This window comes from Bradysia coprophila (genome assembly GCF_014529535.1).
Source record: "Bradysia coprophila strain Holo2 chromosome X unlocalized genomic scaffold, BU_Bcop_v1 contig_473, whole genome shotgun sequence".
NCBI lineage: Eukaryota > Metazoa > Arthropoda > Insecta > Diptera > Sciaridae > Bradysia > Bradysia coprophila.
In genome coordinates this window covers 373,300-434,247 of record NW_023503340.1, presented here as the reverse complement: position 1 = coordinate 434,247, position 60,948 = coordinate 373,300, and the positions used below count along the sequence as shown (strand labels likewise).

General features: G+C 37.4%; 1 protein-coding gene and 1 long non-coding RNA gene across 2 annotated transcripts; one reads left to right on the top strand and one right to left on the bottom strand.

Annotated features, from left to right (window-relative positions):
- Positions 1 to 204: 204 nt before the first annotated feature.
- Positions 205 to 13,396, bottom strand: LOC119070148. Its single transcript, XR_005086468.1, has 3 exons — positions 13,178 to 13,396; positions 10,088 to 10,089; positions 205 to 216 (listed from the first exon to the last, which is right to left on the bottom strand). It is a non-coding gene; the product is annotated as an uncharacterized LOC119070148 (long non-coding RNA).
- Positions 13,397 to 33,678: 20,282 nt separating this feature from the next.
- On the top strand, positions 33,679 to 57,128 carry LOC119070113. Its single transcript, XM_037174427.1, has 4 exons — positions 33,679 to 33,859; positions 35,349 to 36,448; positions 36,836 to 36,956; positions 56,923 to 57,128. The coding sequence occupies exons 1-4, from the start codon at positions 33,679 to 33,681 to the stop codon at positions 57,126 to 57,128; spliced, it is 1,608 nt and encodes a 535-aa protein (XP_037030322.1).
- The last annotated feature ends 3,820 nt before the right edge of the window (positions 57,129 to 60,948 follow it).

Sequence of the window (60,948 nt, the reverse complement as noted above, 5' to 3'; positions counted from 1 at the left end):
GACGTACAGTCAAGGGAACAAGAATATGCATACATGACTTTAGCACTGTGTAAGGACGAAACGGAAAGCAATACATCAGATATCAATAATAATGTGGGTACTAAACCCAAAGAGAATTCTCTGAAATTATTTCAATATGTAAGTGCAGAATCATGATTTTCTTATTATTTTTTAAAACATTTTACATCAAAAATACATTTTTAATGAAGTTATAAGCTGCAGTTACATGCATGCAATGTAATTATATTCATAATTGCTTTGTTTTTCTCTAAAAAAAACTGCACAAATGTATACGGAGCTATATCGATTGTCGATCCGTTAAACAGTTTTTGGTCGTTTTTCTTATTCCACACGAAAGGCATTACAGTGACTGACGATGGGTGTAAAATATTCGAAAATTTGATGAACATTTGATTTTAACTCGATGAATAATAACCTAAAATGCAGTTCCAGTTTGAGCATTGGAGTCGATCAATCAGCACAGTTGCAACAGTCAGCTCACGAAAATTTCTTGACATTGTTTGCATTTTCACTATGGTCCAGTAATGAGTGTGTCGACTATTTTTGTAAGCTAAGTAGGTGAGCTATCTAATAGGCTTTGGCATTTTATTCTTGGGTAGCGAGCTGTGGGTTAGCTTTTCTACGATGGACAAATTTTGAACTGTTTGCCCACTCATAAAAGTCTAAAGTTTATACATCAGGACGTAGATTTTCGTGACATTCGTTAAACTAAGAATTCGTAATTTGACAGTTGGATGTATAATATCCCATAAGAACTGTCAAGTTACGCATGTTTCGAGAATCGGCGCCCAGAATTGATAATTTCCCTGTGTTAGGCATCTTCTTCTTCTTCTTCTTTTTCAGCCTGTTTCTATCCACTGCTGGATGTAGGTCTCTCCAACTTCTTTCCATTTCGTACGATCCATTGCCATTTGCTGCCAGTTTGTACCTGCAATATTCTTAATTCCGTTTGTCCATCTCTCTGGTGGTCTACCTATAGCTCGTCTTTTATATGGTCGCCAGTTCATGATCATTTTGGTCCAACGTTCGTCTGTCCTTCTTGCAATATGTCCCGCACAGCTCCATTTCAGAGATGCTATTCTTTCCATGACATCAACGACCCTGGTTTGTTGTCGAATCCATTGTTGTAGCATAAGCTGAGCCTGACCTAGATTCGCTGCTATCGGTACAATGTCATCAGCGATGCGGAGATTGCTCAGGTACTCTCCATTTATCTTTATTCCCATTTTACTCCAGTTTAACTTCCTAAAAACACTCTGCAGAATCGCCGTGAATAATTTCGGTGAAATAGTGTCACCCTGCCTTACACCTCGGCCGATTCTGAATTTCTCCGTGCTTTATACATGAAGTAGCATTTTTGTACACATATCGAATTGTGTTGGAGTACCTTGAGTCTACTCTACATTCGTCTAATGCGTCCAATATCGACAATGTTTCCACTGAATCGAAAGCTTTTTCGAAGTCTATGAATAGCAAGACTATGTCGATGTAGTATTCACGACACTTCTCAATAAGCGTTCTCATCACCTGCAAATGGTCGTTTGTGCTGAAACCAGATCTGAAAGCAGCTTGTTCAACAGGTTGGTAGAAGTCGAACTTGTAAGTGTTCTTCTTCGTAATGATTTTCATAAACAACTTGTAGAGTCTTGACAATAGGCTTATGGGCCGGTAATTTTCCAGCTTTGTTATGTCTCCTTTTTTATGCAGCAATGTAATTACCGCATTTTCCCAGGCTTCTGGTACTTCTTCCCATTGGAGACATTGATTAAACAAAGCCGTGATTGCCTTTAATAAGGAGTCTCCACCCAGTTTAATGGCTTCCACTGGAACACCATCTTCTCCGGGAGACTTTTTGTTTTTCATCTCGGCTACTGCGGCCTTGACTTCATCAACAGTTATGTCGGGCATATCCTCCGATCCCACGTTTCTTATTATTGGTATGTATTCGGTTTCTTCCGTTGGACTCTGTCTTGCTGAAGAAAACAAATTCTCATAAAATTCTGTTGCAATGTTTAATATCGCATTTCGATCCGTTTGGATCGTTCCTGTTTTGTCTCGTAATTTGAAGATTTCTTTTTTGGCGTTTGTCATTTTTCTCCGTAGGACTTTCATATTGCAGTTAGCTTCAATTATGTTTTGAGCCAATTGGACATTATATTTTCTTTCATCTGATCTCCTTGCTTTGTTCATACTTTTAGACAAGTTCCGGTATTCCACCGAATCTCGTCCTCCATTTTTTACCAACTCTGCTCTGCTTGCGATCAGGTCTAATGTTTTTCTGCTGAGTTTTGATTCTTTCCCTTGGACGGATTTGCATTTGGATTTCATGAAACCCATTATTGTATCGACGATTTTGGTATTCAATTCGTCCAATGTTTCACATTGATTGTTGACGTTATCTATTTAATTCGGCAGTCATTTTCGTAGCAAATTCTTCATTTTGTGTGTAAAGCCGTTGTACGTCAATCCTTTCACTTCTTTGAACTAGTTGTGATCTTTGAAATCTGGTATTTAACGTGACTCTTGCACGAACCATTAGGTGATCATTACCTGTTGAAAAATTGTTTAGGACCGTAAAGTTCTTAACTATACTTACTATATCAATCGAATGATAAATATCGACTGATAATCAACAAATATCCACTGAAAATCGAATTATCAGTCTATATTTGCCGATTATCAGTCGTTATGTACCGAATATCAGGCGATATTTATCGATTATCGATAAAACATTCGATTGATATTGATTTTCTGAAAATATCGATAATCGATTCCAGGGAAATAATCGATATTTTATCAATCGAATGAATTATCGAACATGCCTACCCTGAGTAAGTAAAAGAACGGTCGAAACTGAAATGTAAGTGATGCATAATATGCATACAGTGGTTTCGTATAGCAAAATGTTTGTTGAAACTAATGAGATGAAAGAACTTTTCTGAATTAATCGTCAAAAAATTGGTTACATCAACCAAAGTTTTCCAAATTATGAATTTAGGAACTTTTTAAAAGAAACAAAACAAAATATGTTAATTTAGTAATTTCACCACAGTTTGAGGACTTCCAATGTGTGTTATATGATTTAAAATAACAAGAACTTTAAGACTTAGTTTTTTCGTTTTTAATCGTAGTCCCGTAGTCTCACAATAGCCACATATAAGTTATCGCAAAGTACCGCAAGTGACATAAACTAGCACAAGGTACAGCAAGTCACTTATAAGTTAGAGCAAAGTACCGAAAGTCACTTATAACTTATCGCAGAGTACCGCAAGTCATTTCTAAATTATCGCAAAGTATTGCAAGTAACTTATAAGTTATCGCAAAGTACAGCAAGTCACTTATAAGTTATCGCGAAGTACCGCAAGTAACATATAAGTTATCTCAAAGTAACGTAAGTTGCTTCTAGGTTATCGTTAAGTACCACAAGTGACATATAAGTTGTCGCAGAGTACCGCAAATGACATACGAGTTATTGAAAACTACCGCAAGTTACTTGTAAGTTACCGCAGAGTACCGCAAGTCACTTATAAGTTATCGCAGAGTACCGCAAGTGACATACAAGTTATTGAAAAGTACCGCAAGTTACTTGTAAGTTACCGCAGAGTACCGCAAGTCACTTATAAGTTATCGCAAAGTACCGCAAGTGACATATAAGTTGTCGCAAAGTAACGCAAGTAAAATATAAGTTATCGCAAAGTACATCCAGTCACTTATAACTTATCGCAGAGTACCGCAAGTCATTTCTAAATTATAACAAAGTATTGCAAGTAACTTAAAAGTTATCGCAAAGTACCGCAAGTGACATATAAGTTATCGCAGAGTACCGCAAGTGACATATAAGTTGTCGCAAAGTAACGAAAGTAACATATAAATTATTGAAAAGTAACCCAAGTCACTTGTAAGTTACCGCAGAGTACCGCAAGTCATTTCTAAATTTCCTGAATCAGGCCAGTTTCCATTGTTCTGGATAAATAGAGTAGGGTAATTTTTGTTAAGAATAGAAGCCACTCCATGGGTGGAATTTGTGTCATGTACAGGTACAAATTTAGGATTAACAAAAAAATTATTGCAAAGTAAAGCAAGTTGCTTCTAAGTTATCGTTAAGTACCACAAGTGACATATAAGTTGTCGCACAGTACCGCAAGTGACATACAAGTTATTGAAAACTACCGCAAGTTACTTGTAAGTTACCGCAGATTACCGCAAGTCACTTATAAGTTATCGCAGAGTACCGCAAGTGACATACAAGTTATTGAAAAGTACCGCAAGTTACTTGTAAGTTACCGCAGAGTATCGCAAGTCACTTATAAGTTATCTCAAAGTACCGCAAGTCACTTATAAGTTATCGCAAAGTACAGCAAGTTGATTATAAGTTATAACTTATCGCAGAGTACCGCAAGTCATTTCTAAATTATAACAAAGTATTGCAAGTCACTTAAAAGTTATCGCAAAGTACCGCAAGTAATTTATAAGTCATCGTGAAGTATCGCAAGTGACATATAAGCTATCGCAAAGTAACGCAAGTGACATATAAGTTATTGCAAAGTACCGCAAGTTGATTATAAGTTATCGTCAAGTACCGTAAGTCATTTCTAAATTATTCCAAAGTATTGCAAGTCACTTTAAAGTTATTGCAAAGTACCGCAAGTCACTTATAAGTTATCGCAAAGTACAGCAAAAGACATATAAGTTGTCGCAAAGTAACGCAAGTGACATATAAGTTATCGCAAAATACCTCCAGTCACTTATAACTTATCGCATAGTACCGCAAGTCATTTCTAAATTATAGCAAAGTATTGCAAGTCACTTATAAGTTATCGCAAAGTACAGCAAGTTGATTATAAGTTATAACTTATCGCAGAGTACCGCAAGTCATTTCTAAATTATAACAAAGTATTGCAAGTCACTTAAAAGTTATCGCAAAGTACCGCAAGTGACATATAAGTTATCGCAGAGTACCGCAAGTGACATATAATTTATCGCAGAGTACCGCAAGTGACATATAAGTTGTCGCAAAGTAACGCAAGTAACATATAAGTTATTGAAAAGTACCGCAAGTCACTTGTAAGTTACCGCAGAGTACCGCAAGTCATTTCTAAATTTCCTGAATCAGGCCAGTTTCCATTGTTCTGGATAAATAGAGTAGGGTAATTTTTGTTAAGAATAGAAGCCACTCCATGGGTGGAATTTGTGTCATGTACAGGTACAAATTTAGGATTAACAAAAAAATTATTGCAAAGTAAAGCAAGTTGCTTCTAAGTTATCGTTAAGTACCACAAGTGACATATAAGTTGTCGCAGAGTACCGCAAGTGACATACAAGTTATTGAAAACTACCGCAAGTTACTTGTAAGTTACCGCAGATTACCGCAAGTGACATACAAGTTATTGAAAAGTACCGCAAGTTACTTATAAGTTATCGCAGAGTATCGCAAGTGACATACAAGTTATTGAAAAGTACCGCAAGTTACTTGTAAGTTACCGCAGAGTATCGCAAGTCACTTATAAGTTATCGCAAAGTACAGCAAGTTGATTATAAGTTATAACTTATCGCAGAGTACCGCAAGTCATTTCTAAATTATAACAAAGTATTGCAAGTCACTTAAAAGTTATCGCAAAGTACCGCAAGTAATTTATAAGTCATCGTGAAGTATCGCAAGTGACATATAAGCTATCGCAAAGTAACGCAAGTGACATATAAGTTATTGCAAAGTACCGCAAGTTGATTATAAGTTATCGTCAAGTACCGTAAGTCATTTCTAAATTATCACAAAGTATTGCAAGTCACTTTAAAGTTATTGCAAAGTACCGCAAGTCACTTATAAGTTATTGCAAAGTACAGCAAAAGACATATAAGTTGTCGCAAAGTAACGCAAGTGACATATAAGTTATCGTAAGTCATTTCTAAATTATCACAAAGTATTGCAAGTCACTTTAAAGTTATTGCAAAATACCTCCAGTCACTTATAACTTATCGCATAGTACCGCAAGTCATTTCTAAATTATAGCAAAGTATTGCAAGTAACTTATAAGTTATCGCAAAGTACCGCAAGTGACATATAAGCTATCGCAGAGTACCGCAAGTGACATATAAGTTGTCGCAAAGTAACGCAAGTAACATATAAGTTATTGAAAAGTACCGCAAGTCACTTGTAAGTTACCGCAGAGTACCGCAAGTCATTTCTAAATTATTGTAAAGTATAGCAAGTTGCTTCTAAGTTATCGTTAAGTACCACAAGTGACATATAAGTTGTCGCAGAGTACCGCAAGTGACATACAAGTTATTGAAAAGTACCGCAAGTTACTTGTAAGTTACCGCAGAGTACCGCAAGTCACTTATAAGTTATCGCAAAGTACCGCAAGTGACATATAAGTTGTCGTAAAGTAACGCAAGTAACATATAAGTTATTGAAACGTACAGCAAGTTGATTACAAGTTATTGTTAAGTACCACAAGTGACATATAAGTTGTCGCAAAGTACCGCAAGTCACTTATATATAATTTATCGCAAAGTATCGCAAGTAACATATAAGTTATCGCAGAGTACCGCAAGTCACTTATAAGTTATCGCAAAGTACCGCAAGTCACTTATAAGTTATCGCAAAGTACCTCAAGAGACATATAAGTTAGAGCAAAGTACCGCAAGTGACATATAAGTTATCGCAAAGTACCGCAAGTCACTTATATTATAAGTTATCGCGAAGTACCGCAAGTCAATTATAAATTGTCGTGTCAAAATAACAGTTTTAAAAGCGATGTGCTAAAACGAACAGGTCACTTATAAATTATCGCAAAGTACCGCAAGTCACTTATGAGTTATCGCAAATTACCTCAAGTCACTTATAAGTTATTGCAAAGTACCACAAGTCACTTATAACTTATCGCAGAGTACCGCAAGTCATTTCTAAATTATTGCAAAGTATTGAGAGTCACTTAAAAGTTATCGCAAAGTACCGCAAGTCCCTTATAAGCTATCGCAAAGTACTGCAAGTGACATATAAGCTATAAAGTACCGCAAGTCACTTATAAGTTATAGCAAAATACCGCAAGTCACTTATAAATTTTCACGAAGTGCCGCAAGCGACATGTAAGTTGTCTTGTCAAAATAACAGTATTAAAAGCGATGTTCACAAATTGTTCCCGATTAATGATCTACCTCCGCAGCACCCAATGTAACACACTATTTTCGAAACAAGTGACGAAAAGTAGGACTTTCCTCTGCCTTTATTGCGAAAAACGTTGTATACAACTCGATGATATAGTTATTTATAGAACCGAGGTATAGATGCTATTTTAGGCACTAGATGTGTAGATTGTCACTCGAGGCACTAAAAAGCATTTATCATCGAGTTGTATACAACGTTTTTCGCAATAAAGGCAAAGGAGACAACTTTTCGTCACTTGTTGCGAAAAAATCTTTTTTAGGCACTAGATATGTAGATTGTCACTCAAGGCCGTAGGCGGAGTGTGACAATACACATCGGTTGTATAAATAACTATTTTACATTTCTAAGTGTTCAAAAAAACCTTCAAAAAATCCATTCATACTTTAAAAAGGCTAAAAACGTCTAAAGCTTGGCATATCCAAAACGAAGACTTACTACTAAGATCGTCCCGATATAGGTTTCTTCCAAGGTCGTTCAAAATGTCAATCGTCATCTACAGAGAAGGAAACACAACCTCACTTTGAAGTTTCAACGATCAAATTTTTTTCAAGTTGCGGTTATGTTTGCTTCTGTGGATGCGCTCGTTCGTTTTCGACTTTACGATGTAAGAAACCTATAACATTTGGATATGAAATTACCAGTTCAGTGAGTTTGTCATTTTCACAGGAATTTTTCATTAGCGTTATATAGTTGCCCTTGCGTTTGTCACAATCAACGGTCAATACATCCAAATGTAGTGTCTCGACCTAATTGAAATTCGGCAGGATTACGCGGAATGATGTTGCAATCACAGTGGAAATGTGTTTTAGGTTCGGCGCAACAAATTTTTGTGCACTTTTTATGCAAATTTGAAGAATATTGTGTTCTCAATTGTGTACTAACCGAAAGACATATTACCAAGGTAAATTTCCGCCAAGGCAAATATGGGCGGAGGTAATGCCATTCAGACGCGCGGCGTAACACAATAGTTCGATGCTAATGACACCTTTTTTTAAAATGGTTGACTATGACTTACTTGTGTTTCACAAAATTTTGTGCCTATCACAAAACAGATGGCCCAGATTTCTATCCAAATTCGTGTTTTTGAAGAAGTGGAGAGATGGCAGTTATAGCAAACATTCGTGCCACTGCACATCTGATTCGGTTCTGTATGGCGTTACCTCCGCCCATATATCTACCTTGCATATTACATGCTCAAATGACACTTCATGTGATCAAACCTGCGATCACATTATGGAGGCGAAACGTCACAAACCGTCACGCGTCATCAATAATTTCTGCATAACCATGGACGCTAAAAAGCGTAATAACAGAAAAAAACTTGAAAATATCAAAGAATCCATTTATTTATTTAAACAAGCGAAAAAAAAGACTGCTCACAAAGGCGCAGTCAGTAAAAAAACGATCTTTTCATCAACAAATAAATATTACAATAAATAAAAATCATCTACTCTACTTCTCCCTAATGTTCCTAGAATGCATGCCGCATTTCCTCTTTGAATAGCGATTGAAATTTTCTGTAATAAGTAATCGGTGGAGCGCGGTTCTCCTGAAGCTGCTTTCATTAATGACCCCAATTTGTAGACAAATTTTTTCGTTTCTGGGCCCATGCAACCTAGCGATTCGAAAGCAATAGGAGTGAATAAATAATTTTCTTTTAGATCTATATAATGGTTATGCTTCAATCTTTCTGCCTTTTCTGCGATTGACCCTGATTTCTTAGAAGATTCATTTATGTATGAAGGAGCCAACGTATCACGTATTGTCACATCCCATAAAAGAGACTTTCCATGACTCCACGGAATTATGGTCATACCGTCAACTCTTTTACCGTCACTTCTAGAAATACCTGGTGGTTGCAATATAGTTGGTACTCCTGCAGAAGAAAATGCATGAGAAAATATTCCATTAACATCGTCATGTCTAGGTGTTATTGCTCCAGTCATATTACAAGACAAACCGTGCAAACCGTTCTTTTTTACCATTTTACCACAGATACATTTATACTCTTCGCATAATTGGGAACCTATACGAAGACCAACAGCAATTCTCGCGGCGTTGTTATCTAATAGCAAACCTAATTTACTCGATGGGACCACCTGCAGCCACTTTGAAGATTCTTTAGTAGATGACGCAAGTAATCTGGCACGTGTAATAGGTTCACTAGATTCAAACATCTCGCAAAACTTACTCCTAATCATCGGGGTATCCCAATTTTTTTGCACCTTTTTATTTTCATCATTCTCTGGAATAAAATCTCTAGGAACCTGTTCAATTAATCCTAAAATGTTATCGTTAATTATATGAATATTAAAATTCTTTAAAAGTTCATTTGACAAATCAGATGAAGAATACACAGATGACAAATAGGCTGGTACTGCTAGATCTTCAACTTTCCGAATACCTAACCCGCCGAAAACTAAAGGAAGAGAAGCCTGATCCCAAGAAAAATCCGATATCCTAACATTCGCGATAGCTTCGAGTGTTGAACGAAAAATCTCATCAACAGTCCTCAAATGATCACGCAACATAAATGCCCTAGACGTACGCAACAAATAATTAAACCTGCAGCTACCTAAAGACTTTCTGAAAATACACAAGGCCGGATGAACATCCATCAACTTTAAACGATCACACATTAACTTAATCGTTTCAACTTTTGATGCAAACATCCTCTCTAAATCTGATTCAAAAACTGGCAAAGAATTATTTACAAAACTAAATTCTATTGTTGAGAGTGCGAATGTAAGTATTGAAATTTATTTGAAATGAAAATCCTTAAAATATGTAAAATGAGAAACATGGAACAAATGTTTTGTTCGTTAGGTTACAGGAGAAATTCACAAAGTCACACAAGTCATGGGTGTTGCTATACCGACAGTTGTGACCTTTGATGAGAACCGCTTAAACGCTGTATTAAACGAAGTAAGTATTACGTTAAAGTGTCTTATGCGTTTACTCTTACGTTCCTTGAGTAAGGGGAAACCTAGTGTGTGGTTGCCAAGAGATGACAATTCAGCAAAAAAAAGTCCGTCTACCGTGCTGTTTTTTGCCGATATTGCGGGTAAATTACGTCCGATTTTCATAAACGTTTTTCGTTTGAAAGGTTTTGAAGACCGTAAGGCCCTCACTGGCTGGTTAAATAAACATTTTTTTTCACATTTATGACTAACCGTTTAAAAAAAAACGTTTTCCGCTTTAATTTTCGCTAAGACATTAGAACCGTACCTTCTCTGTAGAGATTGAACACGATCATCCTGTTATAAAAATATCGAAATTACACTGTATTATGATTGTCCATTTCCATTTTATCCGTTTCAGGAGAGCTTGATGAAGAATTACTTGTATTACCTCTTCGACGACAATGATGTGAGTATAGTCTTATAGTTTATAGTAAAGTATAGTTTATGGGACAAGCACGAATGGAAGCGCGAATGGGATCGATTAAGGGTGGTAAATCTGGAAAATCAGGAAAAATGCATTACAACAACAATTTTCTTACTCACTTCGTTTTCCTTGTAGGAACTACATAAACATTTAACACGTCTACATGTATTGTAACGAACAACTAACAAAAGAAGGGTGAAAGGGGCGTGGACATCACAGGCTCATTTCCTGTTGTAATTCTTGTTGATTTGTCCCCCATCGATCCCATAAGAATAAATACGAAAAACCCGAAAAAGGTCCTTCAGTCCAACATTCGTGCTTGTTTCCTAAACTACAATTTTGTCCATTAGGTATTGAAAAGAAAATTTCCCTTTGTTAGGCTGGGGGAACCAAAAATAAATTGAGTGCAGCATGATCGATGATCGATAAATCATAATGTGAGCCAGAAAACCTGATTTTACTAAAGAACATATTCAACAGAATAACTTTGTGTTTTTGCACACATTGAGTTTTTTTTCGATGGGCACATTTCTCCGAAGTGAACGCTGTGTAAATCTTTTGCATGCGTGTAATTTACATTTGGTAAGTATTTTGTAAACCTACGAGCGGGGGTATTTTATAGCTCGACTAGGTCTCTAACGACCCAGTAAGTCCATGACCTTAGTTAGTTAGTGACCTTAATGGGTTCGTGGCTATATTATGCACGTTGCCATACTACGTTTGAAAAACTACTGTGAAACATGACTTACAGTTTTGTTATTGCTTTCGTAAAAGTAACGTAAAAAATAAAATTTAATGTAATGCGAAATCCAGTATGAAATACATGCATAGAAAACCCGTTCTACTGATTAACTGAATTAAATAAGCTTAATCAAATTCTACAACAAACTTGCTCGAAGCCAGCCTTCTAAGTAGCACTCTTCCTCAGCTACCTCGGCATCGGATCGATCGAATTTGCTGAAAATATCTCCGAAGATTCCTATTGTAACCACCTTTCAGGGATAAATAATAGTAATTTATGCAACCGAGTGATAAATGCTGATGTGTGCCTAAAAAATCATTTATCGCCGAGTTGTATACAACGTTTTTCTCAAAAAAATCCAGCGAAGGTTTGTCATTTTGTCACTGAGTTGAGAAAAGAATTTTTCATTATGGATCCGATTCAGTCGTATAAACACAGACGGACGGACAGAATGCTTTGACCATATCGTGAGCTTCGTATGCGACATGTTACAAACGGTATATTATTGTCCGTCCGCAACATTTTACTCCGCAGAAAACCATGCACTTAATTTGTGAATGACCGTCCGATAGGTGTAACTGGGTATGATGTCAGTACATAATTAAGGTTTTTACACTAATTCGAAACTGAGATATTTCACTCCTATTATTGCATATCATAGTCGCATATGCAACTTCTCTCTCCTAATAAGTGTCTAGAAAAATTTTGTGTTCGTACTTCAGAAACCAAACGATTTATAATAGAAATGAAAATTACAAAAATCATCTGAACAATAATTATTCGTAGTTAAGCCCGAACTTTTTGTTGAACAGTTTCAGCTTCGTCACTTGAGCTTTCTCTTTCTCATTGTACGGCACATTTTGTCGATATTCAAAGAATAGATTTTTTGCATTAGCCACGTAACCATTTGATGTTATCATCTGCGCCCGTGCGTGTCCATCCGGATCTGGCGGATACACGAAGCCTGGACACGGTTTGCATGTTTTGTTTGAGTTAAATTTTATCCAGCCGAACGCTAGTTTGAGCAGAATTGGTCGACACGCATTCACTATCGGATCGTCTGACCTGAATATCTGAAAAGATAAGAAATGAGCACATACAATGAATAAGGACTTCCTATGCGTCATTCACAGAAAGCGCCAAAATGAGTAGCGATATGATTCGGTATAGGAGAAATTCATTTTACTGCTGAATGTGTTTATTAGACCCATACGAAGTACGAGAGTCTTATGCGTTTACTCTTACATTTGTTACACGTCGTGTTGTCCCTAAGTCCCTAAGTGTGGTTGCATATACATGCCAAATCAGCAAAAAAAAATCATGTCCGTCTGTCTGTCTTCACGATAACTCGAGTAAAACGTATCCAAATTGAATTTTTTTGTGCCGTTCAAAAGACAGGCTAAGTTCGGTCGACTCACTCCTGAGATAAGGTAGAAGAAGTGCTATTTTCGGCCCCGGTAACGGTTTATCGCCTAAAGCTATGTGAAATATATGTAGCTAAGAAGTTAATAAAAGCTGCTGACAAAACCTTTTAAGAAAAGAAAGTTTGTAAAAATCGGATCAGCGGATCGGAAGTTAGAGTCAACAGAGTAAGCGTGAGCCCGACTATTCGACCGTGCAATGAACGTAGCAATTTTTGTCGATATCTCGGATAAAATACGTGTGATTTGATGATTGGTTATGTGCTGGGTGTATTTTAGGCATCCCATATATTTTAGATGTAGAATGGCCCTTTATACATACATAAAGAAAGTGTATTTCGTGCTGGGCTTTCAAAATTTCTTTTAGCAATTTTAATGGGAGGTATAGTTTAGAGATAGTTTTAATGGAAAGATTTAAGGATAAAGAGAGTGAAGTTGCACAGTAATAGTACATTACTATACAAGGGAAGGAAAGTGATATCTCGTAATTAGATGAGAAAAAGTATCTGAGGGCGGCAGCCCGAGGTACTTTTACTCATCGTGATACGAGATATAACTTTATTTCCCGTGTGTAGTATATATAACGTTTTTTACTATGCGAGTGATGTAAAGGTTATTGCCTATACATGTAATAGCCTCATTACATGCAACAGCATAGTAAAGGGTCTTTACACGAATAGACGTTTCGACAATACGAAAATTTTGTTGTCGCTTCCCAAATTCCGATATTAAATCAAAATCACTATCGAAGATACCACCTATGACAGTCAAAGTGAATATTTTCACAATTAAAAGATAACCAAAATTGAGTATAATTCTCACTTCAACTGCATTAGCCGATCAATAATGAGTTTCAAGGAGAGGATAGGGTGTAACATGCTTAGGAAGTTCGCGAGGCTAAGGGTCAAAAGTAGGAATAAAATGCAACAAACCTCATTATCAGTAGTGTCCATGATTCCACTTTCAACAATATCTCGGCCCTCACGTTCGGCAATGTCTCGACCTTCACGTTCAGCAATGTCGCGGCTCTCACGTTCGGCAATGTCTCGGTTCTCAGATTCGGTAATGGCTCGGTTTTCGATGGTTTGTTGTTCCTCATTTTTGGCCAGATTGTTTTCCAATTCTAAGATCTGACGTTGTAGGTCCGGTACGATGGTTACTATTTTTCTTTTAAACGAGATAAATTCTTGTTCTAGCTGCTTGTAGTTCACGGACGCAGCTATAAGTTTTCCGTCTGCCTCTTTCAGTGAATTTTCAAAATTTTCTTTTCGACAACCAGCGCTTTTATTTCCTCTTCCTTACTCGCAAACCAAAGTGCCGATCCGCTCAAATCAGCCTCCAATTTGGCAATATGTTCCACCTTCATTTTTTCCACTTCTTCGAATCCTTTCTTTTCGGCAACCAGCGCTCCAACTTCTCTTTCCTTACTAGCTGCATAAACGGTCCACACATTAAGATCAGCCTCCAATTTAGTAATTCGGTCCATTTTTATTCTTTCCGCTTCTTCCAATCTCTCCTTTTCGGCAACCATCGTCTTCAGTTCCTCTTCTTTACTCGCAGCATACACGGTCCATCCGATCACATCAGTTTCCAGTTTAGAAATGCGCTCCACTTTCATTTTTTCAGCTTCTGTTAATATCTTCTTCTCAGCGACCAGATCTTCGACTTCTTTTTGTTTACTCGTAGCATCATCCTCTAATTTCGCGATGTTTTGTAGAACTTCAGCTTTTGTTCTTTCCACTGTCTCCAAATGCTTCTTCACATCTAACAGTGCTTGGCGTGCTCCTTCTAATTCTGTTTGTAGTGTTTCATTCTTCTCGGTCATTTCGAACAGCGATACATTGGCTGCGGCAACTTCTACTTCTTTCTTTTTCAGTTCAAGCATTACGTCAAAATTGGATGGGTCGAGCCAATTTGTTAAAAGTCTCACGTTGTCCCGTATTTCCGTCATCATTTCACACGAACTTGCTAACATAGGATAGGATATAAACAAGTCGAATGGATTAATTTTTGATGAGAAAAGGGGTCATTCATAAAGTGCGCACGCTGTTAAGGGGGAAGGAGGTTTAGACGAAAGCGTGCGTTTCATACATTTTTGGGTGCAGGTGGAGGGGGTCTAAAATTCGTCATTTTTAGCGTGCGCCGTATGTGAATGGCCCCCTAAGACTATAATTGAAGTATGAGAACAACGTTTTCTTTTAAATACTACTTACAAGCGCTTGAGTCACCAGTTACGACGTAGTCTACTCGTGATCGTTTTGGCGGATAACCTGTAATTATTCATTGATAGTTTACTGAGCAGGCGACGAGATCAACGAGAATTGCTTTTCATGATTTTGGGTGTTGGCCAAATTTGCGGTGTATATGTAGTGGCCACATATTACCCGAATACTAGCAATGCATCTCTTGATAAGACATGACACATAATGCGGTTTAATGCTTAAGAGGTCGCCAAACTAATTTTTTTAGTAACTTCATCAAGTGGAAGTAATTTTCTAATTGCAAAACATAATGTAAGGGCAACCGCATAGACTTTCATCGATAATTTAAATGGCTGCATTGTCATTAGAAACATTTGACTTACTGTTCCCATCATCAACAGTGAGATCGTCGTCATGATCCATTGTATTATCAATTTCTTCGCTTCGGCTCTCTGGTGAATTCGACAATGAAACCTGTAAAAATATCTTACGTAGTGACTAGACTATTACAGAAACAACAGACTATGATGGGAACTATTTTAGCTCAGCTCAATTCATCCTTATTCATCTCAAGACTTAATTGAGATAATTTTAGAACTTACATGTATCCTTCATCCTTTTAGGAAAAATATAGAGATTTGGTGTTTCTCATACTGAGATTTATGTATATCATCCGAATATCCGGCATTATTGTCGAGATAATTTTAAGATCATGGCTTGAAACATGTAAAGAAACATTTTTCTTGATATCTCATTCTACTGGAAAATCTTGAGTTCAGCCAAAATAAGTCACATAGCTTATGGCCCTTTCTAGTCTTTGTTCTGTATTTTTTCTTTTTATGAGAAACATGGCCGTATAAATGAAGGCGCTGAGAAGTCAGAAAGTAGACAATCCCTAAATTTTATCGCTCTCGATCATTTTTAATCTCTTCTCAAATGTCACGAGGGCTGAGAAGTGAGAAATAGAAAGTCTCTCGCCGGCGATCATTAAATTACATCCCAGTAATTTATGGCCCAGGGCGCTAGAATTGTTACACCTTGAATAATGTGCATATAAACTCACTGTTCCTCCAGTTTATACCCAAGTTATATACTCGAGTAATCAAGACAATCAAACACAAAAAAGGAAGACGTTAAAGAAAACTCACAGCATCATTTACGGAGAATTCTCCGAGTTGTAGTGCTTTCCAGCAAACATGCAGATGTCCATCTCGAATAGTAAAGGATCTCATTTTCTTCGACAACTGAATCGGATCGCAAACGTCAATCAAACTGGGGGCCTTCACAAAACATTTCAATCGATCCGTTGTACTGGCACTGCAACTTAATTTTACGATCCGAAGTCGCATTTTTGTGAAAAGGATAGTGTCCACGTATCTGCCTTTAACACTCTGCCATTTGATGTCACGTATTTTCTTTGGGGAGCTTCCCACCTTCGCCGAAAGTTTCTTTCCAATTAGAGGGTAATTTTTCGAACACCAAAAGCAATCAGTTTCGACTGCCAGATGCGTTGACCTCTGGGAATTTTGCATTCTCCAATTGTCTGATATTTCGTCGACAATATTTGCTGATCTGTCGTCATCCCCGCCTTTAATCCACAGAGGTAATTATCTTCAAATTTTGTACGGGCCACGATATTTTTTAAAATTGAAAGGACATATCCTCATTCCATTCCATACAAATTGGTAACAAAACCGAAACGGAGGTGATAGAGTCTCTTCCATTGTAAATTATAAAACTTCGTTTTTTTGTAGACACACTTTTAATATTAGCGAGTGAAAATTTGCCCTGTGCGGCGTATGACATTTACGTTTTATTCATGCTACAGTGACTTCGATCAACAATCTCATATTATTATTTTTAGATGAGGTTTCTACTAAGGCGGCTCTTTGAATTAGAAATAAGACATTATGATGATTTGAATATTATTTTTTTCTTATTCGCGAACTTTCGTGAATTTTCAAGATTATTCACTGTTTGTGTTAGAGATCAAGAATGAACCATAAACAGATTTATCAAACATTCGTCGGAAGTTCATTCAGCTCTCTCGAAGAAAACTAATTGTTTTTAAGTGTTACGGAAATGAAAATCATTCAAAATATTCATTTATTATTGCCTAATCACGTAAATAACAGTACGTCCCGTGGCAAAACGAAGCACCCTTTCTACTATTCAGGTTCTGAAATACTTAAAACTTATACATCACTAATTTATTTTAACATTCATACAGTGATAATTTCGCATGTCGATAGGAAATGGTGAGTTGTTATAATATAATCACAACCATTCATAAAAAATACAACGTTGAAACCTACGCATTGTTAACGCTCTTTATCATTTTAAAGTATAAACATTGCTAACCTGAATTGATCAGCAAATAATATGTTATGAGGGTATAGTCAAATCATTGGAATGTATCTATAATAAACTGACCGATGGGTATGTAAATACCATTGCTTAAAACAGTCGCTACATCACGAAGTTCAAATTTCCTAGATAATGCAGAAGTTGTTGCGCTACCTACAAACTTGATGCATTTTCTAAATATATCTTTTCGTTCCGGCTGCGCCGTACCTTTGAATTTACTTTGAGATTTTTACGTTGGCAGTATTGTGTTGTATGTATGTGCACAATAATAACACTAGTAATAGCAGCCAGGATTGACTATTACTGCGGGAAACGTAATAATATTCAAGACACCTATCAATAATTTTGTTTAATCTCTTAAGCTGAAAAGTCGTATGATATCAGTGCTTTTTTGACGATTGACAGATTCATTTAATTCAACCAAGCAACCCGGTTTTCAAGTATGAGTGTGGCTATCGATACGGTTCAGATAAAATTGGTGTGCTCTTTCGTGATACTTTTTTTATTTCGATAATTTGTGTACATTAGTGTTCAATGTTAATCAATTGGCACCAATCAGAATTGCAAAAAACGATCAGATTACATCAACTCAAATCCCATGCAATGTAGTGAATCGGGGCAATGGATGAACAACGGCAGTTACTCGTCCTCGACATTGCACAATTTCCATCCATCGAGTATGGGGATATGATTCGAAACTGGACAAATATTCATTCCGAAGGCTCTTGGCCAAATTTTCCAATTCGCAACCACCGGTTCATGATTGCCATCAATATAATTTCTCTCAGATCGAACAATGGCGGACTCTAAACGAGGCAAGGTGAAATTATATCGTCATTCGAGTCAAAAATTAATGTTGTGGAACGCAGGATTACCGTCAAAACGAATATTTTCAGAACCATACATCGGGCAGTCATGGATACGCATCCACGGCCAGTTTTCCACACCAGGACTATCGTCAAAATGATGGCAACCGCGCACAGCCTCATATCAACTGCTGCAACCGGTTCAGGATTGCCATCAATATAATTTCTCTCAGATCGAACAATGGCGGACTCTAAACGAGGCAAGTGAAATTATATCGTCATTCGAGTCAAAAATTAATGTTGTGAACTCAGGATTACCGTCAAAACGAATATTTTTCAGAACCATACATCGGGCAGTCATGGATACGCATCCACCGGCCAGTTTCCACACCATGACTATCGTCAAAATGATGGCAACCGCGCACTGCCCTCATATCAACTGCTGCAACCGGTTCAGGATTGCCATCAATATAATTTCTCTCAGATCGAAGAATGGCGGACTCTAAACGAGGCAAGTGAAAATTAATATTGTCTTTCGAGTCAAAAATTAAATGTTGTGGAACCCAGGATTACCGTCAAAACGATTATTTTCAGAACCATACATCGGGCAGTCACGGCGATGCATCCGTTGGGCGGTTTCCATACCATGACTACCGTGAACATGGTCACAGCCTGGCAGAGTCGGTAATCCATCAGAATAGATATTCTGAAATTCCCACGCAATGTAGTGGATCGGGGCAATGGATCGATAACGGCAATGGCAGCTATTGGTCCACCGTTGCACAAGTTCCGTCCATCGATTATAAGCAACAACAAAATGACAATACGTACCTCAAGCTGCAATCTGTTAATGGTAGGCAAAAAATTGTTGAAAAAATATGGAGGGTATCGTCTTGCATAATCAATCATAACTTTCAGCAAAATACAGTATCAAGCGAAAATTATTTATCAACCGGTAAATCAGTATCGAAATCGAAAGTCACTGCGTCATCTAGTCGATCAGAGGTAATTCCATTGTTAGCGTTAAGCATTTTTACGGGCCCGAGACAATTTCAAAATTTAGTAATGATCACTGATGGCGGACATTAGGTTGTCCTTGGTGTTTTAAATCCTGTTTGGATTCGAATGAAATCATTTTTACAACAACAAAAGACAGTGTGTCATTGAACCGAATCGGTGTCGGTCAATCATTAATTATCAAGATGACAATTTTTCGTAGGAAAAATGAAGTGAAGAAATCGTAAAAATGTTGAGATTGTCTTGCAATCCAATTGTTTTTTTTGCAATACAATCTTCAATGTTTATTCTAATATGAACCAATTGTCCAATAGAACAAAACTTGAATTTTCGTTCGCTAGATATCGAACAATTTTTGAATCACATAAGCTCATTTCTGCATAGTCTACAAACACAACCGAATTACAATACGTGTGTCTTATAAATGCAATCATTTTTGTATTTTATTGTTATTGATATTGTGTCAACTGAAGTAACTCTTACCGGTCTGGACAAAGTTTGATTTCGTCATTTCAACTAAGAAATGGAGTAAAAAAAAATCGGCAGACTTTAAGACTGCACAGACCTAGATGTCAAATAGGTCAAATGAAAGTGACATGATTTATATGTCAATGTATAGACCCGTTCAACTACATGGGGTATTCAAGTTTAAAGTCACATTTGTAACATTACGTATCGAAACGTAATTACTTACGAATTAAATGAAAAGAGTATTCTGTTGCAATCTGTTGTTTAACCATTAATTTCCGGGTTTTGTTATTTTACGTGCTTCTGGTCTTTTTTTGAGTACATTTTTCGCATTTAAGTACGAGGTTCATAATTTTGTTTTGACGAGTGGGAATACATCCCTCCTCTTCGGGTCGGTCATAACGTCCCCACTCGTCAAATAAAAATTTGGAACCTCGGACGTAATGTACTAATAAATTTTCCAAGAGTTCTGTTCAGTGTTATGGGAATGTAAAAGTATGTTTTCCCAACGAACACCGATATTCAAATATAAATAAAATTGACACGAAAATGGCACTGTGAAGTCTTTGACTGCTGTTATGACATGGCGACTAATTTGATATTTTTGATTGTGATACGAATTAGTCATGCAGGAAAGTTCTCGGTTCTTTCTGAATGTGGTTATTTGAAAATTTTTAGGTCCCAGATAGTAGTGTGCATTCACTGGCGCTACAGTGGCTATGAAACCTAAAGACCAATTAGGATGCGACATCCGTGACATGTATATGAAAACATCCGACCAGTCAGCGAAGAAATTGTGTTGTCCATTTTGTCAAAAGTTGTTCATAAATTGGCAAGACACATGGAAGTGAAGCATTATCAGCAGCCCGATGTTCAAAAGTTCATGAAACTTCCGAAAGGTAACTAAACAAAACGAACATTTGTTCTCTTCGAATTTTTAAATAATTTTTCTATTGACTTTCTATTAAAGTCTTTACTAAATATTGATGGACCCGTTTTCAAACTAAAACTTACTACTTCGACCATCTGAGGGACACAAATTTTAAAATCGAATATTCAAGAATCGGCGCTTTTGATTTACCTGTGGAAGAATTTAGTAATGCTTTTAATGCTCCCCATCAGGATTTGCCTCAGACCTTTATAACCCGTATACGATTTGTTTCATACGAAAAAAGCTCTCGACATTTTCAATTTATACGATTAGATATTTTACCGTTGTTAGGTAAATTGTTAGGTTTCATTCCAAAATGCTAATTTTTACTTTCATTGCGCATTTTAACGGTTTAAACCATCAATTTGATTTTAAGTTGACATAAAATTTAAATCACATAAAAACGAGGTGCGTAACCCCTCTCCACTTGTACGCTTTTTCGGAACTCTTCCCTACCCCATCGGTGAGCACAAACTTTCGTACTTTATGTATGGCCCCTAGGTTAGATTAACACGCCAGACATTAGCAAAGTACACCTTTGATATATGGGATGTGTTATGCACTAGCCATTTTTTTTTTCATTTATAAAATGTCATTTAAACATGGTTAGTGCATAACTCCCCTCATATTGTGCTTTGGATATTATTTTTACCCTAATAAATTTTATAGTTTTGTCCATCGATAGTTTTGAACTATTCTTCGGCTCAAATCACAACAGTTGCATTCTAACAGAATAATATGAACCATGTGTTGGTTGCTTCACCTTAGTTGTTTCACATACAAATCTCGATAATTTTGATTTCTTTAAATCCGCGGATCTTTGAGTTAGTCATTCAAATGAAATTTCCTCGATTATTGCGTGAAACACATTTATAGGTGCTATTTACATCTCGAACGTTTCATCAAACGTGATATTTCTCAACTTTGATGTCTTTCCGAAACATTTTTCCATAAAATTTTCCGATCATTCAGTTCTTATGTGAGACGACGATTGGTTAATCACAGTAACGTAGTATAGTCGCAAAAGTGATCATTTTCGACAGATGTCAGTTGTCTATTAAGAGTACCACTAATGTTTGAAGTGCGTATCTACTTTAAGTTCAACGGTATGTTGCCTAATACGTTTTGTGACTTGTAAAATTTACACTGTTTTGCTCATTTGTCCACTTTCGGACGTCGCTGTGTTCATCACACTTATTCCCAAAAAACCAGTTTCGGTCTACATTCAACGTACTCCACGTAAAAGTGATCATAGTCGACAACTGTTTAATAGAGTTCTATTTTATCTAAAACTGTTTTTTACAGTGATATTTGTATTTGTATTTGTGATATTACTAGAGTTTCGTAAAGTACCACTTTTGCTTGCATTGCGTTGGTGAATCTCGTATCCAAAGTTATGCTAGTAGACAAGTCTGAATTCTCAAATTGGGTTTTACCTTTCTACGTTTACAGGTTCAAAAGAGCGTCGAGCCATACAAGATTCTTTGCGCAAAATTGGTCAGGATAATTTCAATAAAAACGCTGCATTGAACAAAAAGGAACTCATTCCTAGTCGGAGATCGAACCCAAAACACAATCGAAAGCTGTCGATCAAAAAACCTGTCCTTATTGCTTCGGTTCGTACGCTAAGTCCGGAATTCATTTCCACATTAAGAACAAGTGCCCACAGAAACCTATCGAAGATGAAAGAACAAAGGGAGAGCGTGTACTACCAGCGTTGACGTCTTCAGTGGAGCGGCGATACCGCGAAAACGCATGTCCGGCTTTACAGGCCGTATTCGATAATTGTCACAACGACGATATTGTTCGTGGTGTTAGATTTGATTGGCTCGCCATAGTGTATGGCAACAAATTGACATTGAAATACAGTAAACCAAGACATAGGAAAATGATCAAAAATCGAATGAGACTGATCGGACGGGTTTTGAGTGCGTTGAAAATTATCGAGCCAGAAGTCACCGAATTAGCACGCTTTCTCGTGCCAAAATATTACGATCGAGTGGTGGAGGCAATCAGAACCGTTGCCCGTGTTGACGAAGTGCGCAACGAATTCGTTGCACCAGCCACTGCATCCAGTGCCGTTACCGCTATTAGACAGATCTGTGAAATGCTTATTGTGGAATACATTAAACAAGACGATCAGGAGAATCAGCGCACTACCCGAGATTTTTTGACGGTAATGAACTCTGACATGCACATTTCGATCAACAAGATGGTCAATGAAACCCAGAGCCGGATGGCACGGCAAAGGACAGTGATTCTACCGTCGTCGGACGATGTGAAACGACTTGCGCAATACCTCGAAGCAGAACGAACTGCATATTACAACGAGTTGTCACAATCGTACAATTTCGATAGTTGGAAACGTTTGAACGAACTCGTTATGGCATCTATAATTATCTTCAACAGAAGACGTGTTGGAGATACGGAAAATATTTTGGACGAAGACTTTGCGCGTAAGGAGATGATAAACGACGATACAAGTGCAGAGCTTTTGTCGACCCTCCCAGAACATTCAAAACAAATTGCAACCCAGTACAGCGAATGAAGGTTCGTGAAAAAAGAACGAACGGTTCCAGTGTTACTGAAAGCAAACATCGCTGAGTGCTCGAACTACTCATTTCACATCGGAAGCGGCTGGAGTCTCCCCACTTAACAATTTTTGTTCGGATTGCCTTCCAAAAAAGATATTTACCAATCCATTCCAATCACAATTCGGTAACAAAACCGAAACGGAGGTGAATAGAGTCTCCTTCCATGTAAATTATAAAAAACTTCGTTTTTTTGTGACACCATTTTATATTAGCGAGTGAAAATTTGCCCTGCTGCGGCGTATGACATTTACGTTTTATTCATGCTACAGTGCCTTCGATCACAATCTCATATTATTATTTTTTAGATGAGGTTTCTACTAATGGCCGGCTCTTTGGAATATAGACATAAGACATTATGATGATTTGAATATTATTTATTTTCTTAATTCGCGAACTTTCGTGAATTTCAAATATCACTGTTTGTGTTAAGAGATCAAGAATGAACCATAAACAGATTTATCAAACATTCGTCGGAAGTTCATTCAGCTCTCTCGAAAGAAACTAATTGTTTTTTTAAGTGTTACGGAAATGAAAATCATACAAATATCATTTATGATGACCTATCACGTAATAAACAGTACGTCCTTGAGCAAACGAAGCACCCTTATCTACTACTCAGGTTTCTAAAATCTTAAACTTATACCATCACTAATTAATTTTAAACATTCATAACAGTGATAAATTTTTCGCTATGTCGATAGGAAATTGCGTGAGTTGTTAAATATAATCACAACCATTCATAAAAAATACAAACGTGAAACCTACGCCATTGTTAACGCTCTTATCATTAAAGTATAAACATGCCCTAACCTGAATTGATCAGCAAATAAATATGTATGAGGTATAGACTCAAATCATTGAATGTAATCTATAATAAACTGACCGATGGGTATGTAAATACCATTGCTTAAAAACAGTCGTACATCACGAAAGTTCAAATTTCTTAGATTAATGCCAGAGTTGTATGCGTACCTACAACTGATGCATTTCCTAATATATCTTTTCGTTCGGCTGCGCCGTACCTTTGAATTTACTGAGCATTTTTACGTTGGCCAGTATTGTGTTGTTATGTATCGTGCACCCAAATAATAACACTAGTAAATAGCAGCAGGATTGAGAATATTACTGCGCGAAAGTAAATTATTCAAGACACCTATCAATAATTTTTGTTTAATCTCTTAAGTGAAAACGTTATGATATCAAGCTGCCTTTTTTGCGATTGACAGATTCATTTAAATTCAACAAGCAACCGGTTTCAAAGTATGAAGTGTGCGCTATCGATACGGTCAGATAAATTGGTATGTGCCTCTTTCGCCCCCCCCCCCCCCCCCCCCCTGATTACTTTTTTAGTTCGATTAATTGTGTACATTAAGTGATTCAATGTTAATCAAATTGGCACCAATCAGAATGCAAAAAACATCAGATTACATCACTCAAATCCCCATGCAATGTAGTGAATCGGGGCAATGGATGAACAACGGCAGTTTATCAGTCCTCGACACTTGCCACCAATTTCCATCCATCGAGTATGGGGCATATTTCATTCGAAACGGAAAATATTCATTCCGAAGGCTACTTGGCCAAATTTTCAATTCGCAACCACCGGTTCATATAAATTTTTGCCACATATAATTTCTCTCAGATCGAAACAATGCGGACATCATAAACGAGGCAAGTAAAATTCATATCGTCATTCGCAGCAAAAATAATGTTGTGGAACGCAGATTACCGTCAAAACGAATATCAGAATACATCGGCAGTCAATGGATACGCATCCAACCGGCCCAGTTTCCACAACCAGGGACTATCGTCAAAATGATGGCCAAACCCGCGCACAGCCCTCATATCACTGCTGCAAACCGGATTCAGGATTGCCATCAATATAATTCTCTCAGATCGAACAATGCGGACTCTACAACGAGGCAAGTGAATTATATCCGTTTTTTCATCGAGTCAAAAATTTACATGTTGTGTAACTCAGGTTACCGTCAAAACGAATATTTTCAGAACCATACATCGGGCAGTCATGATACGCCATCCACCGGCCAGATTTCCACACCATGACTATCGTACAAAATATTTGGCAACGCGCACTGCCCTCATATCAAACTGCGCAACCGGGTCAGGATTGCCATCAATTATAATTTCTCTCAGCATCGAAAGAATGCGGACTCTAAACGACGCGCAAAGTTTGGAAAAAAATTTAATATTTATTGGTCTTTCGAGTTCAAAATAAATGTTGTGGAACCCAAGGATTACCGTCAAAACGATTATATTCAAGAACCATACATCGGGCAGTCACGGCGATGCATCCGTGGGCGGTTTCCATACCAGACTACCGTAACATGTCACCAGCCTGCAGAAGTTCGGCTAATCCATCACGATAGTATTCTGAAATTCCCACGCAAGTGTAGTGGGATCGCGGGCAATGGATCGATAACGCAATGGCAGCTATTGCGTCCACCGTGCACGCAAGTTTCCGTCCGATCGATTATAAGCAACAACAAATGAACAATAGTACCCTCACAGCTGCATCTGTTAATGGTAGGCAAAAAATTGTTGAAAAAAATACTGGAGCGGTATCGTCTTGCGATAATCATCATTAACTTTTCAGCAAAATACAAGTATCAAGCCAGGAAATTTTATTCACCGGTAAATGCAGTATGAAATCGAACAGTCACTGCGTCATCTAGTCGATCAGCAGGTAATTCCATTGTCTAGCCGTTAAGATTTTTACGGGCCCGAGACAACTTCAAATTTAGTAATGATTCACTGATGCGGGACATTAGGTTGTCCTTGGTGTTTTAAATCCTGTTTGGATTCGAATGAAATCATTTTTACAAACAACAAAGACAGTGTGTCATTGAACCGAATCGGTGTCGCGTCAATCCATAATTATCAAGATGACAATTTTTCGATAGAAAAATGAAGTGAAGAAATCCGTAAAAATTTGAGATTGTCTTGCAATCCAATTGTTTTTTTGCAATACAATCTCAATGTTTATTCTATATGAACCAATTGTCCAATAGAACAAAACTTGATTTTCGTTCGCCCTAGATATCGAACATTTTTGAATCACATAAAGCTCTATTTTCTGCATAGTCTACAACACAACCGAATACAATACGTGTGTCTTATAAATTGCCAATCATTTTTGTATTTTATTGTTATTGATATTGTTGTCAACTGAAGTAACTACATTACCGTTCTGGACAAGTTTGGATTATCTCATTTCAACTAACAAATGGAGTAAAAAAAAATCGGCAGACTTTTAAGACTGCACAGACCTAAGATTGTCAAATAAGGTCAAATGAACAGTGACATGATTTATATGTCAATGTATAGACCTCGTTCAACTACATGGGGTATTTCAATTTAAATCACATTTGTAACATTACGTATCGAAACGATAATTACTACGAATTAAATGAAAAGCAATCGTTTGCAATCTGTTTGTTTAACCATTAATTCCGGGCTTTGTTATTTTACGGCTTCTGCGTCTTTTTTTGAGTACATTTTTCGCATTTAAGTACGAGGTTCATAATTTTGTTTTGACGAGTGGGAATACATCCCTCCTCTTCGGGTCGGCTATTAACGTCCCCATCGTCAAATAAAAATTTGGAACCTCGGACCGTAACTTACTATAAATTTTCCAAGAGCTTCTGCTTCAGTTATGGGAATGTAAAAGTATGTTTCCCAACGACAACCGATATTCAAAATTATAAATAAAATTGACACGAAAATGGCACTGATGAAGTCTTTGCTGCTGTTATGACATTGGCGAACAATTTTGTATTTTTTGATTGCTGATACGAATTAGTCATGCAGAAAGTTCTCGTTCTTTCTGAATGTGGTTATTTTGAAAATTTTTAGGTCCCAGATAGTAGTTGTGCGTATTCACTGGGCGCTACAGTGCTATGAAACCTAAAGACCAATTAGGATGCGACATCCGCTGACATTATATAGAAAACCTCCGACCAGGTCAGCGAAGAAATCTGATGTTGTCCATTTTGTCCAAAAGTTGTTCATAAATGGCAAGACACATGGAAAGTGAAGCATTATCAGCCAGCCACCAGATGCTTCAAAAGTTCAATGAAACTTCCGAAAAGGTAACTAAACAAAACGAACATTTGTTCTCTTCGATTTTTTAAATAATTCTTTCTATTGACTTTCTATTAAAGTCTTTACTAAGATATTGATTCGACCGTTTTCAAACTCAAACTTTACTACTTCTACCATCTCGAGGGAACACAAATTGTTAAAATCGAATATTTCAAGAATCGGCGCTTTTGATTACCTGTGAAGAATTAGTAATTGCTTTTAATGCTCCCCATCAGGATTTGCATTTTTTCCACTTCTTCGAATCCTTTCTTTTCGCAACATCGCGCTCCAACTTTCTTCTCTTACTAGCTGCATAAACGGTCCCACATTAAGATCAGCCTCCATTTAGTAATTCGGTCCATTTTTATTCTTTCCGCTTCTTCCAATCTCCCTTTTCGGCAACCATCGTCTTCGTTCCTCTTCTTTACTCGCAGCATACACGGTCCATCCGATCACATCAGTTTCCAGTTTAGAAATGCGCTCACTTTCATTTTTTCAGCTTCTGTTAATATCTTCTTCTCAGCGACCAGATCTTCGACTTCTTTTTGTTTACTCGTAGCATCATCCTCTAATTTCGCGATGTTTTGTAGAACTTCAGCTTTTGTTCTTTCCACTGTCTCCAAATGCTTCTTCACATCTAACAGTGCTTGGCGTGCTCCTTCTAATTCTGTTTGTAGTGTTTCATTTTCTCGGTCATTTCGAACAGCGATACATTGCGGCTGCGGCAACTTCTACTTCTTTCTTTTTCAGTTCAAGCATTACGTCAAAATTGGAGGTCGAGCCAATTTGTTAAAAGTCTCACGTTGTCCCGTATTTCCGTCATCATTTCACACGAACTTGCTAACATAGGATAGGATATAAACAAGTCGAATGGATTAATTTTTTGATGAGAAAAGGGGTCATTCATAAAGTGCGCACGCTGTTAAGGGGAAGGAGGTTTAGACGAAAGCGTGCGTTTCATACATTTTTGGGTGCAGGTGGAGGGGTCTAAAATTCGTCATTTTTAGCGTGCGCCGTATGTGAATGGCCCCTAAGACTATAATTGAAGTATGAGAACAACGTTTTCTTTAAATACTACTTACAAGCGCTTGAGTCACCAGTTACGACGTAGTCTACTCGTGATCGTTTTGGCGGATAACCTGTAATTATTCATTGATAGTTTACTGAGCAGGCGACGAGATCAACGAGAATTGCTTTTCATGATTTTGGGTGTTGGCCAAATTTGCGGTGTATATGTAGTGGCCACATATTACCCGAATACTAGCAATGCATCTCTTGATAAGACATGACACATAATGCGGTTTAATGCTTAAGAGGTCGCCAAACTAATTTTTTTAGTAACTTCATCAAGTGGAAGTAATTTTCTAATTGCAAAACATAATGTAAGGGCAACCGCATAGACTTCATCGATAATTTAAATGGCTGCATTGTCATTAGAAACATTTGACTTACTGTCCCATCATCAACAGTGAGATCGTCGTCATGATCCATTGTATTATCAATTTCTTCGCTTCGGCTCTCTGGTGAATTCGACAATGAAACCTGTAAAAATATCTTACGTAGTGACTAGACTATTACAGAAACAACAGACTATGATGGGAACTATTTTAGCTCAGCTCAATTCATCCTTATTCATCTCAAGACTTAATTGAGATAATTTTAGAACTTACATGTATCCTTCATCCTTTTAGGAAAAATATAGAGATTTGGTGTTTCTCATACTGAGATTTATGTATATCATCCGAATATCCGGCATTATTGTCGAGATAATTTTAAGATCATGGCTTGAAACATGTAAAGAAACATTTTCTTGATATCTCATTCTACTGGAAAATCTTGAGTTCAGCCAAAATAAGTCACATAGCTTATGGCCCTTTCTAGTCTTTGTTCTGTATTTTTTCTTTTTATGAGAAACATGGCCGTATAAATGAAGGCGCTGAGAAGTCAGAAAGTAGACAATCCCTAAATTTTATCGCTCTCGATCATTTTTAATCTCTTCTCAAATGTCACGAGGCTGAGAAGTGAGAAATAGAAAGTCTCTCGCCGGCGATCATTAAATTACATCCCAGTAATTTATGGCCCAGGGCGCTAGAATTGTTACACCTTGAATAATGTGCATATAAACTCACTGTTCCTCCAGTTTATACCCAAGTTATATACTCGAGTAATCAAGACAATCAAACACAAAAAAAGGAAGACGTTAAAGAAAACTCACAGCATCATTTACGGAGAATTCTCCGAGTTGTAGTGCTTTCCAGCAAACATGCAGATGTCCATCTCGAATAGTAAAGGATCTCATTTTCTTCGACAACTGAATCGGATCGCAAACGTCAATCAAACTGGGGGCCTTCACAAAACATTTCAATCGATCCGTTGTACTGGCACTGCAACTTAATTTTACGATCCGAAGTCGCATTTTTGTGAAAAGGATAGTGTCCACGTCATCTGCTTTAACAACTCTGCCATTTGATGTCACGTATTTTCTTTGGGAGCTTCCCACCCTTCGCCGAAAGTTTCTTTCCAATTAGAGGGTAATTTTTCGAACACCAAAAGCCAATCAGTTTCGACTGCCAGATGCGTTGACCTCTGGAATTTTGCATTCTCCAATTGTCTGATATTTCGTCGACAATATTTAGCTGATCTGTCGTCATCCCCGCCTTTAATCCACAGAGGTAATTATCTTCAAATTTTGTACGGGCCACGATATTTTTTAAAATTGAAAGGAACATATCCTCATTCCATTCCATACAAATTGGTAACAAAACCGAAACGGAGGTGATAGAGTCTCCTTCCATTGTAAATAAAAAACTTCGTTTTTTTGTAGACACACTTTTAATATTAGCGAGTGAAAATTTGCCCTGTGCGGCGTATGACATTTACGTTTTATTCATGCTACAGTGACTTCGATCAACAATCTCATATTATTATTTTTAGATGAGGTTTCTACTAAGGCGGCTCTTTGAATTAGAAATAAGACATTATGATGATTTGAATATTATTTATTTTCTTATTCGCGAACTTTCGTGAATTTTCAAGATATTCACTGTTTGTGTTAGAGATCAAGAATGAACCATAAACAGATTTATCAAACATTCGTCGGAAGTTCATTCAGCTCTCTCGAAGAAAACTAATTTTTTAAGTGTTACGGAAATGAAAATCATTCAAAATATTCATTTATTATTGCCTAATCACGTAAATAACAGTACGTCCGTGGCAAAACGAAGCACCCTTTCTACTATCTCAGTTTCTGAAATACTTAAAACTTATACCATCACTAATTATTTTAACATTCACATACAGTGATAATTTCGCATGTCGATAGGAAATGGTGAGTTGTTATAATATAACTCACAACCATTCATAAAAATACAAAACGTGAAACCTACGCATTGTTAACGCTCTTTATCATTTTAAAGTATAAACATTGCTAACCTGAATTGATCAGCAAATAATATGTTATGAGGGTATAGTCAAATCATTGAATGTATCTATAATAAACTGACCGATGGGTATGTAAATACCATTGCTTAAAACAGTCGCTACATCACGAAGTTCAAATTTCCTAGATAATGCAGAAAGTTGTTGCGCTACCTACAAACTTGATGCATTTTCTAAATATATCTTTTCGTTCCGGCTGCGCCGTACCTTTGAATTTACTTTTGAGATTTTTACGTTGGCAGTATTGTGTTGTATGTATGTGCACAAATAATAAACACTAGTAATAGCAGCCAGGATTGACTATTACTGCGGGAAAACGTAAATAATATTCAAGACACCTATCAATAATTTTGTTTAATCTCTTAAGCTGAAAACGTCGTATGAATATCAGTGCTTTTTTTGACGATGACAGATTCATTTAATTCAACCAAGCAACCCGGTTTTCAAGTATGAAGTGTGGCTATCGATACGGTCAGATAAAATTGGTGTGCTCTTTCGTGATACTTTTTTATTTCGATAATTTGTGTACATTAGTGTTCAATGTTAATCAAATTGGCACCAATCAGAATGCAAAAAAAACGATCAGATTACATCAACTCAAATCCCCATGCAATGTAGTGAATCGGGGCAATGGATGAACAACGGCAGTTACTCGTCCTCGACCATTGCACAATTTCCATCCATCGAGTATGGGATATGATTCGAAACTGGACAAATATTCATTCCGAAGGCTCTTGGCCAAATTTTCAATCGCAACCACCGGTTCATGATTGCCATCAATATAATTTCTCTCAGATCGAACAATGGCGGACTCTAAACGAGGCAAGTGAAATTATATCGTCATTCGAGTCAAAAATTAATGTTGTGGAACGCAGGATTACCGTCAAACGAATATTTTCAGAACCATACATCGGGCAGTCATGGATACGCATCCACCGGCCAGTTTCCACACCAGGACTATCGTCAAAATGATGGCAACCGCGCACAGCCTCATATCAACTGCTGCAACCGGTTCAGGATTGCCATCAATATAATTTCTCTCAGATCGAACAATGGCGGACTCTAAACGAGGCAAGTGAAATTATATCGTCATTCGAGTCAAAAATTAATGTTGTGGAACTCAGGATTACCGTCAAAACGAATATTTTCAGAACCATACATCGGGCAGTCATGGATACGCATCCACCGGCCAGTTTCCACACCATGACTATCGTCAAAATGATGGCAACCGCGCACTGCCCTCATATCAACTGCTGCAACCGGTTCAGGATTGCCATCAATATAATTTCTCTCAGATCGAAGAATGGCGGACTCTAAACGAGGCAAGTGAAATTATATTGTCTTTCGAGTCAAAAATTAAATGTTGTGGAACCCAGGATTACCGTCAAAACGATTATTTTCAGAACCATACATCGGGCAGTCACGGCGATGCATCCGTTGGGCGGTTTCCATACCATGACTACCGTGAACATGGTCACAGCCTGGCAGAGTCGGTAATCCATCAGAATAGATATTCTGAAATTCCCACGCAATGTAGTGGATCGGGGCAATGGATCGATAACGGCAATGGCAGCTATTGGTCCACCGTTGCACAAGTTCCGTCCATCGATTATAAGCAACAACAAAATGAACAATACGTACCTCACAGCTGCAATCTGTTAATGGTAGGCAAAAAATTGTTGAAAAAATATGGAGGGTATCGTCTTGCATAATCAATCATAACTTTCAGCAAAATACAGTATCAAGCGAAAATTATTTATCAACCGGTAAATCAGTATCGAAATCGAAAGTCACTGCGTCATCTAGTCGATCAGAGGTAATTCCATTGTTAGCGTTAAGCATTTTTACGGGCCCGAGACAATTTCAAAATTTAGTAATGATCACTGATGGCGGACATTAGGTTGTCCTTGGTGTTTTAAATCCTGTTTGGATTCGAAATGAAATCATTTTACAACAACAAAAGACAGTGTGTCATTGAACCGAATCGGTGTCGGTCAATCATTAATTATCAAGATGACAATTTTTCGTAGGAAAAATGAAGTGAAGAAATCGTAAAAATGTTGAGATTGTCTTGCAATCCAATTTGTTTTTTTTGCAATACAATCTTCAATGTTTATTCTAATATGAACCAATTGTCCAATAGAACAAAACTTGAATTTTCGTTCGCTAGATATCGAACAATTTTTGAATCACATAAGCTCATTTCTGCATAGTCTACAAACACAACCGAATTACAATACGTGTGTCTTATAAATGCAATCATTTTTGTATTTTATTGTTATTGATATTGTGTCAACTGAAGTAACTCTTACCGGTCTGGACAAAGTTTGATTTCGTCATTTCAACTAAGAAATGGAGTAAAAAAAAATCGGCAGACTTTAAGACTGCACAGACCTAGATGTCAAATAGGTCAAATGAAAGTGACATGATTTATATGTCAATGTATAGACCCGTTCAACTACATGGGGTATTCAAGTTTAAAGTCACATTTGTAACATTACGTATCGAAACGTAATTACTTACGAATTAAATGAAAAGAGTATTCTGTTGCAATCTGTTGTTTAACCATTAATTTCCGGGTTTTGTTATTTTACGTGCTTCTGGTCTTTTTTTGAGTACATTTTTCGCATTTAAGTACGAGGTTCATAATTTTTGTTTTGACGAGTGGGAATACATCCCTCCTCTTCGGGTCGGGTCATAACGTCCCCACTCGTCAAATAAAAATTTGGAACCTCGGACGTAATGTACTAATAAATTTTCCAAGAGTTCTGTTCAGTGTTATGGGAATGTAAAAGTATGTTTTCCCAACGAACACCGATATTCAAATATAAATAAAATTGACACGAAAATGGCACTGTGAAGTCTTTGACTGCTGTTATGACATGGCGACTAATTTGATATTTTTGATTGTGATACGAATTAGTCATGCAGGAAAGTTCTCGGTTCTTTCTGAATGTGGTTATTTGAAAATTTTTAGGTCCCAGATAGTAGTGTGCATTCACTGGGCGCTACAGTGGCTATGAAACCTAAAGACCAATTAGGATGCGACATCCGTGACATGTATATGAAAACATCCGACCAGTCAGCGAAGAAATTGTGTTGTCCATTTTGTCAAAAGTTGTTCATAAAATTGGCAAGACACATGGAAGTGAAGCATTATCAGCAGCCCGATGTTCAAAAGTTCATGAAACTTCCGAAAGGTAACTAAACAAAACGAACATTTGTTCTCTTCGAATTTTTAAATAATTTTTCTATTGACTTTCTATTAAAGTCTTTACTAAATATTGATGGACCCGTTTTCAAAACTAAAACTTACTACTTCGACCATCTGAGGGACACAAATTTTAAAATCGAATATTCAAGAATCGGCGCTTTTGATTTACCTGTGGAAGAATTTAGTAATGCTTTTAATGCTCCCCATCAGGATTTGCCTCAGACCTTTATAACCCGTATACGATTTGTTTCATACGAAAAAAGCTCTCGACATTTTCAATTTATACGATTAGATATTTTACCGTTGTTAGGTAAATTGTTAGGTTTCATTCCAAAATGCTAATTTTTACTTTCATTGCGCATTTTAACGGTTTAAACCATCAATTTGATTTTAAGTTGACATAAAATTTAAATCACATAAAAACGAGGTGCGTAACCCCTCTCCACTTGTACGCTTTTTCGGAACTCTTCCCTACCCCATCGGTGAGCACAAACTTTCGTACTTTATGTATGGCCCCTAGGTTAGATTAACACGCCAGACATTAGCAAAGTACACCTTTGATATATGGGATGTGTTATGCACTAGCCATTTTTTTTTTCATTTATAAAATGTCATTTAAACATGGTTAGTGCATAACTCCCCTCATATTGTGCTTTGGATATTATTTTTACCCTAATAAATTTTATAGTTTTTGTCCATCGATAGTTTTGAACTATTCTTCGGCTCAAATCACAACAGTTGCATTCTAACAGAATAATATGAACCATGTGTTGGTTGCTTCACCTTAGTTGTTTCACATACAAATCTCGATAATTTTGATTTCTTTAAATCCGCGGATCTTTGAGTTAGTCATTCAAATGAAATTTCCTCGATTATTGCGTGAAACATCATTTATAGGTGCTATTTACATCTCGAACGTTTCATCAAACGTGATATTTCTCAACTTTGATGTCTTTCCGAAACATTTTTCCATAAAATTTTCCGATCATTCAGTTCTTATGTGAGACGACGATTGGTTAATCACAGTAACGTAGTATAGTCGCAAAAGTGATCATTTTCGACAGATGTCAGTTGTCTATTAAGAGTACCACTAATGTTTGAAGTGCGTATCTACTTTAAGTTCAACGGTATGTTGCCTAATACGTTTTGTGACTTGTAAAATTTACACTGTTTTGCTCATTTGTCCACTTTCGGACGTCGCTGTGTTCATCACACTTATTCCCAAAAAAACCAGTTTCGGTCTACATTCAACGTACTCCACGTAAAAGTGATCATAGTCGACAACTGTTTTAATAGAGTTCTATTTTATCTAAAACTGTTTTTTACAGTGATATTTGTATTTGTATTTGTGATATTACTAGAGTTTCGTAAAGTACCACTTTTGCTTGCATTGCGTTGGTGAATCTCGTATCCAAAGTTATGCTAGTAGACAAGTCTGAATTCTCAAATTGGGTTTTACCTTTCTACGTTTACAGGTTCAAAAGAGCGTCGAGCCATACAAGATTCTTTGCGCAAAATTGGTCAGGATAATTTCAATAAAAACGCTGCATTGAACAAAAAGGAACTCATTCCTAGTCGGAGATCGAACCCAAAACACAATCGAAAAGCTGTCGATCAAAAAACCTGTCCTTATTGCTTCGGTTCGTACGCTAAGTCCGGAATTCATTTCCACATTAAGAACAAGTGCCCACAGAAACCTATCGAAGATGAAAGAACAAAGGGAGAGCGTGTACTACCAGCGTTGACGTCTTCAGTGGAGCGGCGATACCGCGAAAACGCATGTCCGGCTTTACAGGCCGTATTCGATAATTGTCACAACGACGATATTGTTCGTGGTGTTAGATTTGATTGGCTCGCCATAGTGTATGGCAACAAATTGACATTGAAATACAGTAAACCAAGACATAGGAAAATGATCAAAAATCGAATGAGACTGATCGGACGGGTTTTGAGTGCGTTGAAAATTATCGAGCCAGAAGTCACCGAATTAGCACGCTTTCTCGTGCCAAAATATTACGATCGAGTGGTGGAGGCAATCAGAACCGTTGCCCGTGTTGACGAAGTGCGCAACGAATTCGTTGCACCAGCCACTGCATCCAGTGCCGTTACCGCTATTAGACAGATCTGTGAAATGCTTATTGTGGAATACATTAAACAAGACGATCAGGAGAATCAGCGCACTACCCGAGATTTTTTGACGGTAATGAACTCTGACATGCACATTTCGATCAACAAGATGGTCAATGAAACCCAGAGCCGGATGGCACGGCAAAGGACAGTGATTCTACCGTCGTCGGACGATGTGAAACGACTTGCGCAATACCTCGAAGCAGAACGAACTGCATATTACAACGAGTTGTCACAATCGTACAATTTCGATAGTTGGAAACGTTTGAACGAACTCGTTATGGCATCTATAATTATCTTCAACAGAAGACGTGTTGGAGATACGGAAAATATTTTGGACGAAGACTTTGCGCGTAAGGAGATGATAAACGACGACACAAGTGCAGAGCTTTTGTCGACCCTCCCAGAACATTCAAAACAAATTGCAACCCAGTACAGCCGAATGAAGGTTCGTGGAAAAAAGAACCGAACGGTTCCAGTGTTACTGAAAGCAAACATCGCTGAGTGCCTCGAACTACTCATTTCACATCGGAAAGCGGCTGGAGTCTCCCCACTTAACAATTTTTTGTTCGGATTGCCTTCCAAAAAAGATATTTACCAAGTTGTGGACGCGGGTCGAATTTTGAGAAAATTTGCCAAAGCTTGCGGAGCCGAAAATCCATCACTTTTGACCGCCACAAATTTAAGAAAACACTTGGCAACAATATGTGTTACATTGCAATTAAACGATACGTCTGTAGCAGACGTAGCGGAATTCATGGGGCATGCGGAAAAAGTACATCGCGATCATTATAGACAAAACCCAATTGAGCGACAAATTGTCCAAATGTCGCAGGTGTTGGAAGCTGCCCAGGGTAATTTGACGGTCACAAATGAAGATGCAGTTCAAAGCGGACAAGAGCACGTCAATAAGGGTCGTAAACGGAAGTCGGTATCATCAGATCTAAAGGGAACGAGTGAGTAACTCAAAAATTTAATCATTTACAGACTGTATGTACACCACCAGAACGAACATCGGGATTGCAAAAAATGTGTATCCGCGGTGTCCAGGATAGCGGGAAATTTTTGGAAAAATGTTTTGAATACCGGGGAAATCGAATGATTGCTGAACGAAATAGTGGGAATTGTATATAACGGGAAGTCACTTTCCCCTCTTTGGATACCGGGAAGAAAACATTTTTTGCAACCCCGACGAACATAGTGTTGCCTGTTTCATCTGCTTACTTCGTTAGTATTAACGTTCATTTTGTTGATTAGCCAGAGAACATCGCTTATTTTCTTCGCTTTTGTTGATACCAACTTGTCTGCGGAAGGTTGAAACCCTTTGTCTTATGAAATTTGAATTAACTCAACTGTTATACAGGATCTGGTATTTTTAAGGTTTTTTATTGTTGGCCATCCCGCTAAAATAATGCTCTTCGGTTACAACTTTGAATGTTCCGCCTCTGACCGTACTCATGTTTACATGTTTCGTTTATTTTTACTCTTTTATTATTTGAAAGGGTAGTCCTACCTACCGCCTCTCTGCTTGATTTTCTGAATCTGATAAGATCACATCAATCTTTCTGATAAAGTTTATATCATTCACGGATTCATCTTTAATATCTTTTGCCAGAGCAAGTCATAACAGATTCACAAACAGCGAGTGAAACAGGCAACCAATTTCTAACCGATACAATTAGCTTTGACAGCGTTTGCTCTTTCCTTTCTTTATTCATATATTTAATTTTTTAGGAAAGTCTCGACGAGCTTGCAAGCCGACCAATTGAAAAATACCCTGTGAGCTGTTTGTGCTACCTATTTTTTTCATTATTTTACTTAAATTTAATTTTTCATTTTAATAATCGACTATTGTTCAAAAAAAAAGATTTTATGCTAAGCATTTTAACACAAATATAATCGCTTAAAAGACCAGAAATATTGTAACTACCGTAATTAATTGAATCGCTTGCCAGTTTTATTAAAAATTGACGTTGAATTGAGAGGGATTTTCATTGTACTTTTACTTGACCCACAAAAAGATAACTTCTTTGAAGCTTACGGTAAGGGGCCATTCACAAATTACGCACGCTCTTAAGGGGGGAGGGAGGGTTTGACAAAAGCGTACGCTCAATACATTTTTGAAATTTTCTCCATATATTTTCGCGTGCAAGGGGGGAGGGGGGGTCTGAAATTTCGAATTTGATGCGTGCGTAATTTGTGAATGGCCCCTAATTAGTTGATAAATGTATCGCATTGTTACAAGAAATTACCTAGCCAGCAAGCAATTAGCACCGTTACCCTTATTAAATTGCCCCGTACCCCGATTGCCTAGCGTTCCCTCATGCCAAGCGTGTTCCGTATACCTAGCGTCCTACATACCCAAAGAGTCATTGGTCATTGCGCAGAGCGCAATTAGGAAAGCCCACACAAAGTACCAAAAAAAAAACAAACAAATTTTTGAAAAAAAAAATTACCGTCGTCATTTACTCTCTCAACGAGACCAAACCGTGACCCGTGATCCGATTTTGACAAATTTTTTCCCTGAAAGGTACGGTCTGTAGCTGTGATCCGTTGCATATTGGCGAAGATATGTGCGAAAAACCTTGACAAGCCATCGAACACAACTTTGGTCAATCAGGACCGATTTTGCTCATATTCGAAATTAGATCTACAATTTCGATTACCTTTCAGGGAAAAAAAACGAAATTGGATCAGATTTACTCAACTTATCGTGTACACGGACAGACGGACATTTTTTTTGCTGATTTGCCATCTATAGTGATAGGGAAACACTTTGGCGTTATTTAGGTTATTGTAGCTTGTCTGTTCAGTATTAAAAATGAGTTGAAACAGCTGGTGTGGTGGTGTGTAACTATGCATACCCGCGTTTGTGCAAAAATGTTTTGTTAATATGATACTTATCTTAGTTGTCCAAATCTCCAAATTTTAGTACAAAACTAATTGGAAGTAAATGCTTGACGGTTTTAATTAATCACGGACAACACAAAGAACTGAGTAAAAATCGAAGTTTGCAATTTCGATGCGATGGTAAAAATCTCAAAAAATCATTAAAATAAAATTTGGAACTGCTTACGTAGTGTACTTTACGTCATTAGGCAATGTGAATACATACGTCTCATATTAACTTGTATTAACTCGCCATTTACATGACTTCGACACGCACTAAAGCACTCCTGATGTTAGATTAATTAGACTCGTGCGACGTGCTGATGTGTTTACCCTTATGTTTGTAACACGTCGAGTTGGAGCTTCTGAGTAGGAAACCTATTATAGTTTCCTAGAGATGCCGGAGTATGCTTGGAATAACACTCAGAGACAGAATGACGAATCAATGGATTCGACAACAAACCAAGGTCGTTGATGTCATGGAAAGAATAGCATCTCTGAAATGGAGCTGGGCGGGACATATTGCAAGAAGGACAGACGAACGTTGGACCAAAAAGATCATGAACTGGCGACCATATAAAAGACGAGCTATAGGTAGACCACCAGAGAGATGGACAAACGGAATTCAGAATATTGCAGGTACAAACTGGCAGCAAATGGCAATGGATCGTACGAAATGGAAAGAAGTTGGAGAGGCCTACATCCAGCAGTGGATAGAAACAGGCTGAAAAAGAAGAAGAAGAAGAGATGCCGAATATGCTAAAAAAGATATCCATCTGTCTGTCCCGTTATCACGATAACTCGAGTAAAACGGATCCGAATCCCTCCACTTGAGTGAAACGTATAACGCAGAGTAAGCCAAAGAAATTTTCGCATACTTCGATTAAAGTATTACTTTATTTTTTTCTATTACCCTGCTAGGTGCTTTGGGGGTACCATTAAAAGAGGGAAAAACACAAGTTTACAAGTTAACCCGCATCTTACCGTGTCCAACGATACCAATCATGTCATACATATGTCGCGACAAGTATCTTTAATAGACACCAGAATTTTCACTTACATTTTCAATTTGATTCGTTGCAAATCTTCTAATTGTCCCACACAATTCTAAAGAAAGCCGAGTGCGGTACCCTTTAATAGGTTTACGGTATTTCCAATTATTTACTTGTAAGTTGCGGTAGTTTGCGGTAACTTTAAATAGGTTTTTGGTGATTGTCGATATTTTATATGTAAGTTCGGTGCTTTGTGGTATCTTTCAAGCTGTTTGAAGTGGTTTGTGGTCCCTTTTAATATGTTTGCGATGTTTTGCGTTGTTTAATAAGTAAGCTGCGGTGCTTTGCGGTAGCTTTAATAGATTTGCGGTATTTTCCGATGATTTACATGTAGTTTGCGGTAACTTTGTTTGCGGTGTTTTGCGATGATTTATAAATAAGTTGTGGTGCTTTGCGGTCACTTTCGATAGATTTGCTGTATTTTGCGATGATTTGTAAGTAAGTTGCGGTGCTTTGCGGTACTTTTTAATAGGTTTGCGGTGTTTTCGGATGATTACATGTAAGTTGCGGTGCATTGTGGTGACTATTAATAGGTTTCCGGCACCACAAAAATCACCACAAAGCACCGCAACTTACATGTAAATCATCCGAAAACACCGCAAACCTATTTAAAGGTACCGCAAACTACCGCAACTTACTTACAAATCATCGCAAAATCCAGAAAAACTATTAAAAGGGACAGCAAACACCGCAACTTTTTTATAAATCAACGCAAAACACCGCAAACCTATTAAAAGGTACCGCAAATCCACGCAAATTACTTACAAATCATCGCAAAATACAGAAAACCTATTAAAAGGGACTGCAAAGCACCGTAACTTATTTATAAATCACTGCAAAACACCGCAAACCTATTAAGAGTTACGCAACTTACATAAAAATCATCGAAAATCTATTTAAAGGAACCGAAAACCATTGCAAAATGTTTTGCGATGGTTTGCGGTGTTTTGCGATGGTCTACGATGGTCTACGGTGTTTTGCGATGGTTTGCGGTACCTTTAAATAGATTTTCAATGATTTTTATGTAAATTGCGTAGGGCGTAGCTTTTAATATGTTTGCGGTGTTTTGCAGTGATTTATAAATAAGTTGTGGTGCTTTGCGGTCACTTTCGATAGATTTGCTGTATTTTGCGATGATTTGTAAGTAAGTTGCGGAGCTTTGCGGTACCTTTTAATAGGTTTGCGGTGTTTTCGGATGATTTACATGTAAGTTGCGGTGCATTGTGGTAGTTTGCGGTGTTTTGCAGTGATTTATAAATAAGTTGCGGTGCTTTGCGGTCCCTTTTGATAGGTTTTCTGTATTTTGCGATGATTTGTTAGTAAGTTGCGGTGATGTGCGGTACCTTTTAATAGGTTTGCGGAGTTTTGCGATGATTTATAAATAAGTTGTGGTGCTTTGCGGTCACTTTCGATAGGTTTGCTGTATTTTGCGATGATTTGTAAGTAAGTTGCGGGGCTTTGCGGTACCTTTTAATAGGTTTGCGGCGTTTTGCGATGATTTATAAAAACGTTGCGGTGCTTTGCGGTCCTTTTTAATAGGTTTTCTGTATTTTGCAATGATTTGTAAGTAAGTTGCGGTAGTTTGCGGTAACTTATAATAGGTTTGCGGAGTTTTGCGGCATTTTTATGATAACTTATTTGTGTTACGGTGCCCTGCGGTAACTCATAAGTAGATTGCGTCAATTTATATTATATGAAGTATAATCAATCAGCCATTAAATTACATTCACATATTTAAAATAACAAAGTCCCCAAAGTTGTAGTTATATTAAATCGAAAAAAAATAAATAATAGGCCATTCTATAGGTTCCCAAATGCATAGTTATATGACTGTATAAATATTTGTGAATCATTATTCCTTCCATTAATATAATCGTCTCAACGACACAAATTAACTGAAATTGTGTGAAACTAAAAGTTAAATTATCAAGATTCTGTGGAAATTTTACAGAAAGGTTACTCACATAAATTTATTCCAGCATCGGTTCCAACGAAAAATGAAATTTTTGGTAGTATTCAAAGCGGCGAAAAGTATTTCACGTTTACAAATGATTATGTTGAACTAATAATCGAATGTGCCTGCAAGACCTGCAAATATCATCTTACTCTAGATGTGTACTGCACAGACAGCTAACGCATCCGCACTTTTACAAAATTCATTCATTAAAAAATAATCCCAATTGTTGACTAGAAAATCGAATGGGACAACTAATTAACAAGTAAATGACGAAGTCATTTGCCTCTTTACTAAATTTATTATTAATAATAAATAAAAACAATAAATTGTTGAAAAATGCATGAAGTTATTTAGTGTGGCTTTCGGTATACATACCCTTATCAACCACTGACTGATAAGCTGACTGATATGAGACATATATATTTGGGATATTAAATTTGCATTTTGAATTTTCGTTATAAGACAATGAACTTTCATTGAGATTGAGCGTATATTTATCAGTCGTTTGGGACAATTTAATTACAAACACGGAATTATGATATCCATCACAATATTTAGACCCGTACGAAGTACAAACGGCCAAGCATTTTTTGTGAATAGGTAACCAGGCACAATTGAATCATCGTTTGCCAGATATCAATACTGCACATTGATCTGTCCACTATATTGCAGTCACTGTTTTCCAGTAATCCTTACTGAATAAGTTATTATTCTTTAAGTGTTTCAATCAGTCAAAAACACTCAAAAGAGTAAAAGTGACGCAAGTCCCTGTGCATACTTCGAAAACAACTGATATCGCTGGAGGTGACGCATTCTGCGCTTGTACGCAAAAACTGTAACAGGAAAAATTTGACCAAAGAAATTCTAGAAACAAAATTTTACCAGAAAAATTTTGCGTCATAAAGTGGCAGATGATTCGGACGTATAAGGACGTATTCTTGTCTATTTTAAAAAAATTCTTAAAAGTACTTTCCTCAACATCTGCCACTTGTGACGCAAAATTTTTTTTGGTAAAATTTTGTTTCTAGAATTTCTTTGGTCAAATTTTTGCTGTTACAGTTTTTGCGTACAAGCGCAGAATGCGTCACATCCAGCGATATCAGTTGTTTTGGAAGTATGCACAGGGACTTGCGTCACTTGTACTCTTTTGAGTGTTTTTGACTGATATCAGTTCTTTTGGAAGAATTAGTAGATTAAAAAATTTAAAAAATGTAAAAAATTTTGAAAAATTTAAAAAAAAATGAAAAATTTGAAAAATTTGAAAAATGTAAAAATTTAGAAAAATTAAAAAAAATTTAAAAAATTAAAAAAAAATTTAAAAATTTAAAAAAAATTTAAAAATTTAAAAAATTTAAAAAATTAAAAAAATTAAGAAATTTAAAAAGTTTAAGAAATTTAAAAAATTTAAAAAATTTAAGTTTAGGAAAAAATTGAGGCGAGCAGAGCTTACCAAAAGCGAACAAATTTGTTCTACCATACCCATCCACACACACACACTTAAAGGTGTTCTTATATGGGGCCTATATGGGAACTTCGAGGAGCCCTAGCTCCGAAACGAGGCCGGTTCCCCCTAATTTTTTTTTCTGGAATGTCTTAGAATGACGACTAGAATCTACTCCCAAAATTTCAACAAAATCTAAAGAAGACTTTAGAAGATAGGAAACACGGACGGACGGACGGACGGACGGACTAACAAAGTAACGTAGGATTTTTTCATTTCGTTTAAAGTACTGAAATTGACCAAAATGTATGGAAATGGGGCTTCTTGGAAGATTTTTTGCGTGGCCAAATTTTAAGCTGCAAGAACGTGTGATAGCTCGTTGAACTCGTACGGACGCCTAGTTTTTTTTAATGGTAATTTGGAGTCATTTGTATTTGAATTGTAGAACTTCAATATTTGCTGTATATATGGTTCTGCAGTCTACGACAAAATTTTTTTTTTGAAATTTTTTCTAGTAATAGGACTTGCGTCACGGGCGCTATGCTAACGCGCGCCCATGATTAGCCGGTGACGTGCAACCAAGGGGTGAAATTGCATTTTATTTTTCTCGTATATTTATTTGATTTCGATGAGGAGATCTTTGTAACGAGTTTTGACAAGATAATTTTATGTGCTGTCCTCAGATTTAAAACGCATGACAGACTCACATTACCACTAAAAGTACGTGCACACGCGTATGTGCGTGAAATAATTAGGGTGAAAATATATGACCAATTTGTCAATGCATTGAAAGGCGTGTTCAAGTAGTCTGTGATTACGAATATGCTCACGCGAAATAGAATAACAAAAAAAAATCTTCATAGAAAAGCGTTATATGAGAACCAACTCGCGCAAATTTTTCCAAATCGCAACGATCGTCGGCATGCCATAAAAATTCAATTTAAAAATTCATCAAATTTAATCAAATCTGCCAACGAACATAATATTTAAACGATTCGGATTGAAAATTTTGCGTTTAGATTTAGAGTATTTTATGAGTTCGTTAGACTTCTACATAGTTTCGTGACCTCTCAGTTACACTGTAAACGGAGCTCTAGTAAGAGTGGTCTGTTCTGTTAAAAAACGCACTGTCGGTCTAAATGGAAAGAGCGGCTAGTTTTTATACGAACATTGCCCCAAGTAGATTGTACAAATAGAAAACGATTCTTTAGAAGAGTACAGTAGATATTTAAAGCGCCACTTTGACAGATGCAAAAATGAACCGTTACTGCCTGGTTCATTTTACTCTGCCGTTTCAAGCAGTGAAGTATAGTAAGTTAAGACTAGCATGATCTACAAATCGATCTATACCAATCAACCGATTGTGTTAAAAATGACAGAAAAGAACAACAAAATCATTTCGGCTCTCAAATCAATGAACTAAATCAATCAATGTATACTGCAATATATTATCTACATTTCGGGTATTTATGTCAACATCTACATCTTTTTATTGTACATTTCTTCTTGCTGTATATATGTATACATACATAGTTAGTACATAAAAGTTCGTGCCTTTATGTTATTGAGCAGAAAAGACAGAAAAGATTAACCATTGACCACTTATATGTACGTACGTTGCATTATATGTTAGCATAATGAATGTATATCTCACGGTGTGGTTGAACAAAGTCTAATTAAAAGTGTAATGCAAAGTATTTTTCTTTCCTAATTATTATTGGTACAGTCAAAGGCAGTGAATTTTCAGCATAAATTTGCTTCAGCTGTTTTTCAGCTGATCCACACATACAATCAAAACTGGTTTTCCTTGTTCATACGGTTGAAGCTGCTACACGCACGCGCATGATAGTGGTAAAGCCGTATAAAGATATGTAAACGGTTGTGATTGTTTGTATGGATCAGCTGAAAAACAGCTGAAGCTAATTTATGCTGAAAATTGACTGCCTTTGACTGTAATGATCTACTGATCACTTTAGGCATAAAGAAAGAAAAAAGTCGGCGGGCCGCTCTTGAGCTAAATTGAATTTTATGGAGAGGCCAATGTGGAGCACGTCCAGGTAGGTACATCCTCGTTCTGCCGCCCTACATTCATATCTGGACACGGCATACTCAACTAAATCGAAATTTTAGTCCGTCTTCTGGTCGCAGTAGCCGTCTTTCAGACCAATGGTATAGAATTTCAGAATCAGGGACCCAGTCTCAATAAAACATGCGATACCACCTTTCTGGAAGAGTCGAAAATTGTTTGTTGTGGCCTAGTGATGTTTAAAGTAAAGTTGATGAAAAATATGTCTATGGTGTCAGTAGCATGGGTGCGTGGTATCGTTGGAAAGGTAGTGGCAGCAGCTACCCGACACACAAACAAAAACAGAAAAGAATGTTTGATCCAGATCTGTTGAAATGCCAAAACTTTCACTGGGGTCCAGATCACAAAAACGGCCCGCCGACTTTTTTTCGTTCTTTGATTTGAAATATTTTATTTATCAAAAGATTACAGAATTTACAAAACCAAGTAATCAGACTGATAAAATCATTACGGTGCCAACATCGATTAACTGTGATGTAGCACGAAGAAGCAAACCGGAAGTGGAAGCAACCCAGTCGACCCGTCAAAATTGCAATCCACCTTATGCTTGTAGTACGAATGAATTGTGTGTCATGAGTTGCTGCAACGACGAGAATAGCCAGTAACGATCCTTCATCGTGAGGAAGACTTCACCCTGGAACGAAAAATCTCACGAGAATCACTGGTTCTAAAAACGTCTATAAATCTTTCAAATTTTGTACGTGCCTCAGCAATCGGCTCATGATAGCCATAAAGCGTTCTATGGCGTGGAGGACGAAAAACATTAAAGTGACGCAAACCGTATGGGTGGTCAGGCATATGACGATACGATTCAAATATCGTAGTCAACTTCGGCGAGTTCACTCTGGCCTTCAGCACATCATACAAGAAAAACACACGCGCGTTCCTCCTCCTAGTGGCCAGCCGCTCAAGACACAAAACCCTCCGACGCTCGTCATACGGGGGAAGCTCATAGTTCCGATTTCTCCTTACCGAATGCCTTAGAGCATACAAAACAAACCTCTTCTGTACAGACTCAATGGTGTCGCTGAGCTCAACACCAGAAGGAGACCAGACCACGGAAGCGTATTCAAGATGAGACCTGACATGCGCATTATATAGACTCGTCAAACATTTCACATCCTTGAAATCAGAACATATTCTCTTTAAGAAACCCAGCATAGAATATGCCTTCGCAACTTTCACGCTAATGTGAGGCTTAAAGGTCAGCTGGGAATCCAGCAACACACCAAGATCGGTCATCTCGGACACCCTCGTCAGAACAACATCACCAACTGAGTAGTCAAAAGCCACTGGGTTCTTAATCCGATAAAATGACATAACCTTACACTTGGAAACATTAATAGTCACAAGATTGCTAAGGCACCAATTCGCAAAAGCATCAATGTCACTCTGAAGGTCAACAGCGTCGGATAGACCATTGACGACGTGATAAAGCTTAAGATCGTCGGCAAACAGTCCACAGTCAGCTCTTACGAGAACATTCGTAACATCATTAAAATACAAAATGAACAGAAGAGGCCCAAGATGGCTACCCTGAGGAAGGCCTGACGTGACTTCAAACGACTTAGATGAGTGGCCCATGACTTTGACAAACTGGACCCGGCGACGGAGGTAGGGGATCATTACCAATAATAATTAGGAAAGAAAACTACTTTGCATTACACTTTTAATTAGACTTTGTTCAACCACACCGTGTCTACCATGTTTACGTGGATATATATGCATGCACGGACAAATAAAATCAAAATATCAAAAAATGATTTTTGAAAAAACTTACAATGTCGGTCGGTATTAAGGTAAACGTTTTTGAAGATTCAGACAGAGAGCTCTCCTCGATCTCGGCCGAACAATAATCTTGTTCATCATCTCCATACACACATTATACATACTCTTATTAGAATATTATTTTTGTCTCTGTTTCTGTTTATTATTATTGCATATTTCGTTGTGTTTATATTTTGATTCGTTGTGAACATGTTCACCGTTTGGGTGAATGACCGGTCAGGGTAGTTGACTTATACACAAACTCTCTATTATTGAGAATTCACTGTTCAGTTCTAGAGTGTTTGTTATTTTTTTCCACTTTTATTCGTCGCTTTTTATTTCAATTTAATATTTATGATGAAATGGAGCATCGCCTTGCTGTTTAGATGTAGATGATGTTTTCGTAGTATATATATGTGTGTGTATGATATTTTGGAATCTCTTCGGCGGGTCCATTGTGCGTGTTATGATAAATGAAACTGAAGAGAAAACAAAACGTAGGAGACATTCTGTTTTGATAATAAATTTTTGGTCGATAAACGAATATCATGGAAGGAAGAACGACAACAACAACAAAAAATTGTTGTGATTAATACAGTCAATATTAACACACTTAACGTGTTTGAAACGATGATAAACGTTGACCTTAAATACTTATAATGTGCACATTATGCTATTCGTTTCATGAACGCACAATAATTGTTGTACCATCTGGGATCGTGTATGTATCCGTATAATGTGAGAAGTGAGCCTTGGATACTTTTAAAATTCTATTCGTTTTCAAAAAGTTGTTTGTTGAGACGAATTATTATAGATAAGAAAAGATGAGGTGACCTGACGATATAACGCTATGAAAAACAATAAACGAAGTCTTTGTAGCTAGCCCATTAGTTGTTATTGACAATAGATGCACTGATCAACAACAATGACACAAATAAGCATTGATCGGTGACTCACAACAAAACGCACCTTAACTCCCTAACTATCCTTAAACGGTATGCTTTTCTTGTATTAAAGGATGATTAACGAAACCAGGCATGAGCGCCGACGGAGAAACCTCGGCGGCGGCTAGCCGAAAAAAATTTATCGGCGGCGGCGAAAAAGTCGGCTTAAAACGGCTCGGCTGGAGGTTCCTTTTAACTTTTTTTAAAAATAAAAACGTTTAGATAAATTCATGGAAAATGAACTAGTAAGCATGAAAATGAAATTGTACGGAAAGCGAAAATGTAGGTAGATTAGGTTGTTCAAAGTGCAAGTGGAACTGGTCTTGTTACAAGCAAGTCTCTAAGTCTAAGGTTCACTAACACGTCAAGTTTTATTGCCTCAAAACTTGAACTAAATGGAAAATCATGCTCCGGTACACTCATTTAACTCATTAAGAAAATGGTTTTCGAGAAGAAATCGAAAGCTCACGAAAATCAAGTAAAAATTGAAAAGAAAAAAAAATCGAGAAAATTCGCAAAGATCGATAAAGTTTTCTCAAATTTGTGAATTAACTGATTGTGCGCCTTCGGCTCGTTCCGCAAAGGTCATACTTGCCAAAACAACAAACTTAGAAGCGAGGACGTAATATACCATTCTGGAAAATTCATGAAAATTCAAGAAAATTTTCAAAATTTTCTTAATTTTGAAAAAAAATATTCAAAAAGTACTTGAGCTGCTTAGAATCAACAGGAATCTCGGTTTTCAAAATTATTTCACCCATTCACCTTTCGAAATCTTTATTTCATTTTCCAGCCGTTTCAAGCCGGCTTGAGCCGTGTTTTTGGCACTGGCTCGGCTGCGGCGCGGCTTGCTCAAAAATGGCCGGCGGCGGCTTGATCGGCGGATTATTTTCGGCGGCGCTCATGCCTGAACGAAATCCCATGAATTATAAACATTGCAGGCTTTGTCAGTAATGGAACGCGAGAAGTAAATAGCAAATTGGAGAATGGTTGGGTTTTCCAGTGGTACAGGGCCTAATATTGAGAATTATTTCACCAAATTTGGCTAAAAAAATTCACGAAGTTTGGTGAATCTTTTAGTAAAATTTGATTACCATTTAGTGAAATGTCTCTAAATATTAGGCCACGCAGTGGTAACAGTTACATGAAAAACGATCTAAAAGACTCACCAGAGTGAACATGACTATAGAAGATAGTGAGGGGCAGATAAACATAAAAAATTCTTTTGCACTCAAAGAGAATCCTCGGAAGATAGTGTAACGGATAGAGTCCAAGAGACGTTAGACGGTTTGACTTATCGATAATTTAGATTGTTTTTTTTTTTTGTAAAGAGAACAGACAAAATGTTGAGTACATTTACTGAATGATAATGTTGGTAAATCTGTTGGTAACTCTGGGTAAGCTTTATGGTTGAACTTTCATTTAGAAATTTTGGGGAAGTAACTTAACTTTTCAGAAACGGCTGGTATATCGCAACGAAATCTTTAACTCTGTTAATTCATTTGTGTAAAATCTATTTTTTCATGTTTGATACAAAAATCTGTCACTTCATTATTTTTAACATAGATTTCTATCTATCTTACAAAGTTTGTTTTTATCACTCGAAGTACGAAAGTTTTAATTTTCGGTTCCAGAACGAGATGCGAAAGTCAAATAGTTATTTGTTAAACTAGTATAGAACACAACATTTTTCCTGTGTGCGAGGTGAGATTAACCGCAAACAGCTTATTTTGTGTAAATTTATCAGCAGATCTCGAGACAAAAGGTTCTATGGATCACAATGGACGAAAGTAACGAAATTCAACCGGCGCGATTGAAACATTATACTACTATTCACTCACCTCAAGACATTATTTGATACTTCAATGACTGGACTGGATAGTGTTATTATTATGCAATTTCGGAAATCGTAACAAAAACGACAAAAGGTCAGTTTTCATTCGATTTGACTGTAAGTTACGCATTACCTTTTCTGCTCAACATATATTCGACTAATGTAGGAAGTAACAATACTCCTAGTCTGAAAGGGAATTTTGAATGCAAAACAAAAACAATTTTCCATTATTTTTATTCTGCTTTGTTTGGCATTTAAAAGGAAGAAAGAAACACACTCACGATAAGAAGAGATACCTTGTTGGAGACAAATTTTGGGCGATATATAAATCTAAACAGTAACACAGGAAATCGATTTCCGCACCACATTATTTCAACCTGTTTTGAATGTGGTCTAGACATTGAATGGTTTCGTTGAATGTATCAAATTTCTATTTGACTTATACTGTGTAAATGGTAGGGAAATTATTGAAAAGGGTTGACAATATCATCAATGGTGTATTAAGTAAATATGTAAACAATTCTCGACACTCGTAACCAAAAACGAGTATTATTTCGTTCAACAAAATACAGTGAACGTTCAATTACGTATGAGAAAAAAAAGTGTTTTACAAAACAATTTCAAGTGCGTGTCTTGAATTGGTTAGTACGCGTACTTGTACATAACATACTCGTACTCGATCCTGTTATGGAATATTAACATGAATTGTAAATGCACGAATTCTATTTTCGAGTTAAAATATCAAGCGAAAAAAATGATCCTCTTGGCATTGTTGTGTGTCGATTAAAAGAAGAAGACGAAGAAAAAAAAAACTTGCAGCTCTACGCAACAATTTCAGACAAATCGGTTTTGAAATCATCGCTCCATTGTTCTGTACATATGTATATGCATTTCTACAGGGATACATCGAATAAACAAAAACAAAAAATTTTCTTTCGGATACACAGTTACTGGACAATAATATTTTGATTTCTAAACGATACACACTTACAAAGCAATTCTCACATCAGTGAACCGTAAAATTTTCACTTCCTTTGGATGGTCAAAATCATTGTAAAAATATAAAGTTTTACACTCCTTTATTTTGCACTTAAATAATAAGAGCCAAGTGATGTTCATTTTTCACGGTTTCAACACAAAAGCTAAGAAAGGAATATAATAATAATAATAATAAGAAAAAAACAGAACATTTTACGCTTTACTACATCAAAATACGAAATTTATTCAGTCAGGTGTGATGGTCTTGTTTCACTTCGCAAGAAATATAACAGAGATGTAACAATACACACAATGTACGACAGTGAACAGCGGATTATTTTGTTATTGTGTTTTGTTTTAATTGCTACCGGAAACCCCAAATTGGATTTTTAGCCCCGTACGAAGTAAGATTAATAAGCCTTTTGTAACACGTTGAATTGGAAGCAGACAGTAAGGGCAAAGCATTTGGCTATGTTCATAGATGACGAATCCGCAATAAAAAAAATGTCCGTCCGTCCGTCTGTGACCCCTCTAGCTGGAGTAAATCACAACCTTTTTTCAAAATTCTTTTTTTCCCCGATTGGTATCGACAAAAGTAAGGTCAAGTTCGATAATGGGCATGGTAGGGTCGGCCCTTCCAGAGCTAGGGCCCAATAGGTGTTTTTCAGTCTTTCGACGATATCTACTGAAATACGCACGCAATAGCTGCTTGTGATATATCAAATGAAAGGTATTGACGAGTAGAACAAAGCTGCTGAACATTGTTTTTGGGTAAGATGCAACGTGGGCTTGTTGGGAGGGCTCAAAGGTCGTTACTCGGCCCTAAGTGTTTTTTGCACATAAATCGAGTAAATCTCATCCGATTTTGCTAGTTTTTGCTTCATTTGAGAGATAATTGAATGCCGAATAGAATTATGGCAAAAAAAGTTTCAAATTTGGTCCCTTGGACTAAGGCCGCTACTCGGCCCTAAGGGTTTTTTTTGCACACAAATCGAGTATATCTCATCCGATTTTGCTAGTTTTTGTTTCATTTGAGAGATAATTGAATGCCGAATAGAATTATGGCAAAAAAAGTTTCAAATTAGGGCCCTTGGACTAAGGCCGCTACTCGGCCTTAAGTGTTTTTTGCACATAAATCGAGTAAATCTCATCCGATTTTGCTAGTTTTTGTTTCATTTGAGAGATAATTGAATGCCGAATAGAATGATGGCGAAAAAAGTTTCAAATTTGGGCCCTTGGACTAAGGCCGCTACTCGGCCTTAAGTGTTTTTTGCACATAAATCGAGTAAATCTCATCCGATTTTGCTAGTTTTTGTTTCATTTGAGAGATAATTGAATGCCGAATAGAATGATGGCGAAAAAAGTTTCAAATTTGGTCACTTGGATTAAGGCCGCTACTCGGCCCTAAGTGCTTTTTGCACATAAATCGTGTAAATCTCAACCGATTTTGCTAATTTTTGTTTTATTTGAGAGGTAATTGAATACCCAATGGAAAGTTGGCAAAACATTTTGGGTTTCTCAAATAATATCGTAAATTGTTGGTTTTATTTGAGAGGTACTTCGTACGGGCTTTCGTAATTGCGCTATGCGCAATTTTAAAAATGAACACTTTCAGTAAATTTGACCATGCCCAACTTGACTTGCATTTTGGTAACAGACCCATTAGAGGGTTGTAGACGCATTAGAGGGTTGTAGACGTATTAGGGTTCCGGGCGTATTACGGCTACGGACGTATTATGGTTACGGACGAAATAGGATTACGGGTCGTACGGGGCTAAGTCGCAGCAAACGCTCCGACTGTTCTGATGCCTTGTTTTTTTGTCTCTGCTGAAGAAGACGTCGTCATCCAATTATACACTTACCTTCAGTAAGTTTTTGTTGTGCCAAAAATTATTAATTTAAATCTGGAATTTTATTGTCTTTACTTCGGCGTACTCAATTTTAAGTTCTCTGAATTCCGGATAAATCATCAGTTCTGTCTAAGGGGACATTAAAAAAGAAAATAAGGCGCTATTAGAGGTGGTTCTTCGCAGCAGTGACGGGACATTTCTACCGTGTTATTATCGTCTTGATCGATAATGTCGCCCAGAAGACGAAAATTTGATTAGATTTGATTAGAGTTTTGGAAGGCTATTTTCTTGCACAAGCAGGAACCCAGATCAAAGATCCTTTGTTCCCTACTCCCTGACCTTAATACTTCTATTAGGGGTTTACTCTGTCTTCGATAAGAAGTCGTTAAGACACTTGCCATCTAATTATGGTAGATCCTCATCGTGGAGTTCATGATACCCGAAGGTGCGAAACCTGAGTGGACAATCTCTAAGGATATGCATAACAGTCTCAGGTGCCAAGCCACAAGCCAAGCCATAGGGTCAATGGACCGATGCATTTCGTGGAGATGATCATTAAGTTTGCAGTAGTTCGTGATTGCACTAACTACTCTCTTTATTTCCGATAAAGAGACGATAATATCGCACAGAACACGATATCACCCAGGGTGATATTTTCAAACACAATTTTTTGGACGATTTTACCATCTTCTGGGCGATATTATCGTTCGAGACGATAATCACACGGTCGAAATGTCACGTATTCTTCGCGGCAGAGGGTCTAGACAAAAGACTGGTACTTCGTGTTTTAGATGGAACAAAATCGCGAACAGTGAGAGGAAGACTACAATGTCCCGAAAAATGTGGACGCGTCATTTTTGAATATATCCCCAGACATGTAGAATTATTTGGCTGTTCGCAGCTCTATCGAAATTGTGTTCTATGCTACGAATAAAGTAACAAAAAAGTAGTTGAAGCATTAATTGTTCGCAAACGCAATCCATTAATTTAATTGTTGTACCGTAACGTTTATGATACAACAAAGACCGAAAAGGAGCCGCCTTACCGCCTTTTTAAAACAGACGATATAAAAATATGAACGGTCACCGTACTACTGTTCGCATTGATCAATATCAATCAATGTCATAAGCACAGGCAGCACACTGAAATGCATTCAAGCTTCGCTTTAGTTATGGTTCTTATTATTATGGTGAAAAAAGTTGTTAATTTTTCGCAACAACCTACCCGAGTTTCTTTTTCTTTATTACTTTTTTTCAATTAATCGCCGACCGATGTTCAGATTGATAATCTTTTACATTTAAAAAAAAAATTGATTTGATTTTTTCATCACGAAAAAAATCATTAATTTTCCTTAAGAAGCAATTTGCGAATCGTAACCATAAAAGTTGTTCGAATGCAAAATAAATTATTCTCAGCGAAAAACGGTGATTGCTCCAATGTAATTGGTACGTCTCACGCGAAATTCTTTCACTCATTAAATAAATATTACGTGATTTCAACGAATTATCGAAATTTGATTGTTGTTTACATTGATTTACGAGCAGGGTGCGTTATGATTGGAGTACAACGTTAGCTGTTAACGCGCACTAAAAATGAGGGATTTTCGACAATTGCTGTGTGCCGGATATTATTCCTTATAATAAGTGTATTTAGGAAAGCGTAAAATTGTCTAAAATGTGTACCAAAAAAATGACGTGAAAGATTTCTTTCGGTGATGAGCAGATTAAGAATTTAAAAAGTTTATTCGATGTTGCTCAGATACTTTTATCGAAGTGACTATTGGCACTTGGGTGGCAATAGTCTATATAGCGTTTTTAGGTCTTTTTCCATAGGAAAAAAAGACCTATTGTGGGCACTTCATCTGTCCGTCCGTCCATCCGTCCGTCCGTCCGTCTGTGTCACAAATAAAATGTGATTGATAAAAGTTAAAATTGCAATGCTACTATGAGCAAACCAACACCAGGCAAATCAATTATTATTTGTTATCTGGTAACCAATCGCTCATAGCAGACATAGCAATTTGAAAGTTTGGTAGTTGTTGGTAGTTGGACCCCCAAAATATTTAGCAGCAAAGATGTTTACCGTTTGAGAGCTACGCACCGAATGACGAAATTATTCTGCCTGCTTGCCTTTTTAAAACGCAAATATTTGGTAGTTGACTACCACGTTGGATAATTGCAATGCTACTATGAGCAAACCAACACCAGGAAAATCAATTATTATTTGTTATCTGGTAACCAATCGCTCATAGCAGACATTGCAATTTGAAAGTTTGGTAGTTGTTGGTAGTTAGACCCCCAAACTATATAGCAGCAAAGATGTTTCTTACTCGAGAGACGCACACCGACTGACGAAATTATTCGGCCTGCTGGTCTATTTATAAATCGAGTATTTGGTAGTTGACTACCAAAGTGGTAGTTGACTACCAAAGTGGTAGTTGACTACCAAAGTGGTAGTTGACTACCAAAGTGGTAGTTGACTACCAAAGTGGTAGTTGACTACCAAAGTGGTAGTTGACTACCAAAGTTGTAGTTGACTGATTACCAAAGTGGTAGTTGACTACCAAAGTGGTGGTTGACTACCAAAGTGGTAGTTGACTACCAAAGTGGTAGTTGACTACCAAAGTGGTAGTTGACTACCAAAGTGGTAGTTGACTACCAAAGTGGTAGTTGACTACCAAAGTGGTAGTTGACTACCAAAGTGGTAGTTGACTACCAAAGTGGTAGTTGACTACCAAAGTGGTAGTTGACTACCAAAGTGGTAGTTGACTACCAAAGTGGTAGTTGACTACCAAAGTGGTAGTTGACTACCAAAGTGGTAGTTGACTACCAAAGTGGTAGTTGACTACCAAAGTGGTAGTTGACTACCAAAGTGGTAGTTGACTACCAAAGTGGTAGTTGACTACCAAAGTGGTAGTTGACTACCAAAGTGGTAGTTGACTACCAAAGTGGTAGTTGACTACCAAAGTGGTAGTTGACTACCAAAGTGGTAGTTGACTACCAAAGTGGTAGTTGACTACCAAAGTGGTAGTTGACTACCAAAGTGGTAGTTGACTACCAAAGTGGTAGTTGACTAATACGGATGTTGTAAATATGTTTACTGTTTGAGAGCTGCACACCGACTGATGAAATTAATCGGCTTGCTTGCCTATTTATAATTCCAAAATTTGGTAGTTGAATACCAAAGTGGTACTTAAATGAGTACCAAGCTAGTAGTAAACAGAAATTGAAAAAAAATGAAAAAATACCTCACCAGGCTTCAGCCGGTCTATTCTTGTTATATTTTCCGTCTAGAAGTGTTCTGCTGTAGCCTAATAAAATTTATCCTGTAACGAATAAGAACGTCTGGGTGTTCGTTCGACCCTAGGGAAATTATTCTTTTACGAATAACAACGTAAACTTTAAAAAAATATTTGATTTTTAATTTAGTAACAAAATTATCAATAGTCTATACGAAGGCTGTTGGCACTGGAGTGGAATTAGTTTATACGAATGCTATTGGAAGATGATTTGTGTAATTCATGTCGAAATAAGATTTTGCGCGGGGCAAAATCTTATTTCGACATGAATTACACAAATCATCTTCCAATAGCATTCGTATAAACTAATTCCACTCCAGTACCAACAGCCTTCCACCCGAGTGCCAATAGCATTCATATAGACTATTCGCACCCAAGTGCCAATAGCCTTCTTATAGACTATTGGCACCCAAGTACCAATAGCCTTCATATAGAGTATTCGCACCCAAGTGCCAATAGCACGCGCCAGCTTTGTGGTCACAAGGTACACTTCTCAGTATGTTCGTTGACTTACTGAATCCACTAGTTCAAAATAGTTGCATACATTCGATACGAAATCTTCTACTTGTTGGAGTTGGCCATTTAAATATCATAATATCAAGTAACCAGTCAACTTCTCTAAACCGATTCATTCTCCATCAATTTATCATTGCGAATTCACGTTAAATATAATTGTTCTTTATAAAACCTGGACTTTCCATTAATATCCTGAATTTCACTAAAGCGATAACTCTAACAGGTTATGGGCCATCACACAAAGGAATAATTCGTGGATTAAAGAGAATTTGTAAAGGAAATTTCCGTTTTTTCAAAATTTTTCGAGAAGAATCGAAGAAAATCATGATTTCCGCATCGAAGTACGTGATTAAGAAGTTGAACGGCGACAATTACTTCAACTGGCGATATAAGATGAAAATGATACTAATCGAAAAGAGTGTGTGGAATGTAGTCGATGAAACCGTAGACGTACCGAATCCAATCACCCTGAATGGCGAAAGAACGACGAAAGTGCACATTCCACAATTGCGTTAAATGTCGAGGATGATCAAATTCAATATATTCGTCAGTGTGAATCGGCGAGAGATGCGTGGAAAAAGCTTAAGGACATTCACGAAAAAGACAGCGCGAACAACAGAGTATCTATTTTGCGGCAAATCATGAATCAAAGACTCGAAGAAGGTGGTGATGCCGAGGCACACGTCATCAAATTGAATGAATTGTTCCAGAAAATGGTGGCGCTGGGAGAAGACATCACCCAAGACTTAATATTCAGCGCAATTCTTCTTGGGTCGCTGCCAGAAAGTTACGACAATCTCATAACAGCGCTTGAAGCACGAGATGAAGAGTTGACATCGAGTCTTGTCTGTTCCAAGGTAATCACAGAGCATAAGCGTCGAATTGAACGAAAAACGGAAAACAACGGAGAATCAATATTGCGAATATCTTCAACATTCAAGAAAGGTTCATCATCTTGTCATTTTTGCAAAGAACCGGGTCATTTGCGAAAGAATTGTACGAAGTACACTGAGTGGTTGAAGAAGAATAAGCAAAAAGCGAGAAATAAGCCAGACGGTGAAGCAAAGAAACCAGGTGCTCAAGGGGCGAACATGATCAAAGCCGAAAGTGACGAAGATGACAGTAGAGAGGAGTTCTTATTCATCATTGCTGTAGCCATTAGAGGATGGATATTGGACTCAGGAGCTACTAGTCATTCAGTGTCGGAACTCAATTTGTTCATCGAAATCGATTTGACTTATAGAGAGAGAGTCAAAGTCGCAAATGGTCAACTGGTTGAGGCAATTGGAATTGGAACCATTCAATTGGAATTGGTCAATAAATCTGGTGTGATCACGAAAGTGAAAATGGAGAAGGTGTTGTACGTCCCAGACCTAAAGGGGAATTTCATTTCGGTTGGGAAGTTAACGAAAAATGGATACAAAGTCATCTTTGAAGGCAATTATTTCGAAATAATCCTCGGAAAGAAAGCCGTTGCGTATGGTGAAAGATGCGAAGACCTGTACAAATTCAAAACTCCAAATCGAGTGTATGCATCAGAGCCAGTGGAATCAGAGATTTCAAACGAATGCATACATGAATGGCACAAAATACTCGGACACAGAGACATTGGTATTGTCAAGTCGTTGCAATCGGGTGAATTGGTCAACGGAGTAACTTTTGGTGTATGTGGGACTGACTGTTCGAAAATACTAAACTGCGAAGTCTGTCTTCAAGGGAAAATGACCAAAATGAAATTTCCGAAGAAGTCAGAAAACCGAACAAAGGGCGTCATTCAAATGGTGCACTCCGATGTGTGTGGCGCAATGCAAACAGCAACCCCATCAGGTAAAAAGTATATGGTAACATTTATCGACGATTTTTCCAAATACACAGTGGTTGAGCTTATACGTGAAAAATCCGAGACATTTGGAAAATTCAAGGAATACGTGGAGATGTGCAAAACGATGTTCAACTTCAAGCCGAAATTTCTAAGATCAGATTTAGGAGGAGAGTACATTGGAACCGAGTTTGTCAACTACCTGAAATCTGAGGGTATTCAGTGTAATCGATCAGCACCATGCACGCCACAGCAGAACGGAGTGGCAGAGAGGAAAAATCGAACGTTGATCGAAATGGCACGGTGTATGTTGGTCGAATCTGGTATGTCCAAGACGTTTTGGGGTGAGGCCGTTGTCATGGCAAATTATATACAAAATCGTCTGCCAGCGAGGGACATTGAGAAAACACCATACGAATTGTGGTTTGGGATCAAGCCTAGCATTCAACATTTCAAGAAATTTGGATCGAAATGCTACGTGTTCATTCCTGACGAAAAACGAAGAAAGCTTGATGTGAAGGCAAAAGAAGCCATCATGGTTGGATATGATTTGCTATCCAAAGCATACCGATGCTACGTACCGACATCTGGGAAAGTAGTAATCAGTCGAGACGTGAAATTCGTTAACAAGGACAGTGACTGGCAAATGGATAAACCACCATCAGAGAGTATTGTTGAAGCGGACAGAGTTTCGGTGGACGATAACAACGCTGGAAATATTATAGAGCCATTACCGAACGAACCGTTACCATCAAAGAACTCAGTTACAATGCCAAGACGATCATTGAGACCTAACAAAGGAATAGCACCGAATCGTTTGATAGTGGCGGCGGTAACTGACGAATTCGAACCGTCAACATACAATGATGCAGTCACTTGTGCTGAGAAATCCAAGTGGATCGATGCAATGAAAGACGAAATGAATTCAATGCATCAAAACAAGACTTGGGAACTTGTCGAATTACCAGAGGGACGAAAGGCGATTGGCAGTAAGTGGACATACAAAGTAAAGAAAGATGCTTGTGGTAAAATCCAACGTTATAAAGCAAGATTGGTGGCGCAAGGTTTTTCTCAAAAATTCGGAACGGACTACGACGAAGTGTTTGCGCCGGTAGCTAAGCAGACCACATTCAAAGTTCTACTTGCTGTTGCATATGCCGAAGAAATGAAGGTGAGACATTATGACGTTAAGACCGCATTTCTGTATGGGGAATTGGAAGAAACCATTTACATGAAGCAACCGCAAGGATTCGTTGTTGAAGGTAAAGAGAATCAAGTTTGTCTCTTGAGGAGGAGCATCTATGGTTTGAAACAAGCCGGACGAGTGTGGAATCAGTTGATTCACAAGACATTAACTGATGAAGGGTACACTCAAAGTAAAAACGATTTATGTCTTTACACGCTCATCGACGATGAAAAATTGTGCTACATCTTGATTCATGTGGACGACATAATTGTGGCGAGCAAATTCGATAGAGAGTTCGAAGCATTTGAGAAAATTCTTGGTTCAAAATTCGAAACCAATAATCTCGGCAATATTCAAAGCTATCTTGGTATGGACGTACAAAGGAACGAGAACGGATGTTTTGGAGTGAATCAAAGTACGTACATCATGAAGATCGTCAACAATTATGGACTCGGAGATGCAAAACCGTCAGATGTTCCAATGAGTGTCTCATACAAACGAGGAAACAATACCGACGATATTTTGATCAGCAACGAAAAATATCGTCAATTAATTGGAAGTCTGCTATATGTTTCCGTTAACACTCGACCGGACATAGCGGCTAGTGTGGGAATTCTGGCTCAGAAAGTAGAGAAGCCAACACAAGAAGATTGGGCGGAGCTGAAACGAGTCGTCAAATACCTAAAAGGAACCGCAAATCTTTCGTTAACAATTGGCAACAGTGCAGGAGGTTTGGTTGGATACGCCGATGCAGATTGGGGAGAAAACAGTCACGATAGAAAGTCAATTGGAGGATATGTCTTCATGTTCAACGGGAACACGATATGTTGGAGTAGCAAGAAACAAACTTGTGTCGCGCTATCTTCGACAGAAGCAGAGTTCATTTCGTTATCGGAAGCATGCAAGGAAGCGGTATGGATAAGACGTTTGCTACAAGACTTCAATCAATCAATCAATACAGCAACAACTATGTATGAAGACAATCAAAGCTGTTTGAAATTGGGGCAAGAGGAAAGTCTGTCAAGCCGGTCGAAACATATCGATATCAGAAAACATTTCATCAAGGATCATATGGACAAAGGAGAAATATTTTGTGAATATTGTCCTACCGGAGACAATTTGGCCGACATGTTAACAAAACCATTACCGACGCGACTGTTGACAAAATTCAGAGAGGGCTGTGGACTAAAATTATTTAAATGAGGAGGAGTGTTGGAGTTGGCCATTTAAATATCATAATATCAAGTAACCAGTCAACTTCTCTAAACCGATTCATTCTCCATCAATTTATCATTGCGAATTCACGTTAAATATAATTGTTCTTTATAAAA

Bases quoted from the DNA above. Each gene is read 5' to 3' on its own strand.
- LOC119070113 (XM_037174427.1), top strand. From the start codon at position 33,679: ATGAAACCTAAAGACCAATTAGGATGCGACATCCGTGACATGTATATG. The intron at 36,449-36,835 runs GTTCGTGGAAAA...CAAATGTCGCAG, and splicing joins CCCAGTACAGCCGAATGAAG to GTGTTGGAAGCTGCCCAGGG. The intron at 36,957-56,922 runs GTGAGTAACTCA...TTTTTCGAGAAG, and splicing joins ATCAGATCTAAAGGGAACGA to AATCGAAGAAAATCATGATT.